At 43.8% G+C, this 65,004-nt stretch overlaps 1 protein-coding gene across 2 annotated transcripts; it reads left to right on the top strand.

Annotated features, from left to right (window-relative positions):
- The first annotated feature begins 22,101 nt into the window (after positions 1-22,101).
- On the top strand, positions 22,102-53,433 carry PMP22 (peripheral myelin protein 22). 2 transcript variants are annotated; one of them, XM_045824294.1, is made up of 5 exons: positions 22,102-22,262; positions 26,543-26,654; positions 27,902-28,001; positions 44,078-44,218; positions 52,110-53,433. In XM_045824294.1, the coding sequence occupies exons 2-5, from the start codon at positions 26,577-26,579 to the stop codon at positions 52,271-52,273; spliced, it is 483 nt and encodes a 160-aa protein (XP_045680250.1). In that variant the 5' UTR covers positions 22,102-22,262; positions 26,543-26,576; the 3' UTR covers positions 52,274-53,433. The 2 variants fall into 2 exon arrangements, with proteins under 2 accessions (XP_045680250.1, XP_045680249.1); XM_045824293.1 differs by lacking the exon at positions 22,102-22,262 and adding an exon at positions 24,610-24,798.
- Positions 53,434-65,004: the final 11,571 nt, after the last annotated feature.

Here is a 65,004-nt window from a genome sequence, read left to right as displayed (position 1 = left end):
CTCATAACAACTTCTGAATTACCTCGTATTTTGGCTTCCTGCTGGAGACTCCCACATAAGGAGGGGGCTTGTCTTCCTTTTCTTCCTATTATTGAAGAAGCTTAGATAACTCCCAGACAATTATGACGAGGTTTTTCAGTTGTTTGTCTGAATCTTCACTAATCTAATTCTTCAGATACACTGGCATACATCCCAGAGACAATTGGCTGCCTCTCCCACTTAACACTCCCGTGTTTCTGCTGTTAGTGAAGCTTCTGTTCTAGGCATTTCCAGTAAATACCATTTTACGACATTACTGCCAGTCCCACCAGTCTTCTCATAGTGCCTTATCTATTGACACCAACACAACTTCCTGCAATGAGGGAAATGCTCCATGTATTCTCTGTCTGAAATGGTAGCAACCAGCCTCGTGTGGCTATTGAACAATGACTAGAGCTCCACATGAAAATTTTGGGCACTAAATCTCAGGAAAGTTATTTAGTTGTTCAACATCACAGAGCCAGAATAGGACAAATTTAGATATAAGCCTAGATATTCTGACTCTCAGTGATTCTTTCTGTCTACGACAAATGGATAGTCTCATATAGCCATTTATTTTCATAGTTTTATAGGGCACTTGGTAAGTATAATTAGTATTTTATGGATGCCAAGAAATACAGTGCAGGGGTGACCAATAAGAAAAGAAAATCACTGTGTTGCCTTCTGAGAGCAAAGAAGAATCACTGAATCAAAGAAGAAGGGGGTGTTGGGAACCGCCCTGACTGGTATCAGAAGCTGAAACCCCCGCCTAGCTAAGGCTAAGGGAACGCCCTTGGAACTGTAAGCCAGCAAGGAGACAAAAGCTTATCTTCCTGGCAGGAATGCTGCTTCTGCTGCTTTATTCATGACTGAACCCCCCAAAAAGCTTGGTCGGTTAGCCAAAGACGGGTAAGATTCCCCACGGGGGAACGACCTAAGCCAGGCATGATCACCTTTGGGAGGCCCCCCAAAAGAAGGACTTGGGGGGCTGCAGCAAAAGGGGGTGATGGACCCTTGCTCCTCAGCTTTGACATAGCCTGAGTTCTCAGCGTCTGGGAGAAAATCTCCTTATCTCTTGGTTACCTAGTTCCCTTGCTCCACCTAAGCCTAAAACAATGACAGGGTGGTGCAGCTTGGTACTGAGAAGTGCGGATTTCCCGGGGTGATCAGGCCTAAGAAAGAATATGTAAATTACTGTGAAACCTCCTTTGTTTAGAATGCTCTCAGTTGAATGAGAAGGGTCTTAGGAGGAAGTTAGTTTTGTTCCTCAGTCTTAAAGCTCTTTGACCCCAACTCAAGAGACCGGCAGAGTTCTTTGTTTTCTATAGTTCCTTACCTCCCCTAATGAGTGCTGTACTTTACCTGAATTATTATGCAAAATGAGCCCAATAAAAGCAGGTATGGACGGTAAATCAGCGCGCTCCCCACTAGGGGGGGGTGGCCATTCTGTCCCTACTTCCCCACAGGGGGAGTGCTTGTGGGTCTCCTAGAGTCCCAAAGAAGCAAACAGGGTCCCTATGCTCACCAGCAGGAGTCTGGAGGTGGTACCCTTACTGTTGTACAAGAGGGGTCAAGTTCTGCCCCTCTCCTCTGCAGGCTCTTGAGCCCTCCCAGTCTGGGAAATATCACTGGCAGTGCCACTTCAAGGTCTTTGGTTTTGGTTAGGATAAGCAACTTGCCCAAACCTGAATGGTGAGAAAGAGACCAAGTCCAGCTTGAAATCCAGATCCTTCTGACCTGAATGTTAATTAGAGTGGCAATGGGTGCACATGCTGTAAGCAGAGTTTGCACACTGACTGTGGTGGTCTTGCATGGTAGACTCAGAAATCTGGGTTTAAACCATTGGCAGCAGGGAGCCAGGGAAGCATTGAATGGACTTCTCAGTGGAAGCTCCTGAGAAAGTAGGAAATAGGATGAATGAGCTAGTAATGGTGTCAGGGTGGAAAGAAGGGAGGATTTCAAGAAAAAACATATTTCAAGGTAAATTAGAGGCTCTTTTCTGTCACACCCAGATGTCAAAGAGGTACCACGGACAATTATGGCACAGGAATGTGAAGGAGAGGAATTGTACTGGGAGTCCACAGGAAGGCAAGCTATCATTTTTAAGTGAAGAAGGCATTAGTTCATAGTAGACTGAGTTGTGAAAATGCCAGCTGATGCCTGAGGAACACAAGCTGTGTGAGCTAAACTACCTCATAGTCTTTGGATTTGGGGAAAGCAAAGTTAAGTAACTAGAGGAGAGCCAACTTATCCATTCTCACAGAAGTGTGTACACAATACAGGAAGAGCAGGCAGCAGGGGAGGAGGTAGAGAAGCTACTTGAGAAAAGCCAGAGGAAGTCCAGGCTTAGGCAGTGGCCAGAGAGGACGAAGGTGAGTCCAGGCAGCATGCTAACTGGTGCAATATTATGTAAGGGGTCACCAGAGGTTAAAGATCAGAAATAGACTTGAAGGACTTAAAGGAGATTGCTGATAACTTTTAATAGTTCTCTTTGGGGAGCACAGTGTAGCCAGATAACACAGGAATTTAAGGGAAAGAGGAATATGCACCATGAGCAACAGGGTCTCAGCAGAAAAGAAGGACAGAAATGCAACATGCAGAAAAACATAAGAAAGCCAATGCTTTTTTTCTAGTATCTTCTGCAAAGAAAAATCGTGCTCATGGTTTGTGAGCATGGAGAAAGAACCCAATGAGGAGAATGAAAAATGAAGCCTCTTGGAAGAATCATACTGTATGTGTTATCTTCTAGTGATAGGTGAATGATTTGATAACGATTTATGTAAGGTAAGATCTCTCAGTATTCTTTTTTTTTTAAAGGTAAGATTTCCTTCTTTTTTTTAAAAAGATTTTATTTTTATTTATTTTTAGAGAGGGAAGGGAGGGAGAAAGAGGGAGAGAGAGAGAAACATCAATGTGCGGTTGCTGGGGGCCGTGGCCTGCAACCCAGGCATATGCCCTGACTGGGAATTGAACCTGCGACACTTTGGTTCACAGTCTGCGCTCAATCCACTGAGCTATGCCAGCCAGGGTTTCTCAGTATTCTTAAAAATGTCATTCAGCCATTCTTACTTGTTTATTATTTCAGAATCAATATTTTTAAACTATAGTAATTAAAACTGGGGTAGGCAGGCAGATCAATGAAATAGAAAATTCAAAAATAGGCCCACAAATATATGTGAATCTAATAAAAATTGATGCTTCAAACAGTTGGAGAAAGGATGGCTATTTAAAAAAAATAAATTTAAAATGTAATTTAATGTAATATGCTAATATAAATTCTAGATGATTACATATTTTAAAAAACCATGAATGTACAAAAATAAAATAGAGGACATTTAGTAATGATGTAAAAATATCAAAAGCACAAAATTCTAACTCATAGTTATTGACCAATGAAACTAGAAGCAAATTCTAGGTCACTCTATCAAAAATCATCTGATGGAAAACTGAATAGCTTATAAGAAAGCCTCCCATACTCTCTATATCAGCTAAAACATCTAGAAGTACAATTAGAGTATAATAAACTCAAAACCTGTGAGGTAGCAGTGAATGGTTACAAATGTACTTTTAGGTTGAATTGAGGTTTGGAATTTGAAAAATTCTGTTAAATCATTTGGTTACAGTTTTAAAATGCTGTCTACTCAATAACATGTCATCTATGTCTCCTTTTAGTAATTTAAAAATTATCAAATATCAGAAATTATTCAAATTCTTTGTGATTAAGTCATTTGCAGTGTCTATATCTTTAAGAATCTTCATAAATTACCAAATATTTAGTTAGATTTCCACATGCCACATGAGCAAATCAATAGCAATAACATGGCTTTCATTGATATTATTAGTGCCATGAAGTAATGCCTTAAAAAAAAACTAAATTCATTTCTATTTCAAATATTCATTTGAGTGCCTGTTGTCCAATCCAGCCAGTGTGGAAAATGAAGTCTTGTACTTTCTGTCAACATCTTCATACAATGTGGTGGAAAGAAATATACCAAATGGGCACCACTCAATTTTAATTTCTCTGATTCTAGTGTATTTCCTGTGTTATTGCAACATGAATAGTTCGTACAATGCTGAATGCTAAGACTGACATTTAGGAGTGATTTCTTTTATTTTCACGATAACTACCTTCCTCAGAGCTTACTTAGCTAGTGTTCTCTGTTCCCTGGTCCTGACGCATACTTTCCAACCCCCACCATGACTCACACAGTAACTACCAATTCAAATAGATACCTCTTTTCCCATACTAGAAAATTCCAACAGAAAAAAATCTCCAGCCTCTTCTTCCTTTAATATACATCACTTGTATTCCAAGAGGTAGTGCAAAAGTTGGTACATCAGTGGTTTCATTTAACCACAAACCAAAAGCAAACACCAGCCCTCCTAGCACCCATGGGATTGTTCTTCCATAGTATATGCTATTAATCCTCCACCTCATCCAACTTGTATCTACCAATTAAAGAAATCCATCACTGGGTATCACTCAGAACAGGCTAAGTTATGCCGCAGTAACAAATTGCTCCTGAATCTCATTGAATGAAGTTCATATCCAGCATAGGTGAGTTGAAGGTTCTGTGCCATATCTTCCTCCTTCGGGGTCTAGGCAGGTAGCATTGCCAGTGCTGGAGCATTGATTGACAAGCTATCCTGGCAGCAGGGGAGAGAGCATGCCACACTAACCAGTTCTTATGATTGTTTTTCCACTTTCCTTCTCTGACTGAGCCGGTCACATGGCCATGCCTAACTCCAAAGGCAGCAGGGAGACGCAGCACTGTCGTGCACGTGGAAGGTAAAGGCCTGGTAATGGGCAGTGAACGGTTCTAATGACTTCCACATGCCTATTCTACCTTCTCCCAGCATAAATGTGTCAAAAACTATGAAACTGGTTTTACAAACTTTGGAAAAATATTTTGTCTCAAACCTGTTTATGCCTTTGAGAAAGCTTTGAAGTTTTAGACTCTTAGATAAAAATATTTAACTTAAAACTGGAAAGGAATATTTTGTACTCATCCTTGAAAAAACATTCTCAATAGGGTTACTAAAAAGGTCACTGTGAGAAAATAATATAAAATCTTCATATTCTTATTTAAGTTTCTAAACAGGCAAATCATTACTGAGCAGAGACAAATAAATTCCTGGGTCCAGTGAAATGTAGTCGAAAGCTTCACTGTCAGACATCCCATTTGACTTCTCAGTGGGTTGTTTGTGGGCAGCCTACTTGCCTATCACTTGCTCGTTCTGGGACATGCAGATTATAGTCTATATTTGTACACGAATAGAGTCTTCTTTCCTATTTATATATATGATGTTATTTTGAACTGTAGTATTTATATTGCTATTTTCATTATGCTCTTTCTTTAACAAACCACTTTTAAGTCATTGATTTTTTTTTTGTGAACTGGGATTTAACACACAAAAAACAGTGACAATAACAAAAATGTATACATTTTTAAAAAGAATAATTTGCAAAGAAAATAAAACTAAGTGCTTAACTAAGTTAGGTAGATCACACTGTACAGGATGAATATACTTAGTAAAAGTTGACTTTAAAATGTATCCCATTTTCTATAATCTTCATCAGGAAATTTTTCCCATTGGGTGGATGGTTTGGGAAGGTAATTTATCAGCAAATTTGCTTCAGAATATTCCTGAGTTAAGTATTTTGGGAGAGGTAGCTCCTGTGCCCAGGAGATACTGTATTTGGGTGACCAGTAAAAACATTATAGGCAGAGCTCTATTCCTAGGGACAGATGATATAGAAAACTTTACCTCTTTGATTCCCTGGAAATGGGGAACAATCTGAAATGGTCAAAGATGATAATCTCCAGAGAATCTGCTTATTCCTTGTGCTATTAGACAATGTCCTTTGCAATATCCCCAAATGATTTTGTTTTTTGCCCTTTATTGCAAGTGCTGCCCCAATTATTTAATTTATCCCCCTCCTTTAACCTTTTGACTATTTTACCATGACATGAATAGTGGTTTCGAGAGCCAGTCTTTCCTCCTCTTGGTGGAGTTTATACATAAGTTTCTCTAAGCAACAGAGAAACATTTTCATTTCCATGCTTCCTTTTCAATGGGATATTGGGTACACCAATGAAAAGCCCACTATCCCAATGCAAAGTGCAGGCCTTGCACTATGGACTTGAAGGAGAATTTCCAAGCTTGGAACAAGATGAGAAGGGGGTTATCTTACTTCTTGACTCTTCCCCCAGAATTGAAATCTGGGAGCCTACATTTTCAGATACTGATGGAGAGAGAGAGAGAGAGAAAGGACTTCAAGAGAATTACTGAGTCAGCTCCCTGACTCTCCTGCAGGATCAAGGAGAGCCAGCTGGCTTTAGGCAGCCACTGCAAGTACCAGACAGGGCATGTGGCCCAGGAGCTCTGGTTTTAACCCAGTGACCCCATCCACCAGTAGAAAAATTAATTTCAAGGGCTGTGAAATCAGTGATCTCCACTCCTTTCTGAGGAGGACCCTCCTTGGAGTGTGTAGAGAAAGGCCAGCATGTTCTCTTCAACACTCTCTCACAGAGAGGAGAAGAGCAAGGCATATTCTTCTATGAACCAAAATATGAAATGATAGAGCAAAATATTCCTTCTATCAGCACTGGTATTGTTGACTGCTATGGTTTGAATGTTTGTGTTCCCTGAAGTTTATATGTTGAAACCTAACTTCCAGGGAATGGCATTAAGGGGTGTAGCTTTGGGAGATAATTATATCTTGATGGCAGGGCCCTGAAGAATGGTGTTAGTGCCCTTATAAAAGAGGCCCCAGAGAGAGACTTGGCCCTTTCCACCCAAGGAGGACATCGGGAGAAGACAGCCAACTATGAACTGGGAAGCAGATGCTCACCAGACTCTTCAAGTATGGAGCGTCTCTGGAATGTCCAGTGTGGGGATGAACATCCCCTTGAAGGACCTCTGCATCACTACTCTCTCACCACCTCCCCCTGTGATGCTTCCCAAAGGTTCATGGTGTTCAGGGACTTCGAGAACCTTTCCACAGCAAAGGCCAGTCCTTTTGGCTTTTCGATTTGATTGTGAAACTTGGAAGCCATGTGTGTGAAGACACACTTTTATTATTATTCCCACTTTAAACATGAGGAAAATGAGTTTTGTGATGTGAAGACACTTCCCTAGTCAATTAGCAGGAAGACCAGAGTTGGACCACCCCATGTGAGTGCGATGCTGTGCCACGAGCTCAGTCTAAAACTTTGACTCTCTCATTGGTTCATTGCATCTCAAAAGAGTCCACCTTTTGTGGCATTGGTCACCAGAACAGGGGATCAGATCTGCCTGGAACAAGATCAGGAATTTACACGAACTATTTGAAGGCCTCTGATGAAAGGCTGTGCAGTATGAGCATTCAGTCATGTTCAAAACATCTGAGGGACTGAACTATGTTTATCCAGACCTGGCAATTCCTGTGTTCAAAGCTATTTTCCTGGAGCTCTGGAGGGTTAGTCTGTGCCAGAGAATGTTCCTGTAATGTTCCTCCCTGTACGTGCGTGCAGGGCAGCTGCCTGTTCTGCTGGCTGGCAGGCAGGCCTGGGGATGTGGGACACAGCATTCATCTGCATGCTTATGAATGCCCCCTTCAGTGCATGAGCCTCCCAGCACCTGCATGGGGTGCCATGGCCACACAGAGGCCCAGGGTGTCCAGATTGGTTTGTCCCAAAGCCTGGGGTGTGACACCAGTTTCCACAGCTCTTTTCTTGGCCACAAACTCCAGCCACAGGCCACTTGTGGCCTGAGCCCTAACCCCACTCTGACTGAGCACATGTGAGCCTAGAGCTGCATGACAAACATGATAGAGTTGTACTGTCAGGCTGCACCTCCTGATGCCTGAGGCAGTGGGAGGAGCCAAAGGCACTGATGCCATTTTATGAACAGGATAGGGTGCTAAAGTCTTAAAAAGTAAGCCATTTATTACAAGTTTGATGAATTGATCTTACCTTAGTGGTCAGGTTGCTCACATTTTGTTGTCTCCCATATTTTATGAAAGTGTGCCTTAAACATCTTCTCTTAGGTGTGCAGTAAAATATCAAAAGTAATTTTCCCCACAGCCTGTGTGAGTTGGCCAGGGCTGCCGTAACAAAGTGCTACAGACTGAGTGGCTGGGATAGCAGATGCTGATTTTCTCCCAGTTTGGGAGGCTGGAGCCTGAGATCACATGGTGAGCAAAGCTGCTTTCCACGGAGGACTTTCCTTGGCTTGTGGATGGCTCTGTGCTCCCTGTGTGGCCTTTCTTCTGCATTTGTCTCTGTCCTAATCTCCCCTTCTTCTAAGGACACTAGTCATATTGGATCAGGGCCCACCCACCTGACCTCATTTTAACTTGATCACCTCTTTGAAGATCCTCTGTTCAAATACATTACATTCTGAAATACAGGGCATTAGTAGTTAAACATAGAAACTTTAGGCAGGCACAGTCAGCCCCAAACACATCCCTAACACAGTGTGGGGGGCCTCAGCAATTAATGAGGGATTTCCAGGGGGAAGAACCCTTTGGGAGAAGAGAATAGCAGCTTCAAGTCTGGCCTCCCCCCAAAAGAGATTCTCTTTCTAGAACAGCCTTGAAGCTTCTGGGTTTCTTCTTTTTTAAATGAGAATTGTATTTCTTTGCAATTATCTCTTAGGCAAACTTCCTTTCTTCCAAAACTTATCCCACCCATTGCTAATTCTGTCACTCCTGCCCTCCCTCCTTTCAAAGACCTATCAACCATGGGCAAAAGTGTCTTCCCAAAGCACAGCTTGACCCTGGTTCTCATGGGCTAGTAGGCAAAGTTCAAATTACTCCCCTGTATGGCTCAACATGCCTTCTCCAGCATGTCCTCCACTACTCTCCTCCCCGATCCTTTGTTCCATCCAACTAGAAAACCCTCACCTTCTTCCTATACCTTTATTCATACCATTCCCTTAACTCTGTCTGTCACAATTTGTACTATTCATCTGTCTGAACTTTAAATTCACCCCTTGTATTAAGCTTTTCTTAATATAAAAAACAATAGCTTCCCTCTCCCTGCTTTGGTCCTGTTATCACTTGTCACTTTGTCTTTCTTGAATAACACTGATCTTGTTTTGTCTTCTATTCCCATGACACTTTGAGCCCAAGGGCAGCCCATTTCTTCTTTTTTAAAGATTTTATTTATTTATTTTTAGAGAGAGGAAAAGGGAGGGAGAAAGAGAGGGAGAGAAACATCAATGTGTTCTTGCCTCTCACACCCCCCCTTCTGGGTACCTGGCCCACAACCCAGGTTCGATTCCAATGAGTGAGTGGGAATTGAACCAGTAACCCTTTGGTTCACAGGCCAGCACTCAGTCCGTTGAGCCACACTAGCCAGGACCCATTCCTTCTTCACATCACTGTGAGTGCCCACTGAATGACCTGGCTAGAACCCATCTCTTTGAGCCCTGATATTGCATTTGAGTTCTTTATTGTTGCTTCTATCTTTTGAGTCAATATCTTCATCCATTTGGGTTTCTATAACAGAATTCCATAAATTAGGTGTCTATGAACCACAGAAATTTATTTTTCACCATTCTGGAGGCTAGAAGCCCAAGATAAGTTGCCTACAGTTTTGAAAATTTTAAATGTTTGAAGTACCATAAGTCATCATTCTAGTAGTTCTAGTAGTACATGGAGGTCGTTCTAGTAGTACATGGAGGTGCAAGAGCCATATGCTTTTCTAACTACATGTTCATTCAGTACTTCAACAGATATCAGTGAAGTGCCTATTTTATGCCAGGCACTGTACTGAGCCATAGGAATTGGAAAATAGTAAGACAAGTCCCAGAGTCTTCCACAGGCTTATAACCTAGGAGGAATCTAATAAAAAAAATAAATGCCATCAAGTATAAGTAGATCCATTACAACTAGATATGGTATTCATGGTATCAGCAGTCTCTGAGAAGTCACACAGGTCTGTGACATGCAGAGATTTATTTTAAAGACTTTGTTCTCTAGATCAGTTTTAAGTTCACAGAAAAATTGGGAAGAAGGAACAGACATTTTTTTTCCATATAGTCCCTGCCCCCACACAGGTATAACCTCCCCTACTACCCCCACCCCCACGAAGGCAGAGTTGGACCTTCGTGATAGTTGATGATCCTACACTGACACATCATAATCGCCCAAAGTACAGAGTTTACACTTAAGGTTCATTTGGTGCTGTGCATTCTGTGGGGTTGGACAGATACATGGTGACATGTATCCATCACTACAATACCATACAGAACAGTTTCACTGTCTTAAAAATTCTCTGTGCTCTTCTTATTCATCCTTCATCTCTCCCCAAACTCCTGGCAACCACTGATAGTTTTACTGTCTCCATAGTTCTGCCTTTTCCATAATATCATGCAATTGAGATTATACAGCATGTGACCTTTTTAGATTGGCTTCATTCACTTAGTAACGTGCATTTGAGGGTTTTCCATGTCATTTCATTACTTGATGGCTCATATCTTTTTAGTGCTGAATAATATTCCATTGCCTGGATGTACCACAGTTTCTTTATACATGCAGTGATTTTAATATCACTGAGGCAAAGTATAAACTGGTTGGCTGAGAGCACAGTGTGAAATGTATGGGTAGGAACAAGTCACTGCATTAGTGAGGAGGTGGCCAGCTGACCATCTTCCATGTCCAGAGAAGCTCGGTTCTCTGGGGGCCACCCAAACAGACACCTTCACAAAGTGATAAAATCCTACCTTAGTTTTGTTGTGGAAGGCAATCTTGAAACAAAAGCCAGCTGTTAGTGACAATGATAAAAAATGAGAAGATATTAAAGACCTTTAAAGAAGCAATTGTTCTTTTCCAGAAATCAGAGTCTTCTTGAGAGACAAGGTGAACTGTGTCAGTGGGCAGCCATGTGGAAACTCATGAAGTGCTCAGAATGTATTTTTCATGGGCCAGCAGACTCTGTTCTATATAAAGTATAGAGTGCTAGGGAGAGAGTCTCAGAAGGAGTTTTAGAAAGAGGGTCATCTCAGAGCTGATTCTTGGAAGATAAGTCATATAATGACTGTGTGACTAAGGTCAAGTGATGAGAAAGAGCATACAGAGCCTGGTTGGAAAATACTGGTCAGAAACAAAACAAAGGGGCTTCTGTTTCTGGCCAAGAAGGAGCGGTAGGCACTTTATTTACCTTCTGAACAGAAAAAAAAAACACAAAAAGAAAAGGAAAACAAAGAGAAAACAAAAAACTGCAGGCAAAATATATAGAAACTAGACATCAGGGAACAAACAACAGTGATCCCAAGAGACAAGAAACAAATTAGGTGGAACTTATAGCCACCCAGTGGACAACACTAAGAGAGTTTGCAAGCTATAATGCATGGAAGAACCTAGAAAGAGGCAGAGGAGACAGAGCTGAGCCTCTGAGAACATTAAAGCAGCCAGCGCTTGCAGGACTAGAGCTCAGGGCACAGAAAGCAGCGGAGAGAGAGAACCCTCAAATACTCAGTGGAATACGCAGAAGCACATGTGTATGTACTACTTGAGACCCAGGGAAAGAACCACTTGAAGAGATGAGAGGGAACAGTACTCAGGGCTCACACAGGGCTGGAAATGATGCCTGTTCCTGCTGTCCAAATGGGAAAAACAGGGAGTGTTTGGAGGAGTAGTCAGAAGACTCTTGCTTCAGCAGTGAGCAGTCATTAGCCTTGGACTAAACACAGTTCTGGACCTGCTAACTAACCTTAAAAGCAAAGACAGAAAGGATCAAACTGTTTCCAAGCAATTTAACTGCATTCTAGAACAAAAGTCAGAATGAAGATGAGCCCTCTGTGGACAACGCTGCATCATAAAGCACTGGGAGGCAGCATAGAGGAAAAAAACAAATGGCATTTGAACTCTGAAAGTGAACTCTGAAAATAGGAAGACCTGAGGTTTTTGACTTTGAGAAAATGGTTTAATTTTTCTAAACTTTGCTTTCCTCATTGGTTAAAAATAATCACTATAAAAATAATAGACCCAAAAATAATATTGTCAATAGTGGTTGCCCTGGTTGGGGATCAACTGGGAAGGAGCTTGAAGAAGATTTCTGGGCTGACAATAATGTTTGGTACTAAACAGGTGAATACAACTCTCACATTTCATTAATTGTCCATCCTCTATGGATGAAAGAATACTGGTTTTAGAACAGGGGTGTCAAACTCATTTTCACCAGGGGCCACATCAGCCTCACAGTTGCCTTCAAAGGGCTGAATGTAATTTTAGGACTGTATAAATATAACTACTCCTTAACTAGGGGCAAGGAGCTCTACATTCCGCCCTTTGAAGGCAACTGCTAGGCTGATGTGGCCCCTGGGGAAAATGAGTGTGACAGCCCTGCTTTAGAATATCCTGAGCCCCAGGGAGGTTTCTTGCCAAGGAGCTGCAGCAGTCCTACCTCTTCAAAAGGTCAGCTTCTGTTCTTTCCATTTTCACCCCTTTTGTAGGGCAATACAGAATATATCACATGTTGTTCTGACTTGAGAGAAGAAAATGTTAATGCCATAAGACTCTCCCTCAGGAAGACACTTCACTGGACACTCTGCAAACTTTTCTGGCAATGACACCCTTTGTGCTTCTGGTGTGTTCAGGTTGGTAAGAAAGGATTGGCTTGGTGGAGGGGGCACGGTGGCTCTGAGTGTGGCTGCATTGCTCCACTGGCTGTGGTTGCTGCTCCCACAGCCCCATGTGCAGACTCACACAGCAGTGCTGCCGCTGCACTCAGAACAAGGCTGGTCCTCCCACCAGCATTATCATCAAGACTGTGATTCACAGTTGGTTGTACAACAATGCTTCTTAGTACCACTACTTTTTCTAGCCAATGAGCTGCTATAGGTTGAGTTATTTTTATTATTCAGCACCTTTCTCAAGAAAGGATTCTTTCTATTTGATCTTGCAGTGGGGTTTGAAGAAATGCCATTTGGTTCAGTGTTCAAAGAAAAATTGTAATAGTTAAGCTCATGCCCCAGCTCTCGAGAGTGTGTGGTTCTAGGCCAGGACTGTAGGTACCATAAGGCCAAACTCAGCCCTCTCTACAGCTACTCAAAATGTGGTCCACACACACAACCAGAGCCAGCTTGCAAGCTGTCACAGGGCTGCTGTGACATAATACAGAACTTGAGAGACAGAACTTAAAAATGTTTATAGCAATTTTATGTAGCATGACACACTTGCGCATGATTAGTGCCCATGTCCATCTCACATGTCTAGCAGGATCATGTAACTGACTAGTGGACGAGGGAGAAAGAAAAAAGAAAGAAAGGGAGGAAGAAAGGAGTTTGAGAAGTCCTGCTCCATGCTGCACCTCAGAGTGCTCCACAGACATCTAGGACTCTTCACAGACCCACAGGCTTCTCCATAGAAACACAAGGTTCAGAAAATACCTGAGTCTCCACAGAGTCGAGCAATTCCTATGGAACCTCAGGAATCATCTAAATCTCCTTAACCTTACCACTCTCCTTCCTCAAAGATGCTGCTGAGCCAAATAATCCAGTCCATTTTCCAGGCTGCAGAGCACCAAGAGTGAGTGGAAGTCAATTGATTACTGCAGAGTCTTGCTTCTAAATATAGTGTGTTTTGTACTAATCCTGACTTCTAGGATTCTTAATGATCAGTTTGCTTTTGCTGTGTAACAATCACCACATAGCTTAGTGGCTTAAAAAGATGAATTACTGGTTTTCCCAATTCTGAGGGCTGGCTTGGCCTTGTTTGGCATCCCTTCTTATCTGGGAGATCAGCTGTTTTCTCCTGGGGTGGTTCACGTGTCTAGGGCCTCACTGGGTTGGTTGGGTTGGTCAGAATTGCTCTCCACGTAGTTGGTCAATACCCAGCAGGCCTCCCTGAGTCCTCCTTAGGCTTGTTGCAATGATGGGGGAACCATCTCCAGCAGTAACAGGGCAAGCCCTTAGCAAGCGCCATGCAAGCTCTACTTACGTCACACTGTTAATGTCCCATTAGCCAAAGCAGGTCACTTGGCCAGGTCCAGAGTCACAAAGTGAGGGAATAGAGTGCACCTTTTCATGGAGGAAATATAACAGCCACATTGTAAAGAGGCACACATATAAGAATGAGAGGTTTTTATAGTTATTTTTGCATTTGGTGAAGACTGAAGAAGCCAAGTGACGATGTTCACTCCTGGCCCGCACATAGTAGCTGCTTAATAAATAGCTATTGAATAAATATTGTTTTAAGAGGACTTCAGTTTTTCTCCCCCTCACATAGTTGAGGTTAAGATGTTCAAAATACACTTCTCCCAGAGTCTGGTTTGGACTGTGGAAGGCCTTGGGTGCCAAAAACACTTAGTCATCTTCCATTTACTCTGTCATCATGGAGAAGCCAATCCAGTCCAGGGACCTTAGTAAGATGAACTGTATGGCTTTTGTTTCCTTTATAAAAGCAGCCACTAGTGCAAACCAGGAACTGAGGCTTCGGTGTGCAGTAGTTAAGATGCACTGGCTGGTTTCAGCGCTACTTCTGTATCCACACATAACATTGCACATAGAGTAAGGGTTAAGGACCAGCTGCAGAAATTGTTGGATGAAAAATGGCTCTGTCAGTCTTCTGAGAGGGACATACTCAATCAGTGTAGGGCTCTGGCAGGCCAAGTGTATGTACACATTTATGTATAGGTTATTGTTTTCCATTGCTCCATGAATGAGTAGTCCATGCATTCAGCCTCATAACAGATCTCCCTCAGACTGAAGCTGTGAAGGAGGTCTTCCAGTCTGGGGGCCCATCACTGGCAATTAGTGTCTACCACATTCACCCCAGGTTCTCTGGAAGAATCTCTTCAGCTGAATTGTTTGAGGAAGCTGGGAAGGCCTGTGTGATGATACCACCAGGATGCTTCTGTTTCTCTGGAGGATTTCCTGTCCTTCTCTGCATACATGAGTCTTGGGCCATCACTGGGTTTCTGTGTACCAGCTCCAATGCTCCTCTATGTCTTACCTCTCCCTACATGTGGGGGTTTGTTAGAGGGTCCTGGGGATGATCTAGGAAAAATATGATCATAAGAGGCAGTCACATACAAGCTTTATAAGTGGCACTTAGACAGGGTTGTATGAGGGGCAAGGTGTCTCACACAATGAGATTGTCCAGTGCCCAGGGAGCAGAGGGCCTACCATCCAGAAAGGGACGAGGGAAAGAGAAGTACTGGGAAGGAAAGAGGTCTGAAGGGGATCACCTATTTAGGTGATATTGCTCTGCTGCACAATGGAGAGTCTCTGGGTCAGAGGACTCCAAAGGACTGTAGCAACTCAGGGTCCTGTAACCACAGGGCTCTATTTCATCAATGGTCAGCAGATGTAAGCTTAGGCTTAGTGAGGTATGCAAAGCATACAGGTTCTAAATGGCTAAAAATAGTCTTGTTTGGGCTATTTTTAAGATAATTAGGTATGTATAAATTTGAGTTAGATGCCAGCAGGCTTTTGATGTATGGGTCTCAGCCTGCAGGGAAGAAATAAAACAATGCCCAGGCTAGTACACAGAGACCACCTTTGGATCATTCATGTAGCTCTCTAGCGAGTTTGAGGTGTCCTCCCAAAGACCATGATGAAGCCACACCCTGAGCCAAATCCCTGTGGTCCTCCCACAAGGAGAATAAACATTTAACAAGCGAGAGCTTGAGTGGCCATTGGGAAGGACATGGCACAGTGTGACCTCAGACCACACCCACCGTACTCCTTACTTGGGATCACAGTGAGAAATCTCTTCCTACCTGTGAAATATTACCTGGCCTGGAGACCCTTAGTTTGCTCCTGCCTTCACATTTGCCTCTTCATTTCCTGAGGTGTCTATGGTCAGTTTGAAGAAATGTCATTTCTTCCATTTGCCTTCACCAATAGAGACTAGACTGTTGGAGCCAGAAAGGTCACAGGCAGTGCCCATGTTTCCAATGGGGAGTTTCATGAAAATAAAGTCTTGGGGAGAATCTGAGAACAAAAGTTCCCTTGTCCAATAAATTTAGAAAATGCTTCATAATCTAGTCCCCTCTTAGGGGTCTGCAAGACAGGTGCACATTCAATGACCCATGATTATATAGGAGTGAGAGGTGAGACCATCTCGAATAAACCATCCCTGGGAAGATTGTTGAAAACACCTTGCTGGGAAGGAAAATTCAAAAAAAGTTTTGAGGTCCCCCTATCATTGAGGAGTTCACAAGGCAGTGAAATTTGGATATTAATGGTTTTTTTATTTCGTTATGCTTGCACATCAAATGAAGTGAGAGAGAGGGGAAGAGAAGAGAGATCGACTGTGAGAATAATGTGGTAGGTGATAGATCATTGACGATCATGCAGAGTCTCCCCCCAGGTCAAATGGACCGTGATTTTCAGTGCACCCTGACTCTTCGGAACTATGTGCCACCATACTCGTGGTGTCGGTTGTAGGGATTCTCAGATTCAAAGTCACATAACTCTGTCAATGAACTGTTGGCTCAGTCAGGGTTCCTCAAAATCAGTAAAGGTCTAGGCTACTCCCTCTCCTTCAAGTCTTCTGGTGCATTTAAATAAGCATAAAATAAGGTTACCAAACTCATGATCCATGTAAGTGTTTACGTTTTATCATCAGCATTGTAGGATGCACAGCTTAATTCATTCCTGGCCTGGACATGTGACTCCACTTGGAGACAGCACAAAAGATGAAGTAAGGCCTGGCTCGTGATCGCCTGGCCCCTCCCTGGGGCAAGTCCTGTGTCCCTTTCCTCCACTTAAGCCAGGAAGCCACAGATTCATCATGATGAAGGCATGAGGCTAACATGTGTGATTATTAATCACGATTAGCCCCGTGATAGGTTTAATTCTGTGCAAATTTATTTTCCCCTTTTATGTTGAAAACAAGTGCTTAAAAAATTATTTCATGCTGTATCCTCCAAGCTCTGCAGCCTTTCAGGTTCTGCTTTAATTTTTGTCACTGGAACTTGGTGTATAGCTCAGAGTGGAGTTCAGTGGTTAAGAAGACAGGGTCTTGGCCTCAGATGTCAAAGCTTACATTTGGCTCCACAATGTGCCAGCTGTGTGCCCTTGGGCACTATCTCCACCTCTTGTTGCCCAAGGGGCCACAGGAGGACACTCCTTCTGGAATGCTGTTAGTGATAAATGAGAGACTGAGCACAGCACCTGGGGAGTGTCCCTAGATTGCAGCTACAGTAATCTGTAACATTTTCCCAAATAACCACATTATTGATTTTCTCATTTCACTAAATTGTCTTCCACAACATTATTTTTAATATCTATATAACATTTCATCTTATCACTGTCCCAAAATTTACCAATCATTTGCCTATTGCTTAGGATTTAGAAAGTTCATATTTTTCTTCATCATAGAGTACTGCAATAAATACCGTTAGAGCCACATTTTTGCATATCCATGACTATTTGAGGATACATTTCTAAAATTTTAATATTGAGTCAAAATTCTAAGGTAATTGTGCCATGAGGCTCATTGTTACCACTGAAGTCTCCTGGATTTGGCATTTCCTAGTCCTTTTTTAAAAAAGATTCTATTTATTTATTATTTTTAGAGGGTGCGGGAGGGAGGGAGAAACACAGGACAGAACCATCCATGTAAGAGAGAAACATTGATTGGTTGTCTCTCTGAGGTGCAAATGAGGCCTGTGCTCTGAGTGGGAATGGAACCGGCAACCTTTTGCATTGTGGAACATCACCCAGCCCACTGAGCTACATGGGTTGGGGCAGGTATTTCCTAGTTTTTAACAATAAAAAGTAAATGTACTTGACGCTTTGCCCAGTGTTGCTTTGAACCTCTCAAAAACATTTGGCTTTTGTCTGTGAACCTTCCTGGCTCTGGCTGAGGTTTCACACCTGATTAGTGTGGTTCAGGGACTCAGAGAGCAAGAAAACACCTGCAACTGCTGTTCCTCCAGCTCAGAGGTGTGCTTGAGGGACCATGGGTACAGTGGTGCATCGTGGGGATTCTTCTCCCAGGTTCCCTTCCAGAACAGGTGTTGGGGGCCTCCTTTTTGCAGGAGATTAATGTCCCACAGGCATGGCCTCATCTTCCAGAATCAAGTATTCCTTTGGCCTCTCCTGTCCTTGTCCCCCAGTGAGGACAACCACTGACATTAGGCCCAGACAGCCTTCCTCCTCTTTGTTATACCTGATCCACAGACCCCCAAAATCTATGCTTTCCTCTCTTAGTCTATCCATTACTGTGTGACCAGCTAGCTCATACTGCCTACCTCAGTGAGCTTATCCTCAGCTGGCGTAGAAAAATGTCCCTTAGGAGGAAGAGTCTTTGGAGAGTTTCAGAATTTTTAATCCCAAGTACAAATCAGTTTTGGAAGCTCTGTTGCTTAAATTGTTCTTGAATCCTTTCTCTGCTGGCTCATGAGATGTCAGAGGAAGGACCGCCTCCTCCCCCTCCACTTGCATCTATGGAATCTGGCTTTCCTAAGTAACATTGCACTTGGGAACAAGGAATCCTTTGTACTTTGTACTGTTCCAATGGCAGAACATCATCATTCTGTACTTGTTCTCTCCCACAGGTGAAGGAGCAAAAGATGCAACTTATCCTGAGAAGAATGTATAAATTCATGTAATTTAGGGAACAGCTTGTGCCCACTTGAGTTTGTGTGTCTTAGCTGCTCTCTACCTGCTTCTGTGTTGTTTATTGGGAACACCTCTTAGGGACTTGGAGGTCATGTGATTTCAAACATGTCTATTTACAAAGGGATCTGCTCTTCGAAAGCAAGCTGGCTCCTTCAGGTTCTTTCTTTCTCCCTTCTCCTCCCCTCCCTCTCTTTCTCTTTTCCTCCCTCTCTACATGCCTCCCTTCCTCCCTTCCTTCCTTCCCTTTTGCCATCTTTTTCCTGTTTGTATGCTCTTTTAGTAATCAGCTGCTCTAGCCCGAGGTCAGGAGAGTCAGGGAGAGACTGGATGCAGCAATAACCTGACTTTTGAGGACCCTTCAGACCAGCTGCGTCCCGGCCTCGCCAAGAACACCTACACAGGCTGCTGGCTGCAATGAGACAGGAAAGGCTTCATGTGTAGTGTAAACACACCCAGATACTGACCAAACACCTGATGAGACAGACACTCCAAAGACAACTTCGTAAACTGGGCAAAGGCCCAATTGAGACTAGCTTCTGTTTTCTGAGTGGGGAATCTGCATAATGGAAAAACCACAGGTTTGAAAACCAGAGGAACTGGCTACACATTGCAGTGGTGGAGCTTCCATGCTGGTCCCTGGAAAGAATTCTGCAAATTCTCCACGCCTCAATTTCTCCACATAGAAAATGGTCCTGATGATGCCCTGCTGAATAAAACATGGCATGAAATAGCATTTTAGTTGTTGTAAGTGCATGAGAAAGGGCTGCCTCCCACTTGCCGAGTCTGCTTGGATTCCACTCCCCAAGGACAGCCAGCAACGCAGCCCTGTCAAATGACTGCCGGTTCCAAGCAGGAGCCACCTGGCACTGGTGCTGCACAAGGGAGTGCCATACAGCCAGGGTGCTTAGTGGGGGGTGGGGGCAGGGTTCACAGGACAGATGCAAGCAGTGGAGGTTTGAAGACATTTTCTAGGTTTATTAACAGAAAAAGAAACATAAATCTACAAATGGGTGTAATGTGTTGGGATCTTTGGTAAATAAAAGAAATGAGATTATCCAGCATCTATGGAAGCAGCATGAGAAAGGCATGGATGTTCTAGACACAACCTGGAAGGAGCACAGTAGGATGCAAAACATCTCAGGGGGTGGAGTGCAGGCTCTGCAGCCAGAATTCCTGGTTTCAATCCATCATTCCTTTGTGGGGTGTCTTGAGAAAGTCACTGAATGTCCTGTTGTGCCTCAGTTTCCTCTTACATAAAAGAGGATGATGGGATGCACATTTCACAAGTTTGTTGTAAAGATTAAATTATTTGATTCATACAAAATGTTCAGAATGGTGCCTTGCACATAGTAAGTACCAAGTAACCATAGCTACTATTGCTATAAGGATTTTTATCCATGAATTAGAAATGATCTGTGGCTAATAAGGGAAAGTAGTGTGGTACAGCCAAAAAGCTCAAGTGTGGGAATTAGCCCATCTGAAGTGACTTGACAGGGTTTCCTCAGGAAGTTTGCCTAATTCTCATTTTCCCTACTGAAAAGATGAGGACTATAACAAAAGTGATCACGGTGATTTGGTGAATATTCTATTCATTATTAGGACAAGTGGCCTGGTGGGATATTCTCCATGACCCTGAGGACAGACACATTGCTCAACACCCATGTGGGGAGTGGGGGTCTGTTTTGTGGAGGAGAGGGCCACTGCAAGGAAGGAGAGAGAGGACCAGGAAGGCATTTCCTCGGAGGCCTGTGGGAGGCCGAGTCTGGCCTGTGTATGTGAAGACAGGTGTACTGGGTCCTGGTGGGCGGGGGTAGGGGGGCAGTGGAGCATAGCAGCTTCCAGCCCTGGGGCCTGGAAGCTTCAAGGAGCACATCAGACAGGCCACAGCCAAAGCCAGCAGGTTCTCCAGGGCTTTGCTGCTGGGGATGGGCAGTCAAAGGAGTTCCTGAAACATGAAGTTCATGGAAGGAGGAAGAGCTGATCAGAAGCAAAATGCATGCATGCCACCCCCACTCTACTCCACCCTTCTTCCTCTGAGCAGAACTGATCTTCTCAAAGGTCTCCAGGCTTAATCCTGGCCTGGAAGGCAGCAGCCCTCAGCACCTCATCGTGGGGAGCACGGTAGGAAGCAGCTGTCTGGGGAGGCCCCAAAACCATACTCACAGGTCTCCTCCATGTCAGGGTAGGATTAAGGGAGGCTACTCTCTCTCTCTCAAACACATATGAACACCCCAAATGTGCACACACTCCTGATTTGCTGAGCAGGACTGTGAACTATAACTTATAGAATGCTGCACCCCACACTGGGCTTGCCTCAATTTGGGCTTCACAGCAGAAGGCAGTTGGAAGGAAACCAGAAACCATGTGACACTATATGACAATCTGGCTGGACACTGGACCATCCTGGGGAATGTTAACCACACCTGAGCCCCATCTCAGACCAGAGTGGCACCTGCTAGGGGAACAGACCCAGGGGAGGCCATTTGCAAAGCTCTTGGGTGATTCTAAAGAGCTATTAAGGCCTGAGAACCACTACTGGCAAAAATAAAAATGACTTACCCAAACGGAAGAGGCCAACTTATTTCACTGGGACTGGGAAAGCTGGCTGGGAGCAGTACAGGAAAGAGGGTCATTTGGACCCTCCCACCCACTCCAACTGCCTGAGCAGCCCAACAAAACAGAGTCTGTGGCTGAGGGCACTTCTTCAAACTATACAGGGCACCCCAGAGTGGAAGTCCATAACATAAGAGGTGGGGAAATTGCCAGAGTTGCCAGAAACTTGTTCAATAAAACCAACTCCCCTTGTCTTGGAGTTTCCACCCAAGAGAACTTGCAAAAGATGGAGGACACTTTTTGAGAGCCTGAAGGACTATTAGCTACAAAGGGCCTAAAGAATACCACGTCTTCATTTGTCCACCTCTCCATGACTTCTCAGTTACTCTCCTTGCCTATCCTGCCTGAACAGTTAGAATGTTTTCAATAGAGAATTGCTTACTTGAATTGAATTTTCTTATGAAGATCAACATTAAATAATGACTGGGTGACAGAGACTTTTGGTTCTGTGGCGTGTTGCTATGAGAGATAATCTGCACAATGTCTGAGCACCTTAAAATGATGCTGTTGATTAAAAGTATCTGTCTGTACACATATAACACTATGGGCACAGGCCCTTCACACAGTATATTTCATCTTTGCAGAATTCACTGGGAGGTGGGGGCGTGGACACAGAGAAATCAGGAGACCTGTTTGCTATTACACAGGCTGGCACTTCCAGCGAGAACAGCCTCAGCATCACAGGTTAAGGCATACCCAAAGCTCATCTCCTTCTTGATTTCAGGTTCTACATGCCCTGCAGGGCCTCTTGGGATCACTGAGTTCTGGAAAGTGCACAAAGCTGGGCACTGTCCCTTTAAATAGTAGAGGCTGAAGCACTCTCAGGCCACCATGACATAGTCCTGCGTTGAACCAGCCCCTGAATAACTGGAAGGACGCCTGGTTTGGCTTTCAGTGACAGGGAGCACTACCAGGGAACATCCGGACAGCCTGGTTGGAAGCAGCAGGGTTTGGTCTGCCAGCTGCTGGCCTCTCTGCCACCCTGTGGGGAGAGCCTTGCCTTTGCATCTTTTGCATTTGACTACAAAGAACACTTCGAGGAGGAAGGGGTAATACTGTTTGGCCTGGTGAGTTTTATTGCAAACTGTGCCTCTGGGTGGTGTATATTTATGCTTTACAGAGTGTTTGTTGCCCAATCCCCCAACCTCCACAAACCACAAATGGAACTGCAGTGGAGACAGTGTGTTTGTGTTGGAATTGACTGGGGAGTCAGAGAATTTTTTTAAATCCTAGGTTAGGAGCTGGATAAGCTGGATATGTGGTGAGAATGTCTGAGGGAATCTAGAAAGACCCGTACATCAACGGGATAAGAGGGTCTAGATGCTCCTTCCCTGATGGGAAACAGATCTGCATATATGCCTGGCAGGTGATCTCACAGCGTAAGCAGGTCAGAGAGAAGCTTCCACCTGTAGCTGAGCCCTGGCCCACCCTGGGTGTGGCAGAGCTTACTGCACTGCACTGAGCAGAAGCATTTTGCTCCCTACCACTTAGGGGAGACACGGGAGGTATGAGAGATGGAGGGGTTCACAGGTTCTGCAGCCCACACTGTGGCTCTGGCCTGGCATTGCTTAAAATTTTGAATTCAAAAGAAAGGAAGATATGAGCTGTGCCTTACAATATGTACACTTTTGTAGGTATATATACTTCATTTAAAAATTTAGTTGGGGGGAAAATCCTGAGTTAAATATGCTAACATTTGTAAAGTGCTTAGAGTGGTACTGGGTACATAGTGACCACATAAATGTTTGTTAAATAAAGTAAATAAAAGTCTAAATGACATAAAGCAAAGCAGCAAGGCTTAGGGCAAACCTCACTATGAAATGACCTGGGGAGAAGAAAAAACACTTCCATTTCTTAGTCATGCCACTTGCATATGCACTTTCAACCCATGGGAGTTTGGAGCTGTTTTGGTCCAGGGGCAGTCAGACTTGTTGCAATGGTTAAATGTGATATCATAATAAGGATGGTGACAATTTAGTGGGCACTGGTCCCTTATTATGTTTCAGACACTATGCTTGCTGCTTCACATCTTTTAAAATAGGCATTTTTTATCCTGTTTGCAGAGAGAAAAGGGAAGCTCAATGAACTGTAGCTGATTGCCCAAATTCATAAATCCTGAGTAAGCAGGGTAATCAGGTTTGCTGAGCCCAGGGCCTAACCACTGGACCACACCACTTCTCACAGACCATGTGTAAATTCCTGTTAGTGTGCCTGCCACATCATGGGCATCGAACACAATTTTTACTAAGATTCTTCTTTTTAATCTGATAATATAATAATTTTTAAAATACCACGTTGGAAAAATTTTTTTTCAAATAACATTTTCACTTAAAGAATATGCAATTAGCAGCTACTTTCAAATAGTAAAATAATGTGGAATGTGACCTGAATCATTTAGAATAATTAAGTTTTATGACACAGTTCACTAGCAGGTAGATGTGTGTGTGTGTGTGTGTGTGTGTGTGTGAAGTGCATTAGTAGGCAAAGACGTTTAACACACACATTCGGGCTCTCTATTCAGGCATCTAGGCTGGGCTTCCGGAGTGTCTTATTTGAGCGCATCTTCGCCACGCCCGGAAGGGCTAGCCTCTCTCTCTGTGACGCTGGGCGGACCAAGTTCAGGCAGCTATGAATCAGCTGATTTCCCCGGCTGCTCTTCCCCCACCTCAAATGGCCAACTCCCCTCCTCCTGGCAGGGACGCCAGCCCAGCCTGGGAGCCAAGCCAGGCAAATTTTGCCAGGAGCTTACCGGGTCGTGTTCTGGTTTTGCCCAGGCTAGGAGGGGCTGGACCCCAGGACAGGCTGTCTCATAGTTGCCAGGACTCTCCTTCCGTCGACTAATTCTCATCCAAAAAGTGCCCGCTAGATCTGTCCACTCCAATCCTAGGAACCCGACGCACGGCCTGCTTGCAGACACTGATAACCGCGCGCGGTGCAGATGTACACAGCGAAGGAGGCTGGGCAGGCCGGGTGCTCCAGGCCCTGAGAGGATTGGGACACCTTCCAGGGCTGAGTGTCAGCGCCCTTCCCTTCCCCCAGTATAATAGGAATCCAGCCTCGGCCCCCAAGGGAGTTCAGTCTGCTAGAGCCCCCTCCCTCCGAAGCCCAGCGCTGGGCACCCATGGGGGCGAACTCTGGCTAGATTTCCCACGTGGGCTGAGGGGGCAGAGGGGCCAGTTTATTGATCAATACTTGGTTTCCATGAAGTCGGTGGAGCGAGGGGAAGTGGAGTTGAGAAAACTCAGCTGCCTCCTAGTTAGTTTCGAGTAAAAGTCACAGCCGTTTTGTAGAGATCAACTTTCTCCTGCGGCGCATGAAAGACCAAGTAACTGTCTCCTGCCCCCACCCGCCACTTTCTGCCCTTTCTCCTCCCAGAGTCCCGCCCTCCTGCACACGCTGACCCAGGGACACACCCTATTGCAGCGACGCAGACAGGGCGTTGTTCCCGTTAAAGGGGATCGCCAGGAGTCTCCCTCTGGCCCCTGGCTTTGCGATCGCAGCCCCGCGGCGCAGCTGTCTTTGGAGACGCCAGCCGCCAAGAGAACGCATCGAGTTTGTGCCTGAGGCCACTCTGAGGATCGGGGACAGCTATCCCTCTGGGCTGTAAGTGCTTTGGTACAGAAAGTGGAGGAGGTGGGGGAGAAACGTGGGCATCTTCTGTCGATGGTGCCAGAAAGCGCAGAGCAGGCGCAGGCTCGAGGCTGGCCAGGTCCCTGAGCTTTCTATATTGGGCGCAGGCGGAGAGAACACGGTCTGCCCCGTGTGGTTGCAACGGGGTTGGAGTGGGGTGCCCTGCGGTGTGTATAACGTAACGGGCACGGGTGTTGGGTCAGAATACCGGGCAGGGGCGGAGCAGTTTTCGCCTCGCTGGAATGGAGGCTACTAGGGGACTCATTGGCAAACCAGTGCCTGCCCTAGACCTCCCGGGGTACTGTAGTTCCCCACTTTCCAGCTCTATGCCCGACCACCCTCCTCTTGCCACGCCCGGGCACTAGGAGCCACTGGACTTAATTTAAACCTTCTGGGAGACATCAGAAAACCGTGCTTATTTTTTCTTGTACATTCCTGGATTTCTTTGAATGGGTTGCTTGTGGAGGAGAACGGAGGGGCCTGGGATTGGGTACTTTAAAAACCGAGTTATGAAAGGTCTCCCTGGCCCAAGACTCCATCCTGAAATAGTCCCCAAAGACGCAGCTCATCTCCCAGCTTTACACACACTCTAACAGGCCATCCTGGTCTTCCGTTCCCCAAGGTCTGTAAAATGAGGGGCGAGGACCGCACAACTAAGGATGGTAGAAGTCTTGCAGACTGCGGCCCGCCGCAATTCTCCTGGGACTCAACCCTCCACCCTCCGCCTGTCCTTCCCACCGGACATTTGCTCCGCTCCATCCACATAGTAGGCTTACTTCACAAGACACCCTTTAGGACTTAAAACTGGAAGGTTAAAATTGGCTTTTTCAGAAAAGAGTTCCTAGTCCCAGGTCTGCTGGACCGGGTAGCATCCCGGCTTCTTGTGCAGCGGGCCCTGTGAGGCTTTGGGGGCCGAGGTGCTGCGTCGGGCCGGGAGTGCGGGCCCCGCCCACAGGGGCTGCGGGAGGCAGCGGATTGTGCGCGGGAGGCGCGGGGTCCCGGTACCTCTCTTCGACCATTCTCTCCTCCTCACACTGCCCTGCGCGCTCTCCGGAGCCTCCACTGTCTTTCTCTCGCTGGCTGAGCTGGGGCCAGGACGGCTCCCGGCGCTGGCAGAACTCAGTGGAAACTTGGAGACTCATGGAATGAGAAGCGCGCGGGGATCTGGGAAACCAACTCCCTGCGGCGCGCTCTCCCTCAGAGCCTGCCCCAGGTGTCCCCAGGTCTCCTGCAGACAACTGGGCGCCTAGCCCCTCGCCCCCACCTTCACTGCTTAAGGGAACGTGCTCTCCCTCTGCTTCCCCAAATTTGGCTGTCTCTGGAAAGCGCCCAGGGTGGGTGGAGGCGGGCTGTGGCCTCTGCTCGCCATTCTGGAAAAACCTCTCCTCCTGCACTGACTTACCACATTTTTTTTTTCCAAAAGCAAAAGTTGTTCTGTAGCAAGGGGACCCCCCCCCACCCCCCAAGCACCCCGCCCCCCGCTGCCCTGCTGAGTGCTGAGCGGGTATCCTGTGGTCCGCGTCTGCCCCCTCTCGGCCGGCCGTGGGGAGCTGGGCGGGCGGGTGTGGCGCCAGGCCCGGGAACGCAGGGATCTTCCTCCGCACTGCCTCCCCCCGCACCCCACCCCCACCCCGCACCGCCCCCCGCCCCCCACCGCCCTGCCTTGCTAGGACCAGTTGGTTGGGCCTCACGTCTAGCTTCTGCTCTCTCCTGGCAGGCAGAAACTCCGCTGAGCAGAACTTGCCGCAAAAATGCTCCTCCTGTTGCTGAGTATCATTGTTCTCCACGTCGCAGTGCTGGTGCTGCTGTTCGTCTCCACCATCGTCAGCGTAAGTGCCAGGAGGACAGCGGGGGCGGCCGGGCACCCCGCGCTCACCCAGTGCTGCGGCCTCCGAAAGCCCCGATCCTGCTGGTACCCCCTCTAGCTCAGGATGGCGTGGTTGTTTTCAGACAAGAGAAGCCTCGAATGTCCTAGGGCATTTTGCAGTTTCTGGCAATCTGAGCCTTTTCAGTTGTTTTGAGAAAACCAGAGCAGATTAAAGGGTAGGGAGGAAGCAATCACTGGACTGGGTTAGCTGCCCAGGCCTCCTTTTAAGCCTAGGGCCTAAAAGTGGAGGTCCAGGGCCCTAAACCTTTATTTGGTAAAGTTGTATAGCGTTTTTTCTTGATGCAGGTTTGTTGAGGAAGTGGAGTGTTTATGAAGGTTTGCTTTTTCCAAATGGCATAGGTCAGATGGGCAGTTTAGTGCACAAAACAGCCCTTAGGACTTAAAGTTGGGAAGTTAAAATTGGCTTTTTTAGAAAAGAATTCACAGTCCCAGGTGCACATCACAGTCTGCTTTGTGATGTGCACACAGCACCTTCTTAGACAAGTCCCCACTGCATGGACAGGCCAAGAGGATAACTCAGTTACAAAGCCAGCAGCATCAAGTAGATTAGTTTCTAAACTTATTTTCTTGGCTGTGAAGATGAGCACAGTCCTGGACAGTTAGGTGCTGTGGTTTTAACTTCATATAAGGTGAATTCCAGGCCTAATACTCTTGTCTGTTTAAAAGGTTGAGAAATAATTCGATCTGCGAAAAATAATTATGTCCCAGATTTGTGAATTTTATAAACATCCAAGTTTACCACATTCTAATTGTGCCTGACAATCTTGTCAGATTGGTAGGGATTATAAATAAGGAAATAGGCTCAGAGAGGTGGTGGGTGGGGAATGACAGCCAGAAGACCCAGGGAGAAGTGACGGCTTGAGTACAGGGGCCCTGGGTGACTCCTTCTACTATAGTACACACCTCTGCACATAATGGTAACTTATGCATGTGTGTGTGGTACTTTTCCAGTGACAAAGTGCTTTTTACTTGCAAAAACTGGTCTCCTCCTCAACATGATGTCTGAGCCAGACCAACAACTCTCTCCTTTCTCCAGCATGACTGTGGCCTCTGGCTGGGCAGCACTGGGAGGGGCAGGGGCAGACCAGGTGGACAGGTTGATGAGGCTGCTCTTTGCTTTGCCTTCATCTTCTCCTTTCTGTCACTCCTCACTACCTTAGCTGATGTAGACTGTCTGGTTCTTTCCAGGAATGGATCGTGGGCAATGGACATGCGACTGACCTCTGGCAGAACTGTAGCACTTCTTCCTCAGGCAGCATCCGCCACTGTTTCTCATCATCAACAAACGGTGAGACTGGCACTTTGCTCCACAGGCTTGTCCTTATCAGCCCTTGTGTTTGGAAGACATAAGTTTGAAAGTTGTTGCTGGGCTTGGGTGGAATGTGACTGGTGTCGTGAATGAAGACAAAAGGAGAGGGGCAGTAGTTACACTGGCTAAGCTAAGCTCCTAGGTATTATTATTCGTTCTCGATACCTACAGAATGGCCTTGCACTCCCCATTATTGCTTAGGGTAATGCTTCTTGTGACTCAAGATGTACGGACACAGATAAACAAAGGAGGCATGATAGCAAAGGAGGTAGCCCCTTGGGACTTTGGTTTGGTGGCTGTCTCACTGCAGAAGTGTCCTTCCTCTTCCTGTTGTAGTGACAGTGGGGCTGTCCCAAGGATAGTAGGGCTAGCTTTGGTCCCCCAGGTACCAAACTGCCTCTCCAAGTCTTAGACTCAGTAATGACATTTAGTATCAAAACGTTTGAGTGTTTCTTTGTGCCAGGTGGGGACTTGAAGCTATTTGCAAACCCTCAGCTGAACCCAGGAAGGTCCTTTACCTAGAAGATTGTGTTTCTCATCTGTCCAGCATCATTGCTTGTGAGAGATTGTAAATCGGGCTCTCTTGGATTCAAGTTAAAGGGCTAATTGGCAGTGGAAGAATCTGCTGGATGCCTCAAGTTCTCAGAGGGGAAAGGAGTGCTTAGCAGGGGGCCTTATGGTGGGATGGGAAAGGCTGAGGTACATCGGATGCATTCTTTGTGGTGCCTGGGTGATGTTTAGTGGTGACATGGACCCTGGAAGGAGCTGCAGTGCTTGGTGCTGAGGGCACAGTGAGCCTGACTTGGTATACGCCTGTGTTCCACAGGAAGTGTCCTCGTCCTGGAGAGGGCAGTAGGTACAGATATGACAGTGCTTTGCTGACACCCTGGGTTTAAAAGACCAATAACATACAGGTTTAGATATGGCTGCAGTGACTCATAAATCCAATATTTCTGTTGAAGATGTTATTATATTCAGTGGAAGAAACCAATTTAGATCCAGTTCCTGAAAGCAGGCAGTGAAGTAGCCCTTAGTTCAGGCTTTGCACAATCCAGTTTCTTTGCTGGGTTTTGCCTCCTATGGGCTCTGCACCCACTAGCACCTAAGTTGTCGCTGAAGCATTCCAAACAATACATATCGAACCTCAGTATAAAAAGAAACTGCTGGAATAGTCATTTGGTAGTTTATATGGGGAGAATAGGCCAGGAGTGGAAAACCTGCTTTATGTTTCCACTTTCCCAGGGGAAGAAAAGCAAGACCCTGGTGCGTATTGAAAGGAGCAGCTCTTCATCTTTTGTCTAAGAGCATGAAGGCTATTGAATTAAAACCATCCTACAAATTGCATAGTGAAATTGCTTGGTGAGTTGCAAGTAAATAGTCACAAGGGCCTGAGAGTCTGAGATAGTACTGCTTGTCCCTAAAACCACCAGAAGCAGTGTCTCCCTCTTCAGGGTCATCTGAAGTGCCCTGAAAACTCAGATAGGTATCTACTCGCTCGCTACTGACACCTGTTGGTCACAAGTGGTGACACAGTCCGGAAGGCAGGCTTTCCCTGAGGCCAAGCCCTGTCCACCAGCAGTTCCCAAGTGGCATGTGTCCCATGCGGGGTTGATATGGAGTCCTGGATGCTTAGGCCCAGAAGGAGGCAGGTTGGGCAGGCATGTTAAAACCCAGCTGGTTTCAGCAGAAATGAGGCAGCAGAGGAGCAGCCATCTAAATTGTGCTTAAACTGTCTGCAGGAAGGAAAGCAGAATTTGCCTCATGGCCTGTTATTGACCTGCATTCAACATCTGCAGTTTTAAATAGTCATTTTTCCATGCTAGAAGCATCTCTCAGAGAGGCACTCATGTTATTCAATCAGGAAATTTGTTATCTCTCAATTGGCTCTTCATGTGTCAAACACATCTTCTAGGGTTTATTTATGAGGACTTTGGTGTTTCTAGCATGGTTACTTTCTGTGGGGGTCCTGGATTGTGGGTTCTCTCCATCTGCATTTTTAGGGCAGGGCATTTTGAGGAAATCTGGACACACCCTTAAACAGACTGGTAGTATTTGGACTTGGGCTCATGTACTAAATTAGAAGTTTCCATTTCAGCGTCCCCAGTCATCATTATCTTTGATGACATCTTGCTGATGCTGACGGGTCAACATGTGTTACAAACTTCTGCTCTGGTGGGGGTGAACCCTCTGGGCCTTTGTTGCCTTTTTGATTGGGTTTAACCACTTCTGTGGCAGACAATAGGGTGAAAATATGTAATTTTTAAAAATTAGACTGTCTTTAGAACTGAACTGTATCAGTTGCAAACCATTTACCTTGGTCTGAACTTGCTCTTGCAATACTTGGAACATGCTTTTTATTTTACTAAAATCAAAAATAAATTGTTACTGGTAATGATTTATGCAGAACATGTTGCAAGTATGTTCTGTGAAAATACATAGGTTTACACAACTTGTTGTTTTTTCTGAAGGGCTCATTCTGTGGGGCCATGGCATGGCACCTCTCTGGGGGCTGCCATCACTTTGTTTTTATGTGACTCGCACCCCTTGCCAGGTTAACCGTATGGCAGGCAAACAGCTACGTTATATTGTCGGGAGGAGCCACACCAGATCTTTCCCCCAAGTTGCCTCTTTATTAGAAGTGGTTTTAGATTTCTTACAAACTGCCCTCAACTCTGCCTGCTCTTCCATATTTAGACTTTACTTACTTACTTTCTGCTCCCATCCTGATCCTGGCTGCTGGTAGAGGCAAAAGAGGTTTACTGGGGGCACATGCATGGTGACCTTGTATTGGAATGCCTCTCAACTCCAGGGAATCCAAGGACCTAGGAAACAGGCACGTTGTACTTGATGGTCCTGAGCCTCTTGGATCAGTCAGGGGGTCCATAGAGAGGGATGAATCACTGTGAAGGCAGCTTAAGCCAGGTGCCCAAGGAGTGGGGGCAGGCAGGCAGTGCCAGAGTTCAGGGAGGAAGTGGAAGGGAAGTCTTGTGTGGGAGGTGCAATTTGATCCATTCTCCAAAGCCTGGGTAGGGTTTAAATAAATACAGGCAAAGAGGAGGATATTCCCTTTCAAGGCAATGGTGTGACTTAAAGCAAGGGAAAGCAATGCAGGAGATGTGATTAACCAGCCACCTAGCATTCCTGCTAGGATTAGGATTCATTGCATACAACAGAACATCCTCAAATGACAGTAGTTTAAATAAGTTGGTTTATTTCTCTCTTACAAGAAGCCTGGAAGGAGGCAGTCCCAAGAGAGGTGAGTGAGGCAGTTTCATGAAGTTGTCAGGTACTTTCTTGCTTTTTTTCTTTGTCATCTCATGGGTTTGGCCCTCATCTTCACAGACTTGAAGGCTGCTAGAGCTCCAGCCATTTCATCCTTGCTTCAAGTAATAGGGTGGAGAAAGGAGGAGGAGAAGAATGCTTCTCTTTCCCTTTTAATGAAATATGTCCAGACAGACCACACATTTGTTTCTGTCTCTTACTGGAACTTAGTCACACAGCCATGCCTAGTTACCAGGAGGCTGAGAATGCAGTCGTTTGGCCTTGTGAGATGCATGGCTTCTCAATTCACACAAATGTAATAGCCTGTACCTCCCAGTAAGCTGCTTGACACATATACCTCCTAAACTTTGACCACCCCTCCCCATATCCATTTTTACAGTAGCTCTGCTGGGCCCATCCAATTTCAGAGCAGATTTGGGATTCTCAAATATTTCACCTCCACTGTGTCTGGAGCTCCATAGCAGCTCCATGTTCACAGTGACGCATAGCAGAAACTGTAGCATCCTTAGATGTTTCTCTGTGTTTCTGTCTCTCAATCCGCACCTCCCTAGACATTAGTGCAGTCTTATTATTTCATGCTGTCTCTTGAATCTTTGTTTTCTTTCAATCCACATTCTCTTCTGAACCCCGTACCCACACAGCCAACTACCTACTAGACAGGTCCACTGGGATGTCTCAGGGGCACCCCAGGCCAGTCAGTGTCCATCGCCCTCCACCAAACTCACTCTTTGACTGTTCCTTATATGTTAGTGAGTGCTGCTGCACCAGCCAGCAAGTTCACCTTGATGTGTCTCCTGTCTCTGTTCTCAGAGCCACCATAGGTCCTGCAGGCCCGTCATGGTCCCATGTCAGTTGCCAGCCCTCCTTACTGGTCGGAGCTACTGTGTAGTCTCCTAACCTGCATGCTCCCTTGTAACTCATTTTTCATATTGAATCCACAGTGATGTTTTCAAAAATCCAAACTTAATCCTATTACTCTTGAATTAAAACCTTTCAGAGATCCCTAAGTGGTCTTAATCTTCAGATGAAAATCTTTACATGGCCTATAGAAATCTACCTGAATGGTCTGTTCCTGTTAACAATGAAATCGCATCTTTTCTCTCTCCTCCTTTTCATCTTGGAATTTCAGCCTTCTCTAAGTTCCTTGATCATGAACTTCCTGACTCAGGATTCCCTCTCTGCTTCTGTTCTTTCGTTGAGAACTACTCACTGAACACCTATCATGTACCAGATACCATTGTAGATACTGAAGATGCAAGAGTGAGTAAGGACTTATATTTTCCTGTGAAACTGCCAATAAATGTGGGTAATTTAGGGCACTGATAGGAACTACAAAGAGAATAAAACAGGGTAATGTGATAAAGAGGGACTGGGGTGGGGCAAGGAGGGAGGCTCTTGGAAGAGTGACCCCGGGAGGATCAGAAGTTGGCCGGCCATAGGAGCATCCTGGAGATGGTTTGGGCAGAGGGACCACCAAGAACAAGGTCCCTGGGTAGGGATGGCACCTGGCTGAGTTGAGGAGCTGAGGGCAGGCTGGAACATGGGAGCAGAGAGTGAGGGATAGGATACTGGGCCAGCCCCTACAGCCTTCTAGACCCAAGTAAGGAGTTTGGGGATATGGATTTCACTTGACCTGCTCTGTCTGATATGTGTCTCTTAACTGTCTGTTTTGGTCCAAGTTAGAATAACAGTCCCGACCACTTACAAGGCAGAATATATGAGAATTCTTACAAACTAGAATCTCACCAAGATAGTTCCTGTGATTATCCTAGGTCGTGGATTCTTGGTACGTCGGTTGTGCCCTTGTCCTCTGCTGCTTTACTTGTTTTCCTCATTGAGATCTTTTCTTTTCACAACCAGAAAATAGTTATGAGCAATTTTAGGTTAAGAGGTGAGTACTGAGTAATAGGTTCTGTTTGCCTTGGTTGAGAAAATGGGGTGTCAGGACATGGCAGGTGGGACCCATCAGGTACCATCCACAGTGAACATCCCTTCAGAGACAGGTGAGGCCAATCCCCACAGCCTTGATTTTCAAACTAATAGGATCTGAGAAGCTCTGTCTAGGGTCTGTGAGGTGGGATGTACCAAGCCTCCTCCTCAAGTCCTGAAGGAAGGAGCCCATCTTGCTGGGGTCCATAAATCATGGGTGAGTTTCCAATTCACTGCCCCAGGAGTTAACAAAACATTTGCCTTGCACTGAATGAACTAATGCTTTTAGTTTCACAATCTCAGAATTATCCACATTTTAAGTCCAAGTGTACACAAGCGTTCTCCCATTCCTTATTTTATCCATGTGGACGTGGTATGTCTCAGAATGGTCAGAGGGCTGGAGTCCGGCTGCCTCTACTTGGAAGCCTGGAGTTGGAAGGCACAGCCCTGACCTTGGCCTGCCCCTCAGCCTGGCCTTGCTCAACTTCAGGGGATCAAAGGGAGGCAGGGCCCAGATAGAGTTTGTCTTCAGTAAAACCCATCTCCCATTCCCTATTCCCACTTACAAAGTCCTCTCTTGTCTTGGAAGAGAGTTGGTAAACTTTTTCATACTGAGATATTAGGCACATGAAATGTGCCTAATTCTGGAAGCATTTTCATTTTTATAGAGGAAGCTTGTGTGCAACACAAAAGCATGAAGAAAAAAACTGGGCCTTCCTCCAGTCTGTCCCAATCCTTTGCCACCTCTTGTGTCTAAAGGCAGCTGCACACATGCACCCCCATATCCCAGCAACAGCAGGCGGGTCCGCTGTGCCACAGACCATGGGCCAGAGCCAGGGTCAGAGGCCCAGAAAGGGAGCTGTCATTGCCAGTCCTTCCATTGTAAACAACAGTGACAAGCTCATGGCCATCAGCAGGCTGTTGGCAGCATCAGATCCATGCTTTGGATTGAAAATTAGGTGAAAAAATCTTTCCAGTCTCAGGAGCCCCCAACTCTAGCACTCAGTGGTCACCTGGTGTCTCTGTCTCCTACAGTTCCTGACCTATCTTGTTTGTCCCTCCAGTGGAACTGTCGTTTCATCAGGGCATCAAGAGACCATTTCCTCATCTGTGGCTCAGCTTTTGGTCAGGTTTTAGAAAACCCTGGAGGCCCTCTGCATTTATGGTTCATGTTTTGCAACTTAAAAATCTCTGTGGCTCCATGGGCCAGCCCACAATCTCTGCCCAAGTAACAGCTCTTGATTCACAGGCCCCTGTGGCCGGCGACAGAGGTCCAGGGGTGGAATGTGGTGTCGTAAGGCTGATGTTTCAACCCTTCAACTTTCCCATCTAGTGCCGTAGCCAGGAACTAATTTGGTATGCTCATTCAGACCTGTGCCTGAACCAGAAGGCCCTTGAAGCTCACAGACTTTGCTTTTTAAAAACTTTAAACTGCATTCCTAGGATTTCACCAGAATCGAGAAAGAACCCCTCATATGATTTCAGGAGCAGGGACTGGCCATGATGTGGCCTGAGGGGGCAGATATCAGTTTTCAGTGAGAAGGACATCTGACAGGAAGCCTCTGCATAGTCAGCTATTGGCACACACACACGGACTCCCAATGCTGACAGGACCCTGGCAGGTCTCTGGGTCCATCCTTTTGCCCTATCCCACCCAGCATCTGACCCTTCTGCAATATGTCCACCACGTGTTCATCTCACCAGCGCTGGGGAACTCACTACTTTTCAAGAAAGCCCCTTTCATGCAAAGAGCTAACAATGTGGTCTATTCATTTACTTTTCAAATTGGGCACACAGAACTAAAAGACCCTGTTCTTGTGGAGCTCAGTGACTTGGGGAAGAATGAGAACATACAAAATAAATAATACATATGGTGGAATATGCTCCTCAGGATGTAAATAGGGTGACGGAGTAGAAAGTTGCCCCTGAGGAGGGAATAGCTAGTCTCCCCCATTCATAGTCATATGGGTTGAGACTTAAAAGACAGAGAGGGACTGTCATGTGAAGAACCACAGGACGAAGATTGCAGGCAGGGGTGGGGGGGTGGGGAGTGGGGGGAGTGATGGGAGTGATGGGAAGGGTCGAGGCTGTGAAGAAGGAAAGAGCTGATGTGTCTCGGTGGCAGGGGCCAGGTGGGTGACTGTGCTGGCTGGAGGGTGGTGTGGGGGTAGCCGGAGAGGGAGGGAGGGGGCGATTGCTAGGGCCCACAGGCTATGGTGCTGAGAGGCACAACTGGGGCTCCAGTGAAGGGTTTCAAGCAGAAGAGTGGCCTGATTTGTCTTGTATTTTGCAAGCTTATCCTGGCAATTATGTTGAGAGAGTGGAATGTGAGCCATGCACTTGGATTTAGACATTTGTAGCTCAAGGCAGAGGTCTGGGCTGGAAATTCAAATACGGGAACCCCTAATCTATACAGGGGTGTTGCATGTTATGGTGCTGAAGAAAATGAGTAGGGGAGCCTATGAGAGGAAAGAGCAGGATGAATGGAGTATGGTCCAGAGTGGAGTCTTGTGCTACTCCAGGGGCTCACGGAGTACAGGAAGGGGTGAGCAGGTGAGATCCGGAACAAGTGGCCAGTGATGGTGGAATGCTGTGAGATGTTGTCAGTTCAGAGATGACTTTGTCCAACCCAGTCTGTCCCCTCTTTTGTCCAGCTATTTCTGGTTGTCTTTGTTCATGTCTGATGCGCCAGACCAGGGCTTTACTCGGGTATGTGGATTATCCTTAATGAGTTTACAACTCTTTAGTGTCCCTGCACTATTTCTTTAAATGTGTGGAGACACTTCTCTCTCTCTCTCTCTATCTCCCTCCCTTCCCTCTCTAAAAATAAGTAAATAAAATCTTAAATGTGTGGAGACTCCAGTCTTATCTTTCAAGGGTCTTCCTTTGTCTAGTTGATGCTTCCTTCCGGAGTGGCTTCTCCAGAGCTGCTGAGATTCTTCCGCAGGCCTGCTGTGTAGGGCTTGCCTCTGGAGGGCAGGCAGAGCATGCCCCACCCCTCTGAAGCTGTGGGTGGTTGGCTTGGCAAGTTGATGGGCAGGGGATTTGGTAATCTCTTTCCCTTCACCAAACCTTTTTTCCTCTTCACTCTCTGCCTTTTGTGGATTCTAAGCATAAAGAAAGGCAGTAGCATCATTTAGTTTATTAGATTTTAAACATACTGTTGAACTTCTCAGTACCTGCAGTGTGTTGTAGTGGAAACCCCAGTAGACTGGGCATGAGAAGTCCTTGATTTTCTGCACTGGGGCTGCCTCTGAAAAAACTGGGAGACTGGGGCAGGGGCACTGGCAGCCGAAAAGAATGGACCTGGAGGTAGGACCTGGAGTTGGTGTGCACGCCCATGAGTCCCGGGGCCTCTTCGCATTCAGGATGTAGTTGGGACATGCGGGGATCCCAGCAGCTGTTGAGCTGGGCCTCAGAAATCAAGTGCAACTTAGGCGTGGGGAGGAGAGAAGGGTGTTGGTTGTGCTTGGGGAGGAACATGTCAGGGGTTTACTGTGACTGGTTGGTGGAGCTGTATTAATTCTAGCTCTTAGCTTGCATGGTGCTTGGCCTTTTTCATACATTAGGAATAAAAAGGAGAGGGGGCTTCTGATTATTTTTATATGGAGAATGCCTTCTAAACACAAAGATCTTGAAAACATCCCATAATCCCCTGTGCATTCTACATTAGAACAGCCTGTAACTGGGCAATTAAGTGTCTTTCTTGTCTTCACTGTCATTTTCTGTGGTCAAACCCAGAATTTCCAAACCCAGCATTCCCAGCATTCTAAAAAAAAATTTCTCTGACAAATTTAAAAGTTAAGCAGGCTCCCCCACCTCCGCCCAATGGCAAAACCACTTGATTATTTCATTGTTCATTGTAATGTCCAAAGAGGGAGGTTCAGATACTTGACCATGGAACCCACTCCCTCTATTTGTCCTCCAACAACAATTCTTTGGGAAACACAACCTAACCTGATCTTTCTGTTACTATAGAGTTTTCCAACACGGAATAAAAGAAGTCTTAAGTATCAGGTAACCAGGTATCTCAGTGGTGGCATTATATTTCCTTTTCAAGTTCAAGGACTAGTTAGCAGAAGAAGACTGTTGGTGTCAAACCATAGATACAAATTAGACTCTGAAAAACTGGTTCGTATACCTACCAGGAAGCCTCTTAACTCTGAGATAAATTGATTGGTTGGTTGTATCAGGTTTAGCTGAAACACCGGACATGAAGATGCCTTCCACCTACTGAGCAGTTTGTGTTTGCAAGCTGCCAGCCACAGGTTTTGTGCTAGTTTAAATGCCCCCGTGGCAATGTGGTGACAGAGTCTCTTGTGTCGCTTCCCTGTCATCGTGAGCTCCAGGTCCATGCCTGTGGGCCCAAGGCACACCTATATTGTAGCTTTCCACGGGGGCTTGCATTCTGCAAGGGCCCCAGCAAAGCTGGCTTGAGACCTGAATCCTATTTCAAAGCCAGCAGCTGGTCTGGATGGGGAGGAAGCTGCAAGTCCTGGGGGAAGAGCATGCTGGGCCCTGCACATGTTCCAGCTGGTGGGCGAAGCTGAGTGTAGAAGCCGCATTGTTCAGGGTGGAGGTCTCTTGGCCAGCCAGCTATGTCTGGAATGACATTTCCACTGAGAAGTAAGGAAAATGGGGATCTGTGGGAGGGCATTGGGTAGGGAGGGTGAGAGTAGTGGCCAAGCCTGGTGAGTCATGTGCTTTTGAGGGCAGCCCAGCATCTGCACACATGCAGTCCTGCCTCTTGCAGTTGGGCTCGTCCCCTCTCGTGGCCTCTCTCCTCAGGGCTTGTTTCTCCCATGGCCCCTTCAACTTATGTTCTGTAACTGTCCTCTCTTTGACTTTCAAGAAAACCTGTTCCCTTAATTGAGTCATGAAGCTTTCAGGAATTGACCAGAATGGGACTGGAGGGGCTTCGAGGGCAAGGGGTGGGGGTGGCCCCATGCTGGTGAGAAAAGATGCAGAAGGATCTGGAAGATCTGGTACATTTAAAGATGCTTCATCTTTTCTGGGTCCTTAATTTACTAGATTATAAGCCCCAGGCTAAGAATACAGCTGAGGGGGCAGATGTATTTCCTTCATTGCCTAGTCGCCAGCAGCAGGAATCTGACCTTGAAGCGAGCTTGGATCACTGTGCCACTCAACCTTCCCCTTATCCTCTGGGGAGCTGGGTCTGCCTGCAGCTACGGCCTGTGCAGAAGCTGGCAGCGGCCCTTTCTCCTGACACTCTCATTGGAAGAGCAGGTCTGCAAAGAGTTGTAGGGCTTTTCATTCCTGTGCTCAGCACCAAGGTTGGAGATGAAAACACTGCCCTGAGTGGAGCCTGGAGGAGTGGGCACTGGCCGTGGGCCCTGCTGGTAACTGCAGACCCTGGGGCTTGGGCTGTTGGCTTCACACTAGGTTTGCTCTTTATTAAACAGGTTTGGGATTGACAGCATCTCCATGGCATCTGGCTCTAATCATTCTTTTCTGTACATCTGATTTGTTGGACTATAGCAGAGGTTGGCGAATTGTAGCCTGCAGCCTGATTTTATAAATAAGATTTTATTAAATGAATGGACCACACCCAATAATTTACATATAAGGCGATTTTGTGCTAAAATGGCAAAGTTGAATGCTGCCTGAGACCATGTGATCTGCCAAGCCTAAAATATTTACAATCTGACTCTTCACATATAATTTGCCCACTGCTGTGCTGAAGGTTAAATATGAATTGATGTAAAAGTTGTACCAAAATACTTTTCGGATTCTGGTTGTCCTAATAATATGGTGTATGCAAACATGGGGTCCCCATTCTTCCATCACTTGGAGTGGCCCACAGGGAGAGTCCCCAGAAGTCATACCCTGGAACAGTCTGTAAATGCCGTTTACCCTGGCCCACAGCACCAGCCAGGCCAATGTCGACCTTCATCAGAGTTCTCACAACAACTCCCCTATTTGATCGAGACAACAACCCTGTGACATAGTATTTCCTGTCAGAGAAGAGGGGGTCAAGGCTAGAAACACATTAAGTAGCAAGTTAAAGGGGGATCAGCAGAACTAGGTAGCCAGAGCCAAGGCAGGTTCACATACTCTCGAGTGGGATCAAACACCTGCCACACCTGGAGTGTGGGGTGTCTGCCTTTCATTGCTGTTTGCATGGGTCTAGTCTAGCTTTGATGCAAGATTCTGGCTCTGGAACAGTGTCCTCTGAACATCAGTATGTTCTGGGGCCTTGTGGGCTTCCCTTTGGGACAATGCCAACTGGGCATTTGAGTATTCAGCCAGCCATTTGGCGCTGGACTGGCAGCAGCTTCCTCCTGGCTCTCCCTGCTTCTCCCTCTCTGCCCTGTGTAGCTTCTGAATGGACAGTAGTTGAGGGAAGGAAGATCCCTCTACTCTTTGCATGTGAAACCCAGGCCTGCCCAGATTCCAGTAGTTTATTGAGTTTTGGAATCCTGACTTACTGTTCACTGCCATATCTCCTTTACCTTGTAGTCTTTTAAATTGGCTGTAATTGTTTGAGTAAGAAATGAAAATATTCTCCTTATTACAAATTAATCAAATGATATAGATCAAAGGAAAGGCCTTCTGAACCAAACTCTCCTTCATTCTAGCTCCAGTTGCTGGTGATAGCTATTGATGTTAATGTAGCATGCCTTTGGCTCTTTCTTGAATGAACACACACACATTCATGCATGTGTATGTGTATATACACATGCATAGTTATTTGGTGTGTGTTTACATAATGACATTATGTTGTATATATATGCCTTCCTCTTTTCATTGTCTTGGAAATCTTTCAAAGGTTGTTTGTTTTTTAACTTATGATTTTTTAACCACTGTAGGGATATACCTAATTTATTTTTCACTTATAGGAATAACATTACAATGAATATCCTTTTTCATTTCTCTTTGAGTTTATGTGTAAGTATCCAAAATACAGTGATTAACTTTTGGACTCATAGGAGTTTAAAATTTTAAATATATTCTGTCAACTTGCAGGTTTCAAAAAGATTATATTATATTATCATTTCTGTGAACAGTGTGTAGAGGTATCTGTCACACATGTTACTCTGCTGATATCAGTTTTTTTTTGTCAATTTTTGATGGATAAAATTTATATCACATTCCTTGTGGATTTTACTTGCATTTTCTTGGTTACTAGTGAGGCTGAGTACCTTTGAATATGTCTATTGGCTATTCATATTTCTCCTTTGTGAACCACGTGTCTACATGGCTTTTTAATTCTACACTTGGCTCTTCGATGCATCTGGAATTGAATTTTGTCAATGATGTGAGCTACAGACCTAAGTTTATTTTTTGACAAATAGATCACCAACACCAGTTATTTGTTCTGTTCTTTCCCTGCTGATTTATATGCTGTGTTTATTATTTATTAAACTCACATATATACTTCCAAAGTTTTCATTCTGTCTCATTTTGTTTTTCTTTCATGACTAATACCACATTGTTGGAGTTGCTGAGACTTTATCAAGTAAATATAAGCTTTGTGTATCTATATGCTTGGCATCTGGCAGGTGATGTCCTGCCTCATTGGTTATGTTTGTTTGTTTACTTGTCTGTTTTTGGTCTTTGCTGTTGTGTTTGGTTCAATTTTTTTCTTGGCTATTAGTGCTCATTGTTTTTTAGATGAATTTTTGACACATTTGTCAAGGTTTAGTTGAGGTATTAATTAGGATAACATTGAATTTGTAGATTACTTTGTAGAAAAGTGGCATCTTTACAACTTTTAGTGTTTCTATCTGGAAATGTAGTATATTTGTTTCTTAGCACTTTTCTTATGTACTTTAGTAAAATTTATCTACTTTATTGATCCCCCCATCCAGATTCTTTAATCAATAATATTTTTGTCATATTTTTTCTATTTATTAATCTCTGCTTCTATTAATATTGTCTATTAATTTTGGATTTAATTATTTCTTTTCTAACTTCTTGAGTTCAAAGTTTCATTCACCCTTTTTCAGTACTTTCTAGTGAATGTCCTGTGGCTCTCCCGATTCTTGTGCTCGGGCCATGGCCCACGGTTTGATTAGTGGGATTGTTCCTTTCTGAAGAAATTTTTACTTCTCATCTTGATGTCTTTATCCAAGGGATTATCTGGAATACTATTTTTAAATTTCCAAGTTTATTTTGGCTAGTTCATGTTTAATTTCACTTCTTGTTTTCTATCTTTAGTTGTGTCTATTTTAGGTCTGTTATCTTTGAGATTTATTGAGATTTTCTTATTACCTAAAATATAGTTTGTAAGACTGTCCTATATATGTTTGAAAGTAATTTACAGTCCTTGTTACATGGACACAAATTTTCTCTATGTCTGCCTAATTGAATTGGTTAATCCTGTTATGTACATAACCTATATCTTACTGTATATTTGACCTACTTGATGTATCAATTCTGAGAGGTATGCTGAAGTCTTCCACTGTTGTTATAACTTTATCAGTTTCTTCTCATGCTTTAATTATTTTTTTGTTTTATACTTTGTCTAGGCCATGTTATATGCATAAAGGTTTCTGATTATTATTTATTTTTGGTAAACTGGATCTTTCCTCACTATGAAACATCCCTCTTGGCCCACTTTTATCCTTTTCAATTTAAATTCTGTTTTGTCTAATGCTATTATTACTATACCTGCTTTCTTCCTGTTAATATTTGCCTGGTGTCTCTCTTTAAAATCTTTGCTTGTTGACTTGTTTGACATAGGTATATCTCTTATGTGAAACTATAGTTAAGAATTATGTAATCCAGGATAAAATTCTACATCATATGACCAGTGACTTGAATTCATTCTCATATGTTGGGACTGATGATATAATTGGACTTACTGTTTTCATTTATGTGCTTCACTTATTGTAACTATGATTGAAAACCTTCTTCTTCAAGTCAGGATCCACAGAACCCACCAAAGGGCCTGGCTCACAACAGTAGGTGTTCAACCAATGCTCATCAAATAAACACTTCCTTGATCCTCTAATTCTGATCTGATTTGAGAAGCAATTGTTGGCAAAATATCTTAGTTGTAGTGGGGTTGGGACTAAAGTTCCAACGATTGGTAAATGAAGTTTCAAGAAGGATTTAGTTGCATTATTTAGTCTAAAGGACTTTCTCTATTTGTGTAGATTTAACATATGAAATTTTGAGTTTTCTCTAATATAGCAGTGGAGGTAAAGACTAAGGAAGTCCTGGTGGCATCTGCACCAGCCACACTTCTGCTGCTGGTGCAAATGGAGGACATTCCCCAGCCAAGGGGGGTCACTGTTTATTCCAGCTGTGGATTTGTGTCTCAGATTTATGTTTCTAGCTTTACCTACTAGAGCACTGGATAATTGTTTTACTTTTTAAAAATAATATTATGACAACATTGACTTTATTGCAGACTGTTCTTCAAGGAGAACCACTGTGCTGGATACAGATGAACACATTTAACTAAGGATATATAAAATTGAAATCAGGATGGCTCACAACCCATTAGACATCAGTTTCTTTCTTAATTGACAAAGAAATTGAACAAACTTTAAAAAGCATATGTTCTGTCACAGTGAAAAGAGTACTAGACTGCAGTTGAGGGCCTCCTGGCTTGGCTGTGCCAACTGGGCTGCTCCAAACATCCCTGGAAATCTCTTTCAGCACAAAGTTGCTGAATTAGTTGGTCTCTCATGTTTCTTCCAACTATAAAATGCTTCTAGCCTGTGTCTGGAAAATCTTATGTGAAGCTCCAGTAATAGTTAGTTTAACCAGCACCTTGAAAATGCTGCCATGAGCTACCACTGGTAACTCAAACCAGGTTTATTGTATTCAGTTATGATTATAAACCATCCACGTCATAGCTTTGAGTGCTATGTTAAGCATTGATGGGTTTTTCTATAAGCCTCTACACATTAGCCAGTTACTGGGCGGAGAAGATAAGACTTTGTGGCTCCTCCAGTTGCTTTTCCTTGTTTAGAGCAGTGCCTGCCCCAGCACTCTTTTGGCATTTGGAGGAAAAGATACCAGTGACAGGTGGGCAAGGTCACATGCAGCTCTCCTAAGCAGACACCATAGGTTTCCCTCCGAAGTGCTGAGCCCAGCCTGTGTCCCCTTCTCTATCCTTGTGCGAATGACATAGTTTTGAAGTAGATGGTGAACGACAGCATTCCCTTCCTTGCCTGAATTTCAGATGGAGGCCTGGAAATGTGATCTAAGGCTGGGGGCTTCAATGAAGAAGCGGAAGTGTAATTCATGATCACCAGGCATGTGATTTGACCAAGCACAAATTGCTCTGTGCTGAGTTTAATGATAAAGATCAAGGTTGGCCAATAAAAGATAGAGACTGGCTGAGCAAATGGATTTTCATAGCTCCTCTCTATCAGTATTTTCTTCCAATTTTCTACTATTTTCTTATTTTGATCCATCCCTAAGTTATCTCTTTGGGGGATGCTGACATTTTGGACAGTGGTCTTAGACTATTCCTGTCACAAGTGGGATCCAATAAGCGCTTCAAAAACCTCTGAGGACAAGAAAAGAGAAGGCAGTGGGTGGGCTCACACCCTCTTTAATAGATACATATATGTGTAAGTAAGTAACACATTTGGCAAAAAGACTGGAAGGCAATTCAATATATTTTAATTTGAGTTTAACTGCTAGTGATGTTTACTCTAGATATTTTCTTACAGTCCTTTCTTAAAATATCCACAGTTGACTTTTAAGAGTACAAAAGTGAAATGTCTGATTTTGCTGATAAAAGAGGTCTGCCTGGCAGGGCTGTCAGTCTCCAGGGTCATGGTGCACCAGGCCGTGCTTCTCACGACAGCCCTGCCCTGGCCGTGACTAGCTTGCTCTAACCCAGTGTCTCTTCCCTCCAGAATGGCTGCAGTCTGTCCAGGCCACCATGATCCTGTCTGTCATCTTCAGTGTCATGTCCCTGTTCCTGTTCTTCTGCCAACTCTTCACCCTCACCAAGGGGGGCCGCTTTTACCTCACTGGAATCTTCCAAATCCTTGCTGGTAAGTGGAGACGATAGAGTCCACATAGAAGCTGGGCCCGTCTAAGACTGCGGAATGATCAGTTAGTAGAAGGATGTGGCCCCAGAATGACTGCTTTTACTGGGTCTGCCCATTAGATTGATTTCATAAAGTGCAGGGGTGTGTGTGTGTGTGTGCGTGCACATGCCTTAAAATTTGGGAACGAGCCACTTCTTCATGGAATGATGTGCACAGGAAATAGGGGTTGGGGGCTCTGGGAGGAACGTCCCTAACTAAGCCAGACCTACTACCTGGAAGGAAGCTACAATCTGGACACCTAATCAGAGGTAAATGCTGAGGATATCAGTTCAGTGGAAGCCAGAATTGAGGATGGGTTCCTACACATTATGTCACCATGTCAGCATAGAAAATGGCCTGATGTGCCACTGAGAGAGCTGCCAAGGTTGTTCTGAGTGTGTGTCTGTCACTCTAAGCAGTGCTAAAGCCACACTGACAGATTCTTACTTCCCTTTGCCCCAGTGCCTTGGTCCTACTGGGCTTCGATTTACTGTTGGCATTGGCAGGTGTCTTCATTTTGGCATCATTGTGTGACCTGCCATCATTTCCAAATGTGGGAGCCTGACAGCACACAAGAGACCTTTATCTCCTCCCTATTCTGTCTTCAGGTTCCCACATTGGGCAGGTTGTCCATATGTATGACATGCAGAGTCCTAAAAGCTTCTACCATAGAGGGCAACATCTCCCAACTTTGTCTTTAGATTCTGACCAATGCCTTACTCCATCAACTCATCCTTTTGTCCACTGACTGCTAATTGTCTGGGTCAGCAGGACATTGGTGAGAAGTAAGAGGAAAAAGTAGTGGTGGATTCTGTAGTCCAAGTTAATAAGTCACCAACTCCATGTGGACCAGAGTACATCTGGGTACCATGAGATAATCTAGATTCTGGCTGTCTGAGTAGGCAAATGGCATAGCATCTCTTGTTTTAATTGGTTGTCAGAATGTCCATGGTGCTGAGTCACCATCTTATGCTTAAGAACAGTCATTTGGAGGGTTGAAAACAGTTCATGTGATGTGGCCTGGATGGCTGGATGGATGGATGGGTGGATGGGTGAATGGGTGGATGGGTGGATGGAGGGAAGGTGGATATAATGGCTTACACAGGGCTTTATCATAAGATGCAGCCTGAGGTTGGATGTTGATAACCTTCTGTAGAAGCCAGAGAGTTACCTTTCTTGGAAAAAGGAAGTAACCTGGAGACCCATTTTTCATTAAATGTTTAAATATAACATTTGAATATGCACAGTTTTAGAATTTCAAAACCAAATAGTGCTTCACTCTTTGCATAGTTTTATTATACTAAACCCAGCTTGAGGGTTGTTGACAGCTTTGTTAAATTACTAATTATGCAGTAAGAGATCATTGCTAGGTTTGTTAGAAGCAGAGTTATCATTATTCACTCCAATTCCAACCAGAGTAATATAAAAACTAAAATGTATTCTGGGGTTTCTTTGGCTCCCCATTGAAGTTTGATATAAATGCAGATGATCGTGTCTATGGTATCAATGGATGTATCCCCAAGATAAAGTAATATAGACTTAGGAAGCAGAAATTTCATAAAATATTTATATTTGATCTATATGAGCTTGTTACCTTAATGATAAATAAACTGGCATTGGGAAAGAATAAATTGAATGCATAGGTCACACAGCGAAAAACTGAAAGCTTCTCATGCCCTCTCACTGCACAGGCACTGAGCCTAGCTAGGTACCTCTTTATACCTAGAGATACAAAATACACCCCAATCTCTAAGGGACAGAAAATCCAAGGTAGAAACTCTGATTTTTGTATTATTTTTCATTGAATCTGACTTATGGTGCAAGCTCAATGCCAGTCTGCCTCATTATATCATCCCTACGTTCCCACACAACCGTGAGGAATAAGAGCCTGCACCATTAAAACTGAACTGAAAGTAGTGGACTGAGAAGAGCGAGGTTACTATTAAAAGGGCTCCTGGAGCAGACAGCACTTTCCTCCTCATTTTCCCCACTAGATATTTCAGCTTTAAATCCTGTAAAATTGCTTCTTTAACAACATCATTTTAAGTCAAAACCCGAAGTCCAGAGATAAGAACCATTGAGTCAAATGCCACGCCATCACTGTACTGTGTGTTAAAGTATTTCATTCAACACCAAACTCTTAGGTGTTGACATTTTCTCTCCATGTTCACCTCATTGTTTTGATCCCCCTCTGAACTCAATACAAGCCTTTTAGAACTCTGTGTAAAAACCTCTGAATTTAAAAGCACACAAGTTGTTCTTCTTTTATGCCCTTCGAATCTAGCTGCTTATCTCTCATAAGACCTACTTTTCCATTATCAGTGTGTCAGTTTAACTGTCCATATTTGAATAGGACTTTATCTTGGATAAGAACCGTTGAGCCAAAATAGCAGTTGTAATTTGTTAGTCCTAAGGATGTTCTGCTCTGAATTGTTAATTCTAGTCAATATGATCTGAATGTTTGTCTTCTAGGAACTCCAGGTCTCTGCAGTGTTGCATTTGAACTTGCTGTAGAATCTTTTCCATTAAAATTGAGAACTAAAAGAGTTAGGAATTTGACTTACAGATTTTCTGACTCTTAACGTCTGACAGTTCTAAATCAACTTTGTCATGTGTGTTTCCCAGGTCACAACCCATTAAGAAGCCAGTAACTAGAGAGAAAATCAGGGAAGGGTTGCTGGAGTTGAGAACTGGTGACAGCCTGAGACATCACAGCTTCATATTGAGGAATAAGTCAGAAAAGCAACAGACAAAAAACAAAAAGAGGAAAGGAACAGAAGGAGGGAGGGCAGGGGAAAGGAAGAAGAAAGCAGCCCCACAATCATGGGATGTAAAATGTAAGTGTTCCTGCCATGGCAGAGAGGGTCCATGCTGGGCTGGAGCATCCTCAGAGCCTGAAGCACTTAAAGTGGAAGCCACCGGAATCTCCACTGAGTCTCCCCAGTGACAGTGGCAGACATAGCTTCTCTTTGGGGGACCTAGCTGTGACCTTTACAGATCTTACACCTAAGGGTGCAGGAAAGGCAGGTGAAAGGTAGGGGGTGGGGCTGTTGGGGCTAACTAGAGATGATGTAGGAGCTGTCTCTGCCTTGCTGCAGATTACAGCTCTGCATGTGATTATAGGCCCACCTGCTTTGCTGAGTCATTTCTTCTCCACTTCATCATAAGCCACAAGTCTCACATTTAAAAGCTATCTTTCCTTAATTACATACTTCGTAGGTTGGCTGCTTCCTAAAGACATATCAAGAGGTGGCTTCATCTAGTTAAGTGCTTTTTTATCTTAGCTGTGCATCACAATTACCTGTCAAGAGAGGGGGTGCTTTTTTAAAAAGGCCAAATTCTCCACCTTCATCCCGGGAGAGTCCTGCTTCAGAGCTCTTAGGTGGGGCCACTCCCTGGGTGGCTCTTGTCCATTCCGGGTTGGGAACTATTGGTGTAGCCATTAAACTGCCCCTAATCCCACCATCATTTCTAGGACATCTCTCCATGGGCCACTCATCCTATTCTTGAGTCATCGATTCTCCTCAGTCCCCTTCTTAGGGAAGAGCCATCCTGATCCTATAGGATTCTCATTGTCAGAGCCTGTAGACACCTGTCCCCTGATAGCAGTTACCCTTGTCATCACTCTGTTGGGTTGGGTTGGGTTGTACTAGATGGGAAAACATCAAGAAATTTGAATAGATGCAGATGTGAGAGAAAAATATGTATGTTTTATTTGTTTTCCTACTGACACCTGGCAGTGAGCTCTGTGCATGCCACATAAGAGAAGGCTCTAGGCCACCCACTTGTCAAATGACTGCGGAATCATGTTCTCTCAGCAGCATCAAACTCAGGGCCCATGTGTAGTTACTGTTCATTGTAATTAAGAGGGACAGGAAACATGGAAGAAGGAGACTCCTGAGTGTGTTTTACTGTTTCCATTTCTTTTGTCAAACAGATTGATTTAGCTATAGATAATGGAACTTTAGAATAAAGTAAGTTGGAGAGCGGAATAAAAGCATAGTGCCTTCCCTGTTTGGAGTGCTTCAGGGACAGCCTCAGTTGGATGCCACATTTGGAAACCCTCTCATGAGAGAGTCATTCCAGCTGTTGCCCTGGCCACACCCAGGTCAGAATCTTGAATGCTGTGGGTGACTTTCTATGCTGCAGGGTCATTTGGATTCTGAAAATGGAAACTGGCCAGCAGGACAGAGAAGAAGGCTATGTGTCTCACAGATGAATAGCCCAGTGCTTTCAGGACAACAGACTTTCCAGCCTCTTCCTGCCCCCTCTTGCTGCCCCAAGGGGGAGACAAAGGCATTCCCTCACTCATCACACCAATGGTACCCAGGCACCTCCCACTGGCTGGCCCAGGGGTCTCACCTGATGGTCACTCTCTGTCAGCTTCACCCTGGCTTCTGCTGCAGGCTCTTGGAGACACTGCTTGACAAAGGTTACCAAGGTCCACATTTAAGTCATTTGCTAAATTCCTCCACTCCTCGCAATACTGTTGACTCTCCAGTACTTGAAACTGTTTATTTCCTCAGCTTCCAAATTTTATCATTTTCCCAGTCACCATGTTAACCAGACAATCATACCAGAGTTCCCCCTCACCTCCCATATCTAGTCTACCAGTCCTGCTATTGCTCAGCCTCCTACAGAGACATTGTGTCCATTTCTTTTCTTTTACTCACTGATAGCATTGCAGCTGTGCAAAGCCAACTCATGTACCTTTCTGTCCCCTGCCTTGTCCCCACCCCCAAATGTGATCCCCACACTGCTGTCAGGATGATCTTTCTAGATGAGATTGGGTACATTCAGGGTTGTATGGCCATAGACCGGGATGATCTTCCTAAAACATACATCTGATCCTGCTTTCTCCTCTGCTGAAGCTGTACTCCCCCCCATAGCTTCTCCAACATGTTTTCAGGCCCACTCTTTCCTGGCCTAAGTGAGCTCTTGGCTTCATTGTATGCTGCTCACCCTGGGTCACGGGACACTCTTACCATGACCTGCTGGTAGTTTCCACCAAGTTCTCTGTTTTCCTTGCCTTAGTCGTGTTCTTCCTTCTACCTGGATTCCCTTCCTGGGAACCTTTCTTCACCTGGCTAACTCTTACACACGCTTTTGTCCCAGGCCAAGCACTGTCTCCTAGTCAGGCTTCTCCAGGGCCCCAGTTTTGGCTCAGCATGCATCCCTGCTCTAAGAGTACTGGGTGCATTTCTCTCTCCCTCTCTTGAAATCATATCATGCAATATTGGAAGTTTTACTGATGTATGTTTGTGGATGCTACTCACCCTTTGAAGGTCAGAGCCATATCTCATTTATCTGGGCACTCTTAACATCTAGAACAGTTCCTGTACATACTAGGTACTCATTTTTTGAACCAAACAGAATAGAGAAGTTTAGAGAATTCCCACCATCTCTTCCATTGCCTCTGACCCCTTGGTGTCTCCCTTCCAAAAGTTCTGGGCTCTACTTAGTCACCTGCAGTTGCTGTCATTGTTAAAGGGGGCTTGATCCTGCCTCTTCAAGAAGGCTTTAGGGAGCATTTTCAGGGAGTTACTTCAGACCCAGCTGTCCTGAGACAAGTGCCCAGTACTCTTATGTTATCCAGACAAGGCCTGGGCCCTTCCACTCAATGAGGGCCTGCAGTCCCAGCCTCAGGCCCCTCCTAGGGGGTCCCTGTCACTGCCAGGGTGCAGGATGCTCATCGGCAGGGAAGGCAGAGCACCTGCCAGTGTACCCATAGTGTCACTCACTTTCGTGGGAACCTCCATCACCACATTTCCTCTCACTACTTCCTGAGAACACAAGTCACAGTGCACGTGTGGGAGCGATGTTGGACTTTTCAGGACTATGTTATAGCATTAATGCTCTGGATTTCAGGGCACATCTCTTGCTGTACATACAGACAGGCTTGTAGTAATGCATTCCCTAAAACTTCAGTCTCCTGACAGCAACCATTATAAAGTGTGTATCCTCTCTCTGACTTTGCTTTTTGAAGCAAAATTTAAATTCATTTACCTCTGGAATTCCACCTGGGTAAATTTCATATAAGTTAATCCACCTAGTCAGTCATGGCAGTGTGTACCCTGCTGCTCTCTGCCCCTCTTGATCAAAGATGGGATGTTTCTCTCTGCTGTTTTATTTGCTGGTGAAATCTGGGCACAGCTGGTCTCTGTGGCTACAATGGCATTTTTCATGCCAGTGGTGGTTAGACACACATCCCATTTGGAAGCCCTGTCATACACAAGAGGCATTGTCCTGGCCTTTTAGCCTCCTGTTTATACCTCCTCCTCTCCTTTAGCTCAGATATAGCCCAAAAGACCACATCCAGGTTTCTTAAAGATAAGGATGAGCACTTTTGAGAGGCGAGCCATGTGCTGTGGGGGAAACCACTGGGGATCATGGACTACCAGACAAATTGAGTGTGTTTGTAGCAGATCAAAACTATATTTCTCAAAACAAAAGCTGGCCAGCTACAGTTTCCCCTCTGACACAGATGTCTTTGCTGTCTCTCTGACTTTCTGTAAGTAGTAGGGTCCTGGATCTGGTCCCACTGTAGTTCTAAGACTATTGTCTGGCTTTCTCAAGAGGGGCTGGCTGAGTAGGAGTTTTCTGCTCTGACTTGCAGAAGGACAATCTTATCAGGGGGGTGAATGTGACATATTCCCAATTCTGCACTTTACTCAAACAAAGTTGCAGTGTCCTACCAAATAGCAGCCTGAATAGCAGTGAGGTTAGCTGTAGGTGGTCCAGATCATCGGGAACGTGGGCACCACAGGAATCCCACACAGCCCGCTGGCTTCATAATAGAGTCACTCAGAGCCTTTCAAAGATGCTGCTTTCAGGAGGGAACAGAGCGGGCTTTGTGCAGCTGCAGGCTGGGTGCTGATGATACCAGACCCCTACTGCCATTGCAGGGGATTCTGATGGTCGTGGTGGGCGTGGACTGTCATGCTTGAATGTGCCTGCTTCACAGGGACCAAAGTGGAGGTTTTTCTTCTTCCCACACCAAAGAGCTGCCGTGGTGGGCAAAGGAGCATGGCCTATCCTACCTGTGTATATGTTATCGTTCTACCCCTCTTTTGGCTTCAAATCCAACCTCGGGGGCACCAAGAACTGCTAAAAGGGACCACATGTGATGGGCTTGCCCTGGTGGTCTCCTTCCTCTGAAGCTTTACATCCCACTCAGACCCTGGCCTTCCTCCTGGCTTCCTGCTCACTTGTTCATTTCCATGTGTCCTGCTGTCTGCCTGGTAGTGCCTGTCAGCATTGCCTGCTCCATCTCATGTGGCCGTCCTGCTAAGGGGACTTGTGGGGGCATCTGCCCCTGTGCTCTGCCTGGAGCTCAGCACTGTGGCCATGACACCACTCTGGTAGTAGTAAAGGGCCATTTCACCTTCACTGGCTCCAGATAGCACCCCATGCATCTGCACAGTGGCTCACAGGTATTAGGGAGCTCCCACACCCAATCATTCTTGTAAAGAGATAGGAAGTTTTCTCTTGCAACCCAAATTCTCACTGACTACCTTGTGTCAAGTGGAAATTGGTGATAGTTAAAGCAAGAGAAGTAGGGCAGAAAACATGGCAGAGATGATTCCTGGGGTCACATGGATTAGAAGTGTAGTGTTCCTGTATCTTCATGCCTCCTCCTCTTGGTTCTGATCTGGCAGCAGACTCCTTGCAGAGCTATCTGTGCTCCTCTCACACAGCATGGTCTGCCTCCTTGGGCAGCCTGGGGGTGTGTGGTCAGGAGCGGTGGGTGGTGTGAGCAGGCACCCAGGGTCCTGTGGATCCTGCCCTGGGGGTGGTGGGGAGGGGTCCTCACTGTGATCTCTCCTTCACTCAGATTGTCCCTCTCTTTCCCCAGGTCTGTGTGTGATGAGCGCAGCATCCATCTACACCGTGAGACACTCAGAATGGCACCTCAACTCTGATTACTCCTATGGATTCGCCTACATCCTGGCCTGGGTGGCCTTCCCACTGGCCCTCCTCAGCGGCGTCATCTATGTGATCTTGCGAAAACGTGAATGAAGGGCCCAGATAGTCCATCTGAGGCTCTGAGCAGACACAGGGAAGGGAGGAAGGAAACCTGAAAACAGAATTTAAAAAACCCACAAAAAAACCCCTAAAAGCTAGCCAAAAAACCCAAACTCAAACCAAACCAAACAGAAAGCAGTTGGGGGGTGGGGTTAGTATTGATTGAAGATGTATATAATATCTATGGTTTATAAAACCTATTTATAACACTTTTTACATATATGTACATAGTATTGTTTGCTTTATATGTTGACCATCAGCCTTGTGTTGAAACCTTAAAGAAGTAGCTAAGGAACTTTACATCCTAACTGTATAATCAAGGTCAGTATTTTTGTCTTGTTTTTCATTTTTTCCCCAGAAATAAAATAACTCCATCTTGCCCCTTCTCTTTCATCTGAAAGAAGATACCTCCCTCCCACTCCACCTCATTTAGAAAACCAAAGTGTGGGTAGAAACCCCAACTGGCCAAAAGCCCTCTTATTGTGGGTGACCTAGTGTCCTCACAGGGACGTTCACTGCCCACAGCCCATGGGAAGCCTTGTCCATGAATGGGCAAAAACCTAAAACTGGAGCCCTTAGCAAAAATCACAGCTTGTGGCTTTGACCACTTGCCCTTGAGGGTAGGTGACCTGGCCACATGTCTAGATGAGAAATCGGTGACAAAAAAAAAAGCCTGTGAAATGGTGCTATGTATTTACCATTCCTTATTATCACTAATCTTCTAAACTACTCACTGGAAATTCAGTTAACAGTTTTACACCACAAAGTAGAATGGAGACCTGAATAATTCTGTGTAATATAAATGGTTTATAACTGCTTTTATACCTAGCTATGCTGCTATTATCACTATGATAAATAAATAATAAACACCGCCTTTAGAGCTCCCACATTCTTCTTGCGGTCGGAACATCAGGACGAGTCTCTAGACCCCCTGGGGCCATGAGTTTTTCAGGGCTCAGCTGGGTCTAGGCTGTTCTCTGTCTCCAAGGACTGTCTGGCAATGACTTGTATTGGCCACCAACTGTAGATGTATATATGGTGCCCTTCTGATGCTAAGACTCCAGACCTTTTTTGTGTGTGTATGCTTCACTTTTCCTGATTTTATACCAACTGTGTGGACTAAGATGCATCAAAATAAACATCAGAGTAACTCACTTATCTCTGTTGGGTTTTTGTGGGGACCTGGGTATAAGGGTGAGGTACATGTCCAAGTAGAGGGGAGCATTTCCATGGGAAGCCAGATTGAACAGATGATCTGGTTTACAGTTTGGTGTGAAGGGACCACAAACCTAGATTTTGCACAGGCCTTTGAGAAGCCTGTGCAAATGTCTGCAAGCTGGAAGGGGCCAAGAACTGCAGCTGAAATGGAAATTGTAAATGGACCAGAAGGAGCCCCTTCTGCTGACCAGCATGGGGACCACAGAAGTATCCATGCAGCCACCCAATACATGGGGAATGTTAGCATGAGCATCCCAGATCCCTAACTTTCAGAAGGAAAGGAGGTTGCCCTGGCTGGAGTGGCTCAGTGGATTGTTGCGGCCTGTGAACCAAAGGGTTGCCAGTTCAATTCTAAGTCAGGGCACATGCCTGGGTTGCAGGCCAGATCCTCATTTGGGGTGGGGGCGGGGGAGGGTTGCACGAGAGGCAACCGCACATTGATGTTTCTCTCCCTCTGTTTCTCCCTCCCTTCCTCTCTCAAATAAATAAATAAATAAGTAAATAAATAAATAAATAAATAAATAAAATCTTTTTAAGAAAAAGAATGGAGCTATGATATGGTGCAAAATGTGCATGATGGCGATTTGAGGCCAGACTTTCAGATTAAACATAGGTTGGCCTCAACTGAGCTCTTAACACAGTCCCAACAGAGAAGGAGGGCTCTATGAGGTTGGACACGTACTTGAACTCCAAGACTCAATTTCCTCTTCTGTAAGATGAAGATGCCAATGCCATGTTTATGATATTTTAAAGGTTAAGAGGAGATAAGTGTAAAATGGTTGGCATAGGAAGCATTCTATAAAATAGTGTTTATCACAAATGATAGGACAGAGGTGTAGTAGAAGGAGATACTAATTGTCCTGGGGAATCTCAAGGACATATAGACTGCACGTTAGAATCTCCCATGCTGGGGCCACCCCAAAATTTGGATTTCTTGTGTCTGTGGTAGGACCCACCTGCCTTGGTGGGTATAAAGAATGCTACTGGAGAGTACAGTGCACAACCAGAGCTGACAGCCTTGGAGCTTTCCACTGCTTATTGAGTTTTAATGTATCACCTGTAAGATCCAGACTCTGCCTCATGGGGTGGAGATCTGAGTTCTGTATTTCCAGTTAGTGCCTGAATGACACTGGTGCTGCTGTTCACACCTTGGGTAGCAAGGACCTAGAGTAACCAGGACCTAGAATAAAGACACTCTTCAGGCTCCTCATGCTTAGTGCCTTTGAACATCTATAATCAAAGGGCTCCTTCCTTCTGAGGTTTTCAAGAGTGACCAGCTTACTCTGCCTCCGACTCTGATTGCCTGGTCAGGGTGGCACAGGTAGTCATGAAGTGCATGTGAGACACAGGTCACTGAAGAAAGTGGAAACTTCAAAGGCTTGTACAGGCAGACTTCAGAGATATTGTGGGTCAGCTCCAGACCACTTCCATAACTCAAGTCACAACCCTTCTGCTGGCCAGAGGCTCTTGACTTCAATTTGTAAAAAATACAACATCTGTGAAATGCAATAAAATGAAGCTCAATAAAATTATGTCTGCTTACACTTGTATTTCATAAACTTTCTTTTATAATTTAACTAAAAAAAATGAAAATTAATACAGACAATACTAGAGATAAAGAGGGATACTTTATAATGATAAAAGGGTCAATACACCAGGAAGACAAAACTCTTATAAACAAATATGCACCTAATATTAGAGCACCAAAGTATATGAAGCAAATGCTGACAAAAATGAAGCACAAATAGGTAATTAAGCAAAAATAATGCCCCACTTTCAATAATGGATAAGACGACTGAACAGAAAATCAACAAAGAAATAAAATACTTGAAAAACCCTATAAACCACCTAGGCCTAACGGAAATCTATAGAACATTCCACATAACAGCAAAATATACATTTTTCTTAAGTGCACACATATGCAGCCTCCAAGATATCCCATATGCAAGGTCATAAAATAAATATCAATAAATTTAAAAAGATAAAAATAACACAAAGTATGTTCTTTGACCACAATAGAATAAAAATAGGAATCAAAAGCAGGAAAAAAATTGAGAAGGAAATATGTGGAAATTAGAGTTCCAGCCAAGATGGAGGCGTAGGTACAAAACCTTCACTTCCTTGCACAAGCAAAAGGAGGATAACACCCAATCTAAAATCAATAAACAACCAGATGTACCAGAAAATCAAACTGCATGGAACTCCAACAACGAAGGAATTAAAGAAAAAATCAACCAGAATAACTAGACCGGTAAGAACCTGTGACCAGGCAGGGGACCATGTGGTCAGGGCTGGCTGAAAACCAAACTGAGACTCAGAGATGACTGTAAACTATGGTGGTTGCTGCAGTGGGAGACACTCACGTTTCACATGAGAGTTTGTTGGAAAGTGGGCTAGAGAGGAGCAGGCAAGCTGCATTGTTCCCTTTCTGGCCCCTGCCCCACAGGCAGTGCTAACGCCCAGCAAAGAGGTTTGCCCTGCCCTGGTGAACACCTAAGGCCCTGCCCCCTTACCACTTAACAGGGACCCCAAACAAAAAAATAGGGCCCAAATGAAAGTGCAGAGCAAAACCTCACAAAGAGAGCTAAGCAATGAGGTGATAGCCAACCTATCTGATGGAGAATTTAAAGCCCTGGTAATCAAAATGCTCACAGAACTGATTCGAAGAACTGATTTACAGAACTGGTCAAAAAATGAAAAAACAAATAAAAGATACTCAAAATAAAATAAAGCAAAATATTCAGGGAACCAACAGTGACAGGAAGGAAACCAGGACTCAAAGCAACAATTTGGAACAAAAGGGGAAAATACACATCCAGCCAGAACAGAATGAAGAAATAAGAATTCAAAAAAGTGAAGAGAGTCTTACCAACCTCTGGGACAACCTGAAATGTTCCAATATCTGATTTATAGGATATTCCCAGGAGGATGAGAACAACAGCAAGAAATTGAAAACTTATTTGAACAAATAATGAAGGAAAACTTCCCCAATCTCGTGAAGGAAATAGACTCCCAAGAAGTCCAGGAAGCCCAGAGAGTCCCAGAGAAGTTGGACCCAAAGAATACACCAAGGCACATCATCATTAAGTTACACAAGATTAAAGATAAAGAGAGAATTTTAAAAGCAGCAAGAGAAAAAGATACAGTTACCTACAAAGGAATACCCATAAGGCTATCAGCTGATTCTCAAAAGAAACCTTGCAGGAGAGAAGGGACTGGAGAGAAGTATTTGAAGTCATGAAAGGCAAGGACCTACATCGAAGATTACTCTATCCAGCAAAGCTATAATTTAGAATGGAAAGGCAGATAAAGTGTTTCTTAAATAAGGTCAAGTTAAAGGACTTCATCATCACCAAGACATTATTATATGAAATGTTAAAGGGACTTATCTAAAAAAAAGAAGATAAAAATATGAACAGTAAAATGACAACAAACTCACAACTATCAACAAATGAACCTAAAAGAAAAGAAAAAAAAATAAAACAAAAACTAGGCAAACAACTAGAACAAGAACAGAATCAGAGAAATGGATATCACATGGAGAGGTTTCATTGTGGAGTGGGAAGGGAGGAATTGGGGGCGGGAAGTACAGGGAAGAAGAAGCAAAATTAGTAGGCATAAAATAGGTGGGGAGAGAGAAAAAATGGTATAGGAAACAGAGAACTCAAAGAACTTATATGTACAACCCATGGACATGAACTAAGGGGGGGAAGGGATGCTGGAGGGTTGGGGGTACAGGGCGGAGGGGGGAAAATTGGGAAAACTGTAATAGCGTAATTGATAAAAAATACTTAAAAAAGAAATATGTGGAAATTAAACAACACACAGCTAAATAACCAGTGGGTTAAAGAAAAAATCAAAATGAAAATGAGAAAATATTTTGAGATGAATAAATATAAAGACATAACATATCAAAACTTAGGTGATGCAGCTAAAGCAGTGGTTCAAGTGAAATTTATAGCTGAAAATGCCTATATTAAGAAAGATCTCAAATTTACAATCTAGCCTTCCACCTTACAACACTGAAAAAGCAAAGCAATCAAACTTATACCATGTAGAAGGAAGAAAACAATAAAGATTAAGGCAGAAATTAGTAAAATGGAAAGTAGAAAAAATAGAGAAAACCAATGAAACCAAAAACTATTTTTCTTAAAAAGAACAAAATTGACAAAACTTTAGCTAGATTTAGTGTGATATTGTGACATAATAAGAAATTACATAAGGTCTTTCTCCTTGATTCAAGGCACAGAACTCCTAAAACCCTTGTAATTTCCTTAGTGAAGAGAGTGAAAGGACGACTTTTTGTTGTTCATACTCTGACCCTTTCAGTCACACCAGGTGAGGTGATTGAAACATCATGCCAATGAGGTGATGTTTGGAGGATGAGAACTGGTTGCCAGAGAGGAATCAACTATGCAACTGGAGAGTTGGAACTTCAGCACCACCTCCTGATTTCCGGAGGGGAGAAGGGCTGGAGATTTAGTTAATTGCCTTGGCCAATAATCTATCAGTCTTGCCTATGTAGTAATCTCTACAAAAACCCTAATAAAGGAGACCCAGAGAGCTTCCAGGTTAGTGAACACATCCTCATGTAGGGAGGGTGGTGACTTCAAACTCCATACACTCCATACAGGGAGGACAGAAGCTCCTGCACTTGGGATCCTCCCAGACTTCACCCCATGTACCTCTTCATCTGGCTGTTCACCTCTATCCTTATCATACCCTTTATGATAAACCAGTGTGAGGAAAATGTTTTCCTCAGTTCTGTGAACCATTAAAGCAAATTAGTGCTTTTACCTTTAAATTGTTCTTTATTTCAACTAGTGTATCCTTCATTTCTGACTAGATCTTTTTAGTGCTATTGAGGTCCTCACTAAGTTCCTTGAGCATCCTTATAACCAGTGTTTTGAACTCTGCATCTGATAGATTGCTTATCTCCATTTCATTTAGCTCTTTTTTTTTTTGAGTTTTGATCTGTTCTTCATTTGGGCCATGTTTTTTTTGTCTGCTCATTTTGGCAGCTTCCCTGTGTTTGTTTCTACGTATTAGGTAAAGCTGCTATGGTTCCCTGTCTTGGAAGCCTGACCTACAAGGAAACAACAGCAGAGTGGATAAAACCGAGAATCAAATCAATGATTTGAAACACGAGAAACCAAAAAACAAACAATCAGAACAAAAAGAAGGGAAAAGAACCCCCCAAAAAGAAAATAGTGTAAGCAGCCTCTGGGGCAACTTCAAGCATTCCAATAGTCGTATCATAGGGGTGCCAGGAGGAAAAGAGAAAGAGCGAGAAATTAGAAGTCTATGTGAAAAAATAATGAAAGAAAACTTCCCTAATTTGATGAAGGAAATAAACATGTAAGTCCAGAAAGCACAGAGTCCCAAACAGTATGGATGCAAAGAGGCCCACTCCAAGACACATCATAATTAAAATGCCAAAGGTTAAAGATAAAGAGAGAATCTTAAACGCAGCAGGAGAAAAGCAGTTAGTTATCTACGGGGTGTCCCCATAAGATTGTCAGCTGATATCTCAAAAGAAACTTTCCAGACTAGAAGGGATTGGCAAGAAATATTCAAAGTCATGAAAAGCAAGGACCCACAGCCAAGATTGTTCTACCAGCAAAGCTATCATTTAGAATCAAGGGCAAATAAGGTGCTTCCCAGAGAAGAAAAAACTAAAGGAGTTCATCATCACCAAACCATTACTATATGAAATGTTAAAGGGACTTATTTAAGAAAAAGAAGGTAAAAACTATGAACAATTAAATGGCAATAACTACATATCTATCAACAACTGAATCTAAGAAACAAACTAAGAAAACAAGAACAGAGACAGAATCATGGATATGGAGAGTGTTTTGATGGTTGCCAGATGGGAGGAGGGTATAGGGGAATGGGTGAAGCAGTAAGGGGCTTAAGTACAAATAGGTAGTTACAAAATAGCCATGGGGATATAAAGTAGAGTATAGGAAATGGAGAAGCCAAAGAACCTATATTCATGACCCATGCATATATGAACATTGGTGTGGGGATAGCTTGAGGGAGTGGGGGTGCTGGGGAGAGGGAGGCAAAGTGGGAAAAATTGGGACAAGTGTAATAGCATAATCAACAAAAATAATTTTAAAAATAAAGCAAATTAGTGAATCTGAAGAGGGTGTTGTACGAACTTCTGACTTGGAGCCAAGTTGGACAGAAGTGTAGGCAACTTGAGGATCCACTACTTGGAACCATCATCTGAAGTGGCAGCCTTTAATTAACCTGTGGGGTTTGCACTAACTCTGGGTAGTTAGTGTCAGAATTGAATTAAATTGTAGGATACCCCGTTGGCATCTGCAGAGAACTGGAGAATTACTTGGAGCATTTAGGCATTTGCTGTCAGAAATATTGTGATCTCTGAATAGAAAAACAGTTTTCCCTTAATGACACACACACCAAAAAAAGGTAAGACCCAAATCACAGAAATGATAGAGGGGACAGTACACTGGCCCTAAAGACATTTTCAAAAGAAAAGAGATTGTGAAGGAATTCCATGAAAAATTGTATGTCAATAATTAGATAAATTTGATGAAATGATAAATTCCTAGAAAGATATAATTACTGAAACTGACTCAAAAAGAAATCATCTGAACAGATCTATAACAAGTGAAGAGATTCGAGTAGTTATTAAAAAAATCACAACTACCCACAAAGAAAAGGTCCAACCCAGATGGCTTCACCACCAAATTCTACCAAATATTTAAAAAAGTATTAATACCAATTTTTCACAAACTCTTTCAACAAAACTGAAGAATGAAGGAATGTTTCCCAACTCTATATGAGACCAATGTTACCCTCATACCAAAACCAAAAACATCGCAAGAAATGAAAACTACAGACCAATAAATTTTATGAATATGAACTAAAATATTCTAAAAAATACTAGCAAAGCAAGCCTAGCTACATTAAAAGAAAACATTATATGCCACAAACTAGTAGGATTTATCCTAGAAACACAAGATTGGTTCAACATCTGAAAATCAATGGCACACATCACATTTACTGAATAGAAAATAAAAATCATACCCTGACCAGTGTGGTTCAGTTTGTTGAGCATTGTCCCACAAAGCAAAATGTCTCTGGTTCAATTCTTGGTCAAGGCACATGTCTGGGTCACTGGTGTCATCCCCAGTTGGGGCACGTGTAAGGCGCAAGTGGTTGATGTTTCTCTCACACATCAATGTTTCTCTCCCTCTCTTTCTCCCTTTTTTCCCCACTTTCTCTAGAAATAAATAAATAAAATCTTTAAAAAAAAGCACATGACAGACAGTTCAATAGACTTAGAAAAAAGAACATGTTTGACCAAATGCAACTCTTTCATGATAAAAGCACTCAACAAACCAGGAATAAAAAAAAGATCATCCACAACCTAATAAAAACCCACATTCAACACCATATTTACTGGTAAAATATTGATAGCCTCCCCTCAATGATCAGAAGGAAGACAAGGATGTCGGTTCTCACCACCTCTATTTCATGTTATACTAAAGGTTCTAGCCAGAGCAATTAGTCCAAGGAAAGAAATAGAAGAAATTAATATTGAAAAGGAAGACTAAAACTATGTTTATTAACAGATAACATGATTTTTGTATATAGAAAATCCTGCAGAATCCACTAAAACATATTAGAATTAATAAATGAATTAGCAAAGTAGTGGGATACAGTATCAATACACAAAAATGAACACTGAAAGCAAAAGCCCAGAAATAAACCCACATAACTACGGCCAACTTATTTTAGACAAGGGTGCTAAGACCATCTAATGGGGGAATTCCTGTCCCAGGTACATATTTACTCGAAATGAACACATATATCCACATAGAAACCTGCACATCAATGTTTGCAGAAGGATTATTCATTGTAGCCAACATTTCATACAACCCAAATGTCTACCAACTGATAAACGGAGAAACAGAATGTAGTAGATCCATGCGCTAGAATATTATTTGTCCATAAAAAGAAAGGACATACTACTCTATGCTACAACATGGATGAACCTTGAAAATTTATGCTAAATGAAACTCTATATATTATGATTCAATTTTTACGACAGTTCAGAGCAGGGAAATGTCTGGAGACTGAAAGTAACTTAAAGGTTATTTAGGGGTGGGGAAGGGCTATGGGACTAGGGCTGTAGTAGCTAATGGGTTCAATGTTTCCTATTGAGGTGATGAAAATGTCCTCAGATCCACTGTGGTCATGGTTACACATATTGCCATAGATGTAAATACACTAAAAAAATTATATACGTTAAGTGGATCAATTGTATAGTATGAGAATTATTTCTCAGTAAAGCTCTTAAGAAGCTGTTTGCTCCAGCTTCTTCTTATTCTCTCACTAAATCTATTATTTCTGTTTGAAAAGTAATACATCTTTTATTTTTGTGGTTTTCATTATTTTTGAGGAAAAAGATTTTCTTCCTTCTGAGCAATTCAATGCAAAACAAAATATTGTAGGTGAACAGTTAATATATATTTTTTTCACTAACAGACACTCGAGTTTTCCCAGGGGATTAGCTTGATGACATTTGTTTCTTGTCCTAGGGCTCTTCCAAGAAATATTTCAACATCAGGAATTTATGGAAATGGAGTTTTGATTAGAAGTCGCCCTCTTCGCAGCTGCTGTCTGCTCTGCGTTCGGACTCGGGCCTGTGCTGTCTGCACGCAGAAATAGCAGACAGTGCAGGAAACAGCAGCTTGAGGGGTCAGGCCCGCTTCTTTGCGTTTCTCTTCTAGCCAGATCTAGTACCCTCATGCCTTAGTGACTGAACACTTCTGTCTCCCCAGCTCCTTAAGCCTCTCAGCCTTTCTGCACCTCGCATCTGCTTTCTGGACAGACTTTCAATTTCTTGGTCTGATGTGTATTAATTGGCAAATTCCTTAAGGGGGAACTTAGGAGTTAGTGTTGGGCTCACCTCAGAGGGTTTCTTTCTCTCTGATCTGCTGGCTCCTCAAGATTTGGTGGCTTTGGCATCTCTTGATGCTTTCAAACAACTTTAAAAAAAATTATCCAGATTTTCTAGTAGTTCTCAGTCAGAAGAATTTATTTGCTATACCCTATAGTTAAGAAAGCCCTTTTATTTTGAAAACAAAAATTCAATACAGTTGAACCTTGAACAGTGCAAGGACTGGGGTGCTGACTCCCCTCCATCCACCCTCCCAAACACCCCCCACACAGTCAAAATTCTTATATAAGTTTTAACTCCCCAAAATCTTAACTACAGTTGTCCCTCAATATCTGCCCACAGGGGATTGGTTCCAAGACCCCAGGAAACCAAATTCTTAGGATGCTGAAGCCCCTTATATAAAATGATGTAGAACAATGTGTCAGCCCTCCACATCCGTGGACTCCCAGTCACAGATAGAAAATATTGTTTTTAGTCTTCAGTTGGTTGAATCTGAGAAAGCAAAATCTGGAATATCAACGTCTGACTGACTGTACATTTATTTTTAAAACTCCATGTGTAAATGGACCCATGCAGTTCAAACCCATGTTGTACAAGCGTCAGCTGTATTTATTTTGAAAAAGTTTATATTGCATTTATGTATTTTGATTTGAGGAAACTTAGTACATTCAAGCAGGCACATAGTACAAATAAACTTTAATTATAGTTTTTGTTTATACTTCAGTAATATATTTTGTTTTCTTTATGTAGGTCCTATACTTTTATAGTAAGTTTATTTCTAGGCATGTATGTACTTTACACATTTTGTGACTTGGTTTTATTCTATTTTATTTTATTTTTGGTTATTGTGGGCATGTTGGAAACATGATTGGTTTTTCTAAACCAGTTTTATACTTGTTTGCCTTACCGAATTGCTGTATTCTTTTCAATATTTCCCCAATTGATCATCTTTGTTTTTCACATAAAGATAATGTGCTTTTTTTTTCTTTTCTGTATTTATAGTTTTCAATTTTTATTGCCTTGTTGACTATCTAGAACTTCTAAAACATGCCAAATAATAGCTGTGGTAGTAGATATTTTTTTCTGAATATAATAAAATGTTAGTGCTTATAATTGCTATTTAAAAATAATTTACTTCGATGTGTACATATTTCTTGATTCTAAACAGGAATTTTAACCAAGAATTTATATTAGATGTTACTAACTTTTTTCAGTCTTTATCAAAAATACTGTTTACTTTTTTCTACCTTTAACCAATTACTGTGGTGAATCCTATTAATAGTTTTCTTAATATTGACTCATCATTTCATTAAGGGACTAAGAACTGCTTTTTATTCTTTTGACATATTATTGGATTATTTTTACTAGCATTTCATTAAAGCTTTTTGGTGTTTATCTTTATGATGGATTGATTTTTAGGCCTTTTGTGTGCTTTCTTTAATAGGTTTTAATTTTAGGGTTATGGTAGAGCTGTCATATGAATGGAAGCTATTTTATCTTTTATGTATGTGTTTAAGAGACTTACACAATGTAGGAATATGGGCTTTTTGAAGATGTGATAGTACTTGGCAGTGAAACTGCCTTGGCTCTCGCACAGTGAACAGAGCTTCTGATGCCACATCTCAACACCGTGTGCAACAGAAAGTGCTTCACATGTCAGGGTAGCAATGGCTTTGTCCCCTCACCCATGAAAAGTGAGAGCAGAGAAGTGCCCCTGTCTACTGGTCACATCAATTCCCAACCCCTTGGAAGGTCACATGGAGAAATGAATGCAGCCTATTTACAAACTAAGGCAGCTTTGTAGTAAGAATTGCTCTCAAATGCATTTTCTCTGTTTCCTAAAAAGTTTAGTGAAATATTGGATCCACAGGAAGAAAGGGTAACGCATCACCCAAGCATCTCAACTATCACCCCATCAGAGGAAGGAACAGTAGTAACCCGTGTTCTCACTTGATGCTTCTGTCAACAGTTAAGGCAGGTTCTGTAAGAGACCTGTCTGGGATGCTGACGGCAAAATTGCCCATCACAAAGTGGTGGGGAGATCAGGGGATGGCTGCTATTCCTGAGCTAAGAGTTGCTTCCGACAGCAAACTTCAGTACCCACAAATTTAATTGGTTCTCACTGCAATGTCTTAGGCAGCATCAGAAAAATACTACTATAAAAATAGGGCTTACAGAAAAAAATGACAATCTCTTCTAGTCCCCACACTAACGAACAAAATGCTAACTATGGGAAGTTGGCAATTCTAGTTGAAAGGTCAAGTGCAGTCAGGTTGATGCTGGGCCTCAGCGACTGCCCTCCACTGGGAGATGAGCAGACACGGGGACTGTTAGCAAGGTCATGGAAAAAAAAACATGAAAGCCAGCCAGAAAAACAACTGGTTCCAAAGTTGCCCAGATCATAGGCACCAGAAGATTCTGATGCAGTGGAAAGGGTCCCTTGACCAATAAATAGAACATAAATCACAAAAAGTCACATATGTTGCCAAATAGGTATTTCTGAGAAATCTCTAATGCATGGTACAACAATTTTGGTTTTTAAAAATATAACACCTGTTCTATAAAG

The sequence above is a fragment of the Phyllostomus hastatus genome, unplaced genomic scaffold (assembly GCF_019186645.2).
Source record: "Phyllostomus hastatus isolate PE091 unplaced genomic scaffold, TTU_PhHast_1.1 phas_scaffold_55, whole genome shotgun sequence".
Lineage (NCBI taxonomy): Eukaryota > Metazoa > Chordata > Mammalia > Chiroptera > Phyllostomidae > Phyllostomus > Phyllostomus hastatus.
Note: the sequence above shows the minus strand (reverse complement) of the source record. Positions and strands in the feature narration are given on the sequence as shown.

Bases quoted from the DNA above. Each gene is read 5' to 3' on its own strand.
- PMP22 (XM_045824294.1), top strand. From the start codon at position 26,577: ATGCTCCTCCTGTTGCTGAGTATCATTGTTCTCCACGTCGCAGTGCTG. The intron at 28,002-44,077 runs GTGAGACTGGCA...TCTTCCCTCCAG, and splicing joins TTTCTCATCATCAACAAACG to AATGGCTGCAGTCTGTCCAG. The intron at 44,219-52,109 runs GTAAGTGGAGAC...CTCTTTCCCCAG, and splicing joins AATCTTCCAAATCCTTGCTG to GTCTGTGTGTGATGAGCGCA.